Raw genomic sequence first — 70,932 nt, 5'->3', positions numbered from 1 at the left:
CATTACTTCAATCCTGTTCGATCTCCTTTTTTTCCTGGAAGGGTAGAAGGCAGTTTTGAACCCATTGGCTAATTCAACTGAGTTTTGAAACAAACCATGAAATGTAAATCTGATCAATTCTAAATTAGTTTTAACTCATATGTAGTTTCTTTGACTCAAGTTATAAATGGTTAATTTATATGTCTATTACTGTTATTAGCAAAAAGGTCACTAAACGACTTATAAAACAAAATTTACCTCCAAAAAAAAAAAGTTACACTCTTCTGAATTGGTACAACAAACGCCCTTTAAATCTTAACTTCTCTTAAAAATACTTTTGGAATTTTTTTTTTAAAAGAAAAGAAAAGACAAAAACCTATAGTTTTATTATACTTGTGACAAATTAATCCATATATTGTTAATTGTGTCAATATAAACCCACCCTTTCATTATTTTTGATAATGAAATCTCCAACCACTTCGCTAAACTTTATCTTAATAGGAAGAAATTTGCTATCAATACGCCAAAAAAAAATGGCATTTTTTACAAGACATTGGTTGCGTTTAGTTGGAGTGAGAAATAAATAATGATTTTTAAATGAGTTTTTGACTTTTTGGTAAAGTTTTTCTCTCTTTCTCTCTCATCTCATATGAAGAAATAAAATTGCAAATTATACAAATTAAAGAAAACAGTATTTTTTTTTTTTTTTTTGGCATGTGCATTGGTGTTTGATTTTTTGTTTAAAATTTAACTAAGGGTCATGCTAAGGACATTCGTTAACAATCCATTTTAAAAAAGTTTTGACATTACTTTTATGAAAAATGAAAAAAGTTATCAAAATATTAATTGTTTTTTTTTTCCCTCATAAAAACTTTCTTTAACTGGATTCTTAATCAGTATTCTAAGAGTACTCGTTAGCATTTTTCTTTAACTAAATAGAAGGAACGATAATTTTAATGGATAAGGAGTGGATTTAGTACTCCCATGCACTGAACCTAGTGAGATACAAACACATTCATAATTATTATCATGATAAGAGTGTGGGAATTACAAAAGCACCATTATAAATATAAAATTCACTTTATCACATCACCACAGGCATAAAACTATAAATAGTTTTAAAATTATGAAAAGTTCATAACTATTACCATGATAAAAGCGTGAGAATTACAAAAGCACAATTATAAATATAAAATTTAATTTATCACATTACTACATGCATAAAATTATTAACAATTTTAAAATTATGAAAAGTTCATAAATCATAACTATTACCATGATAAAAGCGTGGGAATTACAAAAGCACAATTATAAATATAAAATTCAATTTATCACATCAACACATGTATAAAACTATAGGCAATTTAAAAATTAACAAATATCATAACAACATTGATTTATGAAATGTTTCAAAAAAAAACTTTTATGTGGAAAGTAAGAAGTAATTGATTTTTTTTTAGAACTTTTTATATTTCATATAAAAATAAGGGAAATGCTAATGAGTGCCCTTAGGGCACTCGTTAATTATTCATTTAAAGAAAGTTTTTACAGGAAATGAAAAAAAAGTAATTAATATTTTGACAACTTTTTTCATTTCCCATTAAAGTGGTATTAAAATTTTTCTAAAATGGATTATTAACGAGTGCTCTAAAGGCACTCATTAGCATGACCCTAAAAATAATACCAAAACTTTATTTCATTAAATAAAAAAATTTCTTAATTCAAGCCGTGGGACCCAATATTTAAAATTTTCTCAATTTTTCTAAAGCTCCGACAATACGGCTGATTGACCCATAACTTTTTCGGAGACAATACGCTAGTTGACTCATAACTCTTTTCCGCAGATTTAATTAGAAGTTTTAAATGCCCTTACTAAAAGCCAATTATTCAAAATAAAAAAGAGAAAAAAGAAAAAGAAAAATGTCCCATAGGCCAAAGGACATGTTTCCTTTGAATTTGAAATGGTCGGCAAAGAATTGTTTCCCATCTCTCAATTCTCGCATATAAATAGACACAACAGTAAATTCGATAACCTAATATGTCCGTTGGGTAACTAACTTAATAACTGTATCTCTTGCATTTCTTTTCAAAACTCAAATTACAAAGAAGTTTCCTCTTTCCTTTTCTCTCTCTCGGAAAACTTTTTCTTTCTCTTTTTGTCTTTTGTGTGTGACCCATTTTACACGGAAAATATACATGTACGTTTTCAAAATCTGAACATAGTTATTAGTTCAGGACTACAGGAGCCAAAGCATGAAAAACATTGGACACATTAATTGTAGTCTACAACACATCCTCTATAATCAAGGCTTAGGAAATTTCCTTGTGTGTGTGTGTTTTTTTTAATCACAGAAGTGCTCATTGTCTTGTGAACTAGAACAGTCCTAAAGAACTTTTTTTTTTTTTTTTTTTTTTTGAAGAGGTCCTAAAGAACATTCTCATGACTTCAATTTCTATATAACGAATCTTAAGAGGAATGTACTATTAGACTATTAGTTTTAGTTAAGAGTATTTTTCCTTGATGTGACTATGGTTTTTTTTTTTTTTTAAAAAAATTTAGCCATAGAAAAAACTAATTAATGAGGGATGTGAAAACAGCCAAAAAGGTGTGTGAGGTCTAAATTTTAAAGAACTTGATCACTCTTAAGAGTATTCACATCAACTCATGCAAGTGGGTTACAGTTAACTCAACTGATAAAATCTTTGATGATTGAATAAGAGATATGGAGTTCAATCTCTACCTACATCAAAAACTGACTGGTGTCTTAGTCTAATAATAAAGATTTATCATTAGGAGCAGACACCATAGGTTGAAACTTTCTCAAAAAAAAAAAAAAATAAAATAAGTTCATGCAACAAATTTTTTCTATTTTAACATAAGAACTTATTTGTTCTATTTTACTTGCTCATTTTTCAAAACATCCCACATCAGATTATTTATTTCACACTACATTTTATTAAAATATATATTTTTAATTTTTTAATTGCTTATTTTTTTTATTTTTCTTCACATATAACAATCATTATCTATTCTCCTCCTTCATTCTTGGAATACCTAAAAAAAACTAAATACAAAATAAATAGTCTTAGTATAAATATACTTTACTATTGTATTAAACTTGTAAATTTATACAATTATACAAAAACTTCCCTATTTTTTTCCGATTTCAATATGTGAAGTCTAAGACTTTTTTTTTTTTAAAGTGCGATAAAATTTATTCATTGGCCCTGCTTCACGATGATTGATTTTTATCATTAGATCAATATACTGATTGATATTTGGTGGCAGGATTCGAAACCTAGATTTTTTGTACAGAACATCTGATTTGTTTCATTTACCTTCCAAGCTTTTTTTACACTTTAAAGGTCCTTTTCATAAATCTTTAGTTGTTAAATGTCTCATTCGTATAATTCAAAGCATCAATGTGACTTTTTTGACGGCTTCGGAACATGCACTCTCAAGTCTCAATATCGTCCCTTGCCTTGTCAGAATCACGTTGTGTATGATTATCAGCCAAGCATAGAAGTGAAGTTGCACCAAACCGACTGCATACATTTTGATTTTCATTTCATGCCCTTGAAATCTCCTGTTTAGTGTTTAACACTGATTGGTGCTCTTCACACAAGTATTATGATGAGTGTGAAGATGTTAACAATATTGTGTACATTGTGAGCAACTTGGTTCTGAAGGATTTGGTTTACCGACTCTTTAATAAATGTCATTTCAAAATCTGACTTTCCATTTTACTTTGAATTTCTTTGGGCTAGACTAATGTAGGCCAAAATGGTCATTTGTTCATTTTTCCCAAAAGATATTGCAAAATGTTCCTGTTTTAAAATTCGATTTTTAGAAAATCGAGTTTCAAAACAGAGGTATTTTACTAGATAGTTTCAAAAAAATGGCATTTTGCTACATCTTTTGGGCAAAAGGGGCAAAAGCCCATTTTTGCCGACTATGTATATACTAACATTTCCTACCTCAATCATAATGCCTCATTCATTTGCTTTATCCTATGTTCAGAGTCATTTCTCATTACAATCTTTCTTAATCCTGATGATAATGCAACTAAAACTCCCCTAATCTCATCATAGCTTTACATGATTTCACCTTCGGGCAAAATTGTTATTGATTGTTATTCCCTACACTTTCACAACAAATTTTAAGTGGCAAGTTGCTATTGATTGTTATGGATAGATGAAAAAGTAATTTAAGTTGTGAATTTGAATTAAAACCAATAACAATTCATTACTTATGATTTTGTGTTGGTGCAAACAATTTGTTGTGAAAGTGTCGTGAAAATGTTGTAAACATAACATTTTTATCTTTCTTGCCTCAATTATTATGCCTCGTTCATTTACTTTATCCTATGCTTAGGGTCATTTCTCATTACAATCTTTCTTAATCCTGATGATTATGCAGCTAAAACTCCCCTAATCTCATCATAGCTTTACATGATTTCACCTTTGGACAAATACCAAGGCCGATTGCTTGGAAAAAGTTTGTGGCACCTTTACTCAAACTAGTGCGCTTTTGAGAAATTTCCAAAATGCCTATACTGTTTGTCCACATTATCATTTAACCCATCCTCAATTGTATGCATATATGATATGTATATTGTACGTGCTACTTTAAAAGTGTGAGGGAAAATGTCTTTTTCTTTTTTTTTCTTTTTTTTTTTTTTTTTTTTGAGATAGGACTAAACCACATGCAAGGACTAAACTAACAGCTTATACTTTCTTACCTCAATTTCTCTTATGTATGTTGTGGTCATATAATATTGAGAAGAGACTTAACATTTATATTAAAAAAATGGACGTGAATTAAATATTGCCTTCATAATATAATCATAGCTTTGTTCTCATTTTATGAGATAGAGAAAGTTCAAACCCTATGAATATTTGTACTAGAAGATTCTTTTTTTTCCTCTCATTTGAGAAGTGGCAGCCATGGGCGTCTCTACAGCCAGCCGAGGGGTTCATTAAAACAAAAATTATATATAAATTTTTTTTACTCTTAAAATAAAATTTTGAACATTCTAACTCTAAATTTTTTTTAATCCCAATTGAAATAAATTTAAATACGATCATCTTAGTGCTACTTTCACAATATTATTTTAAAAATAATTTTACAATAAAGATTAAGTGATAAGTTTTAATTGGTTTTTGTCTAGACCCACAATCAACATTACCTTTTTACAATTGCTCATTCTTTTAAAAAAAAAAAAAAATTAAATAAACCTTCTATCTGAACTCTAGCTTACTTTGCCACTGGCCGCGAAATGAAACTGTTTTTCGTTGCACTTTTCTTCTTCATTATCAAAAAAATACACCACTTTTAGCACAAAAGAGAGCAAAAAATTACACTACATGTACAACCAACCAATTTGTATCTATATCTGTGATTCTTTCCTCATTACCTCTTTCTCCCTCCTACGTTTTCTTTTAATCTAATGAAGTAGTTTGATGGGTGCTCTATAGATTTCCAATTCCAAAAAGTTATTTAATACTTGCTCTAATTATAAGAGAATGACCACTTGTATGGTTAAAAAGTAAAAAGTCATATACTTTAAAAGCAAAAACTTATATCAATTACTATTTTTTTTTCTTTGTTTCATGTTTACTCCCAGTCCTACTCCTTGGTGTGTTATTATTCTTCTTTATCGTATATCTTTATTTAATTGATATTACATATAAATATAATAAATTATTATTAATTTGACAAAAATGTATGATTACTTATTTAATTATATTTATTTATACATTTAATGACTGACTGACTGTTGTCTTACTAATCTTTAAACTATTAATATTTTTTTAGACTATTGTACAATATAGTAGTATTGTATACTAAATTGTATTTTGAAATAATATTTTATATTATTATATATAATATGAAAATTGTATATACAGGAAAAATAATTAATCATTTTATTTTTTACTCACTCACAACAAATTCCTAGCTCCAACACTATTGACCCCTCTTGGAAACAATCCTGGAGCTGCTACTGGAGAGAGCTCATAACTTTTTTTTTTAATAAATTTATATTTTTCAAGAAATTATACATTTTTCAAAATTTTGAGAGGCTTAGGCCCTGTTTTGTTATTGTTAGGGGTGGATTCATTTTCTTTTTTCATTGTTTGAACTCATTTTTTGTTTCTCAAATCCTAAATTCATTTTCTCTACCCAACTCATTTTATGTTTGGCATTATTTTCTACTCTAGTTTTTGCTTCTTCTTCTTCTTCGATTTTTTTTTTTCACTTTATATTTTTCAATTAAAAATTCAACATAATTGTGAGAGAGAGTGTTTTTTGATGGGACAAGTCAATGTTATGGAACCCACAGATTTGGTTTTTTACGAAAATGTCATTGTATTCATTTTTAAGAAAATGAAAACATCAAAAAGTTGTATTCAATTTTTGTATTCAAATCATTTTTTTTTATTATGAAAATGAAAACTAAATACAAATACAAAGTCAAACAAGTTTTTAGTGGTGGGTCCCATGAAAACTAAAAATAAAAACAGAATACAGCTCTTTTTTGCTCAAACCAAACAAGCCCTTATTATCTCATAGAACAATTTCATAAATCCACTCTCTCACATGCTAGACTCACAATTTCATAAATCCACTCTCTAACATGCTACATAAGATGATTTTCTCATGGAAGGAGGAGAGGGTGATCCTAATTAGTAATCTATCTTCTTCTATTTTTCAATAATCTCATTATAATCTATATAGTAAGACATATAAACAGCACAATTTAGAAATTGGGAGACCTATTGTAAATGCATCTTTGGTTGTCAAAGAGAAGTCATTTAAGCTATATAAAATTGGAAAGAGATACTTTGCTAAAAAAATGCTCATACTATATATCTATATACTTGGATAGCCCTTCTTTTCTTTGTCAAATAATCCTTACACCATTTTGATTTTATCTGTTGGGAAAGTCTGCAAGACAAATTGAAACCAATGTTTTTCAACCAAACGCATACAAGCAAATTTTTCCTTCTAATACTTATATGATGACAATGACATACTCACATACAAATTCTTTTTTTTTTTTTTTTTGGCTAGATAATGACATATACATCCATTTTTGGGTTAATCCAAACACACTTATTTGAGGTGCTATCAATATAAAAATATTAGCACCATAGAAATTATCCAATCCCAATTTTTGGGGTTGCATAATTTCAAATGCCCATTCCAAGTGCGCTATCATCACTACAATCTAATCAATATGATAAGAGAAAATCTGGGCATCTTGCTTGAAGGTTCTCACTGGCGGACAAAAAAAATTAAGTTTACTTGCCTTTTAAATTAGGCTATTTTGGAAAGACTTTGAATCATCATTACTGCTACAATGGGTTGTTGAGTCAAATATAATGGCAAGCAACAAGAGCAAAACCAGCCCCATTAAAGACCACCTATCCTATACTTAGTGGTGTTCAAATAATTACACATTTTCTTTCTAAAACCCCCCCCATGTTGCTCTGCTTCCTTAGTGCACAACTGCACATGTTGGGACTTGGCCTATTAGCCCCACTCTGGTGCTAAACCAGCAAAGCATTCATGTTTATTTTAGACACATGAGAAAATAAAGTTATATATATCGATGGGGATGCAAAATTTGTGGTTGATTTTGAGTCCATCTAAGCTTTACAAAAGGTTTGCAATTGGGAAATTTTTGTAGATAGTAGAGGGTATATATAAGAGAACTGGTAACATGTAAGCTTGAAGTTAAGTTTAGTTTCAAGTGGGTGTTGAGGAGCTTAGATTGTGCAGCTCATAGCTCCCATGGCTGCTTGCCTTTTTGCTTAAGAATATCCTTTGAGAGCGTTTTGTTTACTCTCAAGTCAGATAGGCCAGTTTAGTTTGCTTTGCTTTGATTTTGTAATCTGTGGTTACTTGGGGTTCTTTTGTGAAATATGTCGTTTCTTGCTACAATGAATTACCAGGTTAGTAAAATATAGATTATAGACAGTGACAAGTGGATGTGATAATTTTTTTCCCTCTTTTTATAGATGCTGTAGGGTTTGAATTTATGTCATTAACTCTCCATGATAATTATTCTTTACTTTCACACCAAGACACCAATTGTTTCTTTTTTATATAGATGATATTTGAACTTAATTCTTTTATAAGACAATTAAAAGACTTTACTAGTAGGACGGTAACAAACTTAAGTTAGTTAGTTTGAATTTACTACATTATTGAGTCATTGCGTGCGTATGCAATGATAAACGTCTTTCCATCACTAATTTTAGTGGAAAACTCAAATTATTCCTTACAGTCTACCCATGGTTTCAAACTAAATATTAGATTTTAAAATTTTTTAATTAAAAATCTAAAATTTCAAATTGCTTTAATTCATCCCAGTCATTAGTAATTAAAAATAACAAAAAGTTAATTAAATTACACCTTAGACTTTTCTTATGCTAAAGAACCTGTCATATGAACAACAAGTAGTATTTTGATCCAAATAATAAATAATTAAAAAAACCCCTCAGAAAATGATAACATCTTCCTTAAAATGCATTTTTTTCATTACAATTTTAAAGTCATTTTGTAAGGTATTTTTGTGCAAAATACCATATGGGAGTCAGGTGGAAGAATTTGTTGTATTTAGATAGTGTGTATTCTTGATTGCACATTGTGCCTTAAACCTTTGCTTGAAATCACACAAATTCCTTCACGTGAATTCAATGAGGCAAATCTTAAAGAAAGTACTTAAGAGTGCCAGAGGTTTCATTCCATAACGACAAGATTTGTTCTTGGGAAAAAAATCATTATAGAAGAATATCAGAGATTCTGGGCTACTATGATAGGAATGCGAGTAAGACACCACCGCCTCGTTAGGCGAGTTGGTACCCGGGCTGTATAGAGACCAATTACTTGGAGGTTCAAGCCCCTGCGTTTACCTAGCCAAAAAAAAAAAAAAAAGAATGCGAGTAAGACATTTATAGAGGTTAGATAAAGGGTATAGGCTATAAAAGTTTTATAAGCTTTGACTGGTTGTAATTGTTATAGTAAGTTTTTCATGAGATTGGATCCTGCGAGTAGTTTTCCATTGGAAAGATTCTTTATTGATTCCTCACTTTGTTACTATGGGTCCGTTTGAATACAGTTGAAAATTGAAAACACTGTAGCAAAATAATTTTTAAATGTGTAAATAGTACCATGGAACCCATTTTAATGAAAAATTTGCAAGATTTGTGGGGCCCGTGAACAGTGCACGGATGCACTGTTCACGCTGAAAAGTCAACAAAATCGGCTAAAAAAAACAAACTAAAAATGCAAAATGTAGGAAATGCCAACGCAGGAAACGCAATCCAAACCGCACCTATGGCTGAAATAAATACGTTTGCTAGCCTATTTGGGGTAAATCATAACTTGTTTGAATTAATCCCCTGCTTAAGTTGTTTGAGGTCTAAATAAATATTTTTTATTTGAGATTAATAAAAATTATCATTGCAAAGAGTCTTATAGTTTAATTGACATTTCCTCATATATAAAGTGTTTAGGGATTTGGAGAGGGGATGGGGGGAGGGGAAGAATTCATTGTAACTATCTCAAAAAAAAAAAAATCATTGAATTCCGAAACTTAAGAACAAATATCAATAAAAGAATTTTTAACAATATCATATGCCAAAATATGGTTGTGCATTTTCAATAGATTTTCATTATGGTTATATATAGTAAATTCCTTGGAAAATATAATAAACACAAACAAATTCATGGTTTCATAATAATAAAAATCACGTTATAAATTAAGACCAAAGTATATAAATAGGTTAACATACTGCCCTTTTTTTTCCTTGTGAACAAAAATTACCAATTTGCATACTCTACCAAATGAGATTATTATATGGACTTTTTCATGAGTTAGCCAAAATTCAAAAACAATCCTCTTCAATATTAAACTCTTTTTTTTTTTTTTTGAGAATATCTTTGTAGGGTCATGTTTTTCAGTCCAAGCCCAAGATGTATGACATCTTGGACCAGTGAACCCAGTACAATAAATTTGTAGAGAGTGGGTCAAAGAGCCAGGCTTTAGTGCACGTATAACAGTTAATATGGTGTTTGTCACGATCAAGCTGAGATGAACTGAGTTTATCTAGGAAGATTGGTCCTCGGCACAATCCGAGGAGCCTTCTCTAGTTCGCATTGAGTGGTGGGGATTCCAGAGTCCCTCCTATTTGCCTCCCATTCCCTCCTTTTTATACCCCCCTTTCCTCCTCTAACTTTTTAGATTCATTGCATTGCTCCTTGTCCCATCTGCCCATCCCTAAAGTTGTTGGGAGTGATTGTAAAGGCAGGGAGGCATGGTTATGTCAGGTACGGAGCACTGTAATAATGGCAGCTTTTCCTTAGATATTTCCATTCTTTCCGTTGTCCTTTTCTGTCTTAGTACTTACCCTATTTCATGGAATGACCCGGAGTGTCACTACCAGTCGAAGGCTACTCCCTTTGTCCTCGGCTACATCCATGGCCGAGGAGGGTTCTTCCCATGGCCGAGGAAGGGTTCTTCCTTGGACTGGGCCCTTGGCCCAATGTAGATATTGACATGGGCTTCTTGGTCTTTTACTCCCCACAATCTTTAATATTAAACTTAGATATGATCCATTTATATAATATTTACAAATATTTTGTACAACCTGTTTTATAAATTGTGGCTAAGTATATATTAAGTATCAATTCTTTTACTATCACACACTTTGTCACAATTTTTGTCACAATTGAATAACATGTGTGACTATGATTGGTAAACCATTACTTTCACATGAACCCTTATTAGACTTCTTATATCCCTAAATTAGACTTTTAAAAAAATGCTAGTTAGAAAAGGGAGATTTAAACTCTGGAGATCTTTGTTAAAAATATCAAAAAATGTTAAGTAGTTGAACTATAAAGGTCGAGGATGAGCTTGTGTCTAGTGTCTAATTCCACAGGACACGTTAAGATATAGACACGTGTCTGTATCTTAGTGTGTTTAGTGAAACTGGATATTGGACACAAGCCGTGTCCCAAAGGTAGCCACCTAAATTAGTCTTTTTAATACCCTTTTTCTTCCCCTCTCAAATTTTCACTAGGTTTTCCTAAAACACACACCATCTTTTTTGTTGCCCCCTCCTCCACCCACCACCCACCATCCAACCCACATTGGAACCCTATTATGGTAATGTCAATGATTGCCAAATTCTAGATGCTATCACAACTCAAAATCCACAAAATCTTTGACATTCCCAGCCTCAGTCACCTCCTCTCCCGTGACATCTTCATCACAAATATCAAAAGTTTCCAGAAAGGACTTGATTAGGTGGTAGAAGCATGAAAGGACATTAGAAATTATATTACATGGACAAATAAAAATGTTTAGGATAGAGTTGGCAACTTGCACAGGAGGTTCACTGCACAAAGACTAATACATAACTCAAAATATGTGTTTTCGAGTACACATCAAATACATCATGCGGGCCATCTAATCTAAAAAAAAAAACCTATACTGTGCACGGTTTAGCCAATCTAGTACGGCCCAGTTTACCAAATTGAGCGTTTGGATAAAAACACATTTGTATTTTTTGTGTGGATCTTGTGTACTGTTTACGAGACTTGTAAATATGAATTTTAATAATTTTTTTTAAAAAAATTAGGTCTCATGATACCATTCACACATTTAAAAATTATTTTGTTACAATATTTTCAGTTTTCAGTTTCCAACAATAAATAATATCTAAACAATGTAAAGTATGTACTTTTTTTTAAGCTTTAAAAAGTTTAACTCTTATCTTTTTTTTTTTTTGTTTGAGAACTTGTTTAACTCTATCACTCAGACCAAGAAAAAAAAAAAAAAAAAAAAAAAAAAAAAAAAAAAGGAGAGCAAGTGACAATTTAATGCTTTAAGTTGACCATCTAAATCTTCCATTAAATAAATAAAATAAAATAAAAACCTTGACCATATACTGATGATGGAGATTTATGTCATCTGATAGTAACTGACAAATGTGGATTGTGGACTTTTTTTTTTTCCCTATCATTGGGCCCTGTAATAATCTGGAATTTGGTCAAGTTTCCAGTTGTATTTTTGTGTCGGAAAGTTGTTCACTTGGGACCGGCTCCAGCCTCCCATAAATATTGTGGTTTTGTTTGTCAAATCACAGTCCTATTAGGTGTACATTTATTAATTTACTATTATTTTTCGGGTTTTAGTCTGTTCAACTTTTGAAGTATAAGGTCGTTAAATAAAATATTTATAATTTAAATTTTGTTCACATAACATAAAGAACAATCATTATGAAATAGATATTATATTAACATAGGTTCAAATTCAATCATAACTATAGAAATTATAAAAAAATGTGAACCTTTTTCTGTACATATATGTATATAGCTTAATTCAGAATTGATAATTTAACTAGACCTTATCATATATGATGCATGAACTTTTAATAATTTAACAAACATGTCTAGAGATGTTTGACTTTAGAGATAAAATACTAAATCAAATGTTATGTTTAAGGGCAAACCACAAGTAAGTAAAATTGTTTTCCACACTCTTAGAAAATCTCTAATTATCGTTTACCCAAAAAACAAAAAACTATAAGTACTTATTTCCTTAAAAAAATAGCAACCTACGTTCAAAATGGAACGTGTATACTGGAAATGAACATGGAATATTCTATTTACTTTTTTTTTCTTTAATCTCGAAGAACTATAATAATTTCTTAATGATTGATTTGCGGCTGATTTCTGCTAACGTGATGATTTCAAAGCCTGGGATCATTGAAAAGTCAGAAATAAAAATAGAAAGCTTACATTGTTATAAGCATTTTTTAGATTATCTTTATAAAGGGGAGCTTTCGATCTGTATTAAATAAGAACTGAGCTCTGTATTGTTCATCCTGAAAAAAAGTAGAAGAAATAAGTATTAAGCTGCATCCTTGTCCCGAGGTGGTGGTGGTGTTAATCAGAAAATAAGTATTAAATCATAGGCGGCTATGATAGGTGTTTTATAATGAAATATAGAATACCATAATTTGGCAAATCAGCTAGGTCCTTGAAAGGACTTCACATATGTATAATGCATTTTTCAAAAGTCAATTTTATTCAATTTATTGGAACTTGGAAGAGTGTAGAATCTGTAGATACTAGGAACTAGACAGTGAAGGAAGCATAGGCCCAGATCCACCAAGTGAACCCAAAATTTTTTAGCTTCTAGGTGGGGGCAGACATGGAGTACCTTGAAGGCCTACTTTAGTTTTTTTTAGAAGCAACTTGGTAAATTTATTAAGGATGTGGAAGAACATTTTTTGACCACACTGTGAAACCTATGACATAAATTACATGTCTAGCGAGGTTATAAGTTACGGAGTTATTTTGTTTATGAGCATGTGAAAAACTCTAATAGATTAAAGAGACCCTTCAAAAATCTTCACATCATAAATCAAAAGACCATAAGGAGCTAGAGAGCTTCAACATGTAAAGGGAATTTGAGAGCTTTAACAGCAACTAAGGCTTCTTGGTTACACTCTTTGCAAACACTGTTCTATTTACTGATGATTTTTTTGAAAATCCATTTGTTTTCCAGTATTTGGCTGTGATCTTAAAATGCTTAAAATTACTTCTAAAAACATTTTAAGACATTTGATTCGTACAGAAAATTAACATAGCTAATTTAACAAATCTAACATAATGAAGAGAAAATCCACAATACCAAACTTCTAACAAATTATAATCTTACAAAATTTAACAAAAAATGGATAGAAAATACATAACACCAACAACAATCCAGCCCATATCCAGTTGATCACCAAAAAAAAAAAAAATCTCATAATAATTTCAATATTTTCCCACACTTTAACAACAAATACTTTTCCATATCTAAATGTCACTAGATCCGATCAATTTAACCAATCTCATCATTTCAACACTACACAAATATGACTCATTAACATGAATTATCACCCCTTAAGTTTTTTTTTTTTTTTTTTTGGCTGTTCATGGATATGGCTTGTACAAGTGCATAGATGCACTGGATACAAACTTCATCCATTGTTAATAATTTGATAGTTGAGAGACGTAAAATTTTAATTTTAAAAGTCTTTGTTAAAAACATGGACATAGGAGATGCCAATTGAACTACAAAACTCAGTTTTGGACACTTACCTGTATTGTATCGTATCCAGTACATAGATACATTAGACACAAACTTTACCCATTGTTAAAAATTCGATAATTGAGAGAGAGGTAAGATTTGAATATTAAAAGTCCATAGTGAAAACATGAACACTAAAAATACCAATTGAACTACAAAACTTGTAAACCACCTTAAAAAAAGAAAAAAGAAAAAAAAAGGTGTGGATTCCACGTCTAAATAGTTCAGCACTCCCCATTCTTGTCCACAATTGGGCGGTTAGAAGCCCAATGAATGGGCCGAGAAAATTGTTACGCAGAGAGTCCAATAAGGAAAGAGAAGATTCTCTTCCCTTCCGTCAGCATCTTCCCATAAATTGATTACCAGCTATAATTCACTACTTTTTTTTTTTCTTTTTTTTTTTCAGATAATTCAACCGATAAACTTTCTAGTGTTTTTTTTTCAGATAATTGATTTTTGTGTTTTTTTTTCATCTTGTGGTACTTTCTAGTGTTTTTTTTTTTTTTTTTTAAAATTAACTTTTTAGTGTTTGAATAAAAAATTTAAGTTTAATCTCATTTACACTAAAAATTAATTTAATATCTTATTCTAATGTTAAAAAATTATCATAAAAAAATGTTCACCACAAGTTAAAACTTAAAAAAAAAAAAAAAACATATATTATTAACAGTGGGTGAACACTCCGCATTTGCCTAAAGTCAAAATCAACCAAAAAAAAGTCCCGACCCAACAAAAACACGGCCGCAATCACTTCAGTAAACTAGTAACAGACTGAAAAATAAAACGTACATATCCACTTTTCAATCATTCTCTTTTATTTACTTCTTTCTGCTACTGAAAAAACCAAACTAACTGTCAAAAAAAAGAAAAAACCAAACTAAAACTTTTCTTCTTTTCTTCTCCACTACTAGGGCACACACAGAATCTTCATCTTTCTCCACAGATTTCAAAAGAAAATGTCAAACTTTTCCAATCAGATCAGAGCCTCTTCAGCTCTAATCAAACGGCTTAAACACCACCACCACCACCGAAGTAGTAATCCGCTGCTGCTAATGCAATCCAGATCCTACACTACCAACGAGTGTCATCGTCCAGCCATCGTTCAAAAACGCAGCCTCGACATTCTCCATGATCCTTGGTTCAATAAAGTATAACAATTTTCCCTTTCTTTCAATTCACTTTTAATCAAATTCTTGACTTTTTTTTTTTGGTTGTTTTGTTAATTGAAATTGATTTGATTGTGAACAAAAAAAATTAGGGAACGGCGTTTTCAATGACGGAACGGGATCGGCTTGATCTTCGGGGACTTCTGCCTCCAAATGTCATGACTCCAGAGCAGCAAATTGAGCGCTACAGTAAGTACACACACACACACACACACACACATATATATTTATTTATTTATTTTTTGGTGAGTTACTGTTAAAATAGAAAGAAGAAAATGAAATGATGTAGATAGAACTGTAACAAGAGAATTAACGTGGTTTTAATCCGATTGTCACTTGTTTACAAACCTTGAAACAATTACACGATATTGCTATTTTAGGCGCATATTAATCGCATATGCAGTGTCTATGTGTAAGAGGAATATTATTAGAAAACGACGCCTATTTTGGGAGCCTGAAAGAGCGTTTTTAAACCCAAAATTCTATTTTGCAATAAGAGAAATGATATTGAGAAATAATATGTCTATAATATTTTCACAACATTTTTACAACAAATCCTGAGTAGTAGGTTGTTAGTGGAGGTTCTTTTTGGGGCAAAAAAGTAATCTTAATGTTAGACTCAAATTTGAACCAATAACAATTAACCACCTGTGATTTGTTGTGAAAATGTTGTAGACGTAGCATCTCTCTATTATAAGCCCTTATAGCTTTATTATGAACGCTCATTTTAAACACGAAACACAGTTTTGCAACGGCCTATAGAAACGCACCCGTCAGTTTCTTTAATTATTGATTGGTTTTGTATGTGCAAGAGGAATCGAGAATCAAATGAGCACTAGTTTGCTTCACTGTCTAGTGGGTAGAAATATCTGGTATTTTTTTGTGTTTGGGGGGTATCTTGGGTGATGCCTAGGAATGTGATTGAGATGCTAGAGTATTGACAAGGAAGATTTCACTGACATAAAGTCTCAAAGATTTGGAGGTATTTGTGTCATGTGGGGATTTTGGCGAGAGAGAGAAATAGAAGAATGGTTTGATGGAGTTGAGAGTTCTAATCATGCTATCAAACTGAGTTTATTGAGGTCCCTTTATGATTGGTGTGTCACGTGTGCCTTAAGTGGAATTCCCACGTTGGATTCTCTTGATTTTTTAGAGCACTTGGTTATATGATTGTAATACTTTATGAGCGGTCTGCTATGCATTCTGTGTGCTTTTGAATAAAATTATTTTTTACTTATATAAATAATGTTTACCCCACAGGTTTAGGGTGCTTTAATAAATTTATTACTCCTTTACTAAATTTCTCATTTTTCCAAGCTAGCATTTTTTTTTTGTTTCAGCAATATTTTTGCTGGTTTTTGTTAATTGACAGTGGTTGACTTGAAGAGGCTTGAAGTGCAAGCAAGAGATGGACCATCTGATCCAAATGCTCTGGCGAAATGGCGGATACTTAACCGGTTGCATGATAGGAATGAGGTTATGTACTATAAGGTGGGTTGAAAACTTTATTCCTTTATATCTACTCTATATTGACGTGCATATATCATTGGAAATTAGTGTTATAGTACTTCTTAATTAAGTGATTATCTAAAATAGTTGCTAAAATTGCCTGTGTGGAGTTGTTTTGATCTTTATACTTTAGTAACGAGTAGATGATTTGACTATTTTAGGTATAAGAAATGGAAGACTCCTTTTTTTTTTTTTTTTTTTTTTTTTTTTTTTTTTTTTTTTTATGGTGTGGTATAGAAGGAAATTTCATAAAATTCATTTAACATCCTGCAACTTTAGTTATTTGTTAGTCAGGCTTGCAGGTCAGTGTTGGTTGCATATCTGTTCAGTTTAAAAAGTTTTATGAATAATATCTTTTGCTGTAATTGTGTTACCATTTTCCACCTTGATTACTACTATTAACTCAGGTGTATGTCTCAAAAAGATGTCAATTTTATCTTCAATTTCAGGGTCCTTGGTCCTTGTTCTTTATCCTTTTTTATTCTGAGTTGATTCCACTCTTGTGGATATTGTACATGTTAATTAAGTTAATAACACAGAGAGTATAAGATTGGATAAGATAGAATGGTCGAGAGGAATATATGTGGCTGACCTGGTTTTCCTCTAGCCCCTCAAGCTCTCAGAAGGAACAGAAACCTCCAACAAAGATCCACCCCTAAGAAAATAGGTTTAAGCATAAGCAACCTAAATAGAGCCAAAAATTACCAAAATGATTCCATATAAACCTTATATCAGAAGCATTATTCCAAAGTTAGTGATTCAGAAATTTTGAATCTTAGGAACCAAACTAATCACTTTAGCAATTACCTCTACCAACAACTTACCAGCAGTAGTAAAAAAATTCTTAATGGCCAAGCCTACCTTGTCTTGTAAAATGCTCCTGGCGGTCCTGCAGAAGTGAGCACCATAGCCATTAGGATCAGGAGCTCTGAATCCATTCAAAGAAAACAGCACAGCTAAGCTCTTCATCTTAAATATAATGTGCATGCCCTAGATTATTCCCCATTTTTTTTCATGATAAAGAAATCCCCAAAGTTGTGGGTGGCACCTCCTCCCCACCTTGGACTTACAAGTTGTGTGTTCAAAAGTGGAAAACACACTTTTGGGTTATTGTCATTGAGTCATATTAAGGAAGGCAAGGGGGAAAAAGGAGAAATGTGATGAGGAAAGGAAGCGCAGCAGAGAGAGAGAGAGAGAGAGAGAGAGATTTTGAGGCAGGGTGCTATCCTCTACTGATATTGAATCCCTGTTTTGCCTGTGTATATTTTCTATACTTGAACGGTTTTCTTACAGAATAAAGACAGATTGTTTGATGCCCAAATAAAAAAAGTTTCTGAATTAAAAAAAAAAAAAAAATTAAAATACAAGAAAAAATTGATGTGGAAACTGCATTTAAGAGCCAAGCAGAATGCTGCAATCACTAATATGTGGCACACATGGGCTACAAAATTGGAAGGAAAGGAACTCTTTAGGTGTAAAACATGATATAATCTGCTGAGAGAAGCATGGTGCACACTCACATACCCACTTAATACCCCTTCTGCCTGCCTTGGTCCAATAGGTGTCATTTTTCCATGTTTAAAATCAAAAAGAACAATTTTTTCTTCACATTGAAACATAATAGTGATGCAATGAAGCCTAGTTCTACTGCCTTGTAAAACCTTCAAATAAGAACTTCAGTATGACATATTCTTTACCACTGTTATCACTTCCACCAGGCAACTATCATATGTTACTTCTTCCAAGATACTGGCATGCCATCACCATCACCATCATAATAGTGTGCACAGTGAACTTTCTTTTAATGAGGACATTTGTCTCTTCATTAGCTTTGCCCTTATATTGATTTTGGGTTTCTAAGGAATGATACTGGTGTGGACTTTGTCCTGTGTCAAATACTCTGCCATGTTTTCTCAAATGGCACTTCCACCCACAATATAGAATGGGGGCGGAGGGCGACGTCGTGGGTTCAATACCCATTGGGTAGGTGTGTGACTTAACCATTAACAATAAATCATATTCATGCTACCGCACTTCCATCAAAATATTGACCTTATGTTATTGTTTGCATTTCCTGCTGTTTGGGGTGGTTGCAAACATTCTATACAGCTAATCTTATGGATTTCATTGTTTAACAGTTAAAGTCACAACTTCATTTCTGAAATGGACAGGTTTTGATCAACAACATTGAGGAATATGCGCCTATTGTTTATACTCCAACTGTAGGTTTGGTTTGCCAGAATTACAGTGGCTTGTTTCGAAGGCCTAGGGGAATGTATTTCAGTGCGGAAGATCGTGGAGAAATGATGTCTATGGTTTATAACTGGCCAGCTGATCAGGTTTTCTGTTATTGACATTGAGAATCATTATTATTAATTATTGATTTATTTTAATTTCCTGATAAGTAATAAAAAACTTGGTCTGCAGGTTGATATGATTGTTGTCACGGATGGAAGCAGAATACTGGGTCTAGGAGACCTTGGAGTTCAAGGAATTGGAATTGCGATTGGGAAGCTGGATCTATATGTTGCTGCGGCAGGGATAAACCCTCAAAGGGTATTTCTTGGTTTATGTATCATATCTTTCTATTGCGATAGTTTTATGCATTTATATGAATATACGCATCCAAAAACACATGCAAAAAAGTAGACTTTCTTGAGTATTATTGTGAATGATGTTGTCAAATATGCATAAACAAAACTTTGATGCATGAATAATAAAAATTTTAAATTAACAACTCAACTCAACTTAGCCTTAATCCCAACTAATTGATTTTACCCTGCTATAGGTACTTCCTGTCATGATTGATGTGGGAACTAACAACGAGAAGCTGCTGGAAGACCCCTTGTGTAGGTTCTTCTTCATTCATTTGTGGTGATGATGTTGCACCTTTTTTTTCGTCATTGCAATTCATTCTCAAATGTGAAGCTTGGTGGGTGAGCTGTGGTAGATTTGAAAGTCCATGCTGCCTTGCATAATAGCTCATGTGTTTTTGGTTCAAAATTTAAACTATAGAATCTTTTGCTGTTAGCTGAATGTTGGCATTGGTGGGTTGATCTACTATTGTCTCTCACATGAGACCTATTCACCCACATCATATTGGCTGGCATTTTTTTTCTTCATGCCTCATAGCATGGACATTTTAATTAGGCTAAAATGCAAAACCCACCCCCTATGTTTCACCGTAATTCATTTTAGTCCTCTAAGTTTCAAGGTTATTCAAGGCTTCTCCATGAACTTCTGTTAAATGTTGCGGATAATTGTTCAAATTTTTAATTTTTTTCTTCAAATTTTTTAAATTAAAAAAATTCAATTAATCATTGAAAAATATTTTCCAGAATTTAAATGAAGGCGATGGAGAGGCCTTAATTGAATAAATTTGAAACTTAGAGGACTTAAATGAATGAAAGCAAAGTTAGAAGACTGAAATGAATTTTGGTGAAACTTAGAGGGTGAGCTTTGCATTTTAGCCTTTTAATTATGTCTATGAATCTTGCACCCTGTTTTTGCTCAGTTACATTCCCTATATTTGCCCTTTTTATTCAATAATGCCAAATTGGAGCTCAGGCTTTGAAGATGATGTATTCTATACTGCTTGAAAATGCCATGGATTGGGAAGCTTCAGTGAAGTCATTATTATAGAGACAAGAGGAGGGGATGGAATGTGATGGATAGGGAAGCTTCAATGAAGTCATTATTATAGAGACAAGAAGAGGGGATGGAATGTGAGGGTCGTGGGGGATTTTAATGATTGGGAGTTAGAAGGGGTGGCTTTATTCCTCCAACTGCTAGAATCTCATATGTTCCCATTAGGGAGGGGGGAGATTAGATGAGGTGGAAGTTGAAGAGTGGTGGGGATTTTAGTGTTTGATCTTCTTATGAGGCGTTACGGGGCTCACCCCGTGTTCCTTTGGAGGGCCATATGGGGAGCTAAGGCTCCTCAAAGAGTTTCCTTCTTTGTATGGATAGCAGCATGGGGAAAATCCTTACTTGAGGGTGGAGATCAGATGAGGTGGAAGTTGAAGAGGAGTGAGGATTTTAGTGTTCGATCTTCTTATGGGCATTATGGGGCTCATCCCTTGTGTCTTTCCTTTGTAGGGCCATATGGGGGGCTAAGGCTCCTCAAAGAGTTTCCTTTTTGTGTTGACAGCAACTTGGGGGAAAATCCTTACTTGTGAGAACCTTCCCAAGGGGGAATTTCCAATTGTGAGTTGGTGGTGGATGTGCTGATGTAGTGGGGAGATGGTGGACCATCTTCTGTTACATTTGTAGTGTGGCATTTGAGTTGTGGAGTTTTGTTTTTAGATCATTTGGAATTCAATTGGTATTACCGGGCAAGGTTGTTGAGCTATTATGTGGGTGGTGGATTTGGGGAGGGAAAGAAATCTAGAATCTTGTTCCTTTATGTTTGTTGTGGACTATATGGCGGGAAAGAAACTGACGAACTTTTGAAGATGTGGAAACCACGAGGAGTCAATTGCTAGCAACCTTTACTAGCTCCTTATATGAGTGGTCTTATGCATTGGGTTCTACAGATAGTAAATTCCATTGAGTCATTCATTGAGTCATTACCTTTGTAGATAATATTTTTCATTTTATTTCTTTATGCTTCTTCATGTCATTTTTTACATATATTATAAAATTATTCTTGCCTATAAAAAAAATCATCTAAAAAGTTGTATTTACTTTCATTATTATTATTATTATTTTATTTTAAATTTTTATTGTCTACTTGAATGCACAAGTCCCACTTAAAAATAAAATTTTTTATTTTTGATTATCAGATTTGGGACTGCAAGAAAACCGTCTTGATGGTGATGAGTATGTTGCTGTCATTGATGAATTCATGGAGGCAGTGTTTACTCGATGGCCGAATGTGATTGTGCAGGTAATTCAAATGTTGCGTATGCTAATTTAATCACTAGTAGTTGGAATGCATGATGACATTTCTTTTATTATTATCAAAGGATGAGATAAAAGACACTTGGGTTTGTGCAGTTTGAAGATTTCCAAAGCAAGTGGGCCTTTAAGTTGTTGCAGCGTTATAGAAATACATACAGAATGTTTAATGATGATGTCCAGGTAATTAAATTCTTGGTTATATCAAAGCATCTCATTATTTTTACTCACAGCAATATCCACCTACATAAATTTAATCTTTCTCAACCTCTCATGTCACATATCCACCTTCATAAATTTAATCTTTCTCAGCCATTCATGATAATGACAACATTTCTGTTGCTTAATGTTTTAAGCTTTGCTGATAAAACCTATTATGAATACTAATGGTACCATGCATCTATGAAACTTATGGTCAACATAGCACAGCATTCTTATATGTTAATATTGTTGCTGGTATTTATGTGATCATATACGTCGCGAAGATAATTGTTTCTGTACAATTGTACTAATTTCTAATGCTAGAAACATCCTTTTGGGACTCACCATGCCATCTTGCGTCAATTAAAATTGAGTTCTACGTACTTGAATTATTCAGTAAATACTTCATCAGAAAGAAAAAAGAGCTATTGGGAACTGATTGTCAAACATGGCTTTTAAGCTCCAGTCATTTTACAAGACCAATACTTACACTTAGGGTAGAAAAATGCATATCAGCAATAAGGGATTGGTAATCAATAACATGTCTGGCACAAAAACGAGCATGTAAACTTTAGCATGTACAAAAGCCAGAAGATGAACTGGTACAAGCATCTGTATGTCAAGGAGGTAAAGTTAGTTAATATCTCTTATTATAATCTTTCTTCTATGTCATTTGTATCAATTTTTTAACCATGGCATGAATCTCTTTGTGATTATAGTGAGTGGTGTTTGTATGTTTGCCTCTGTACCTTTTGTGGATATTGTTTTCTATTGTTTCATTGATGAGTATATGCTTTTACGAATTTAAAGATCTGAGATATAAGACATAGACCACGTTAATTTGTATTAGATTTCAACATTTAGGAATATGAATGTCAATTACTACTGGCATGCTTTGAATTCATTCGTCTTACAGGGAACTGCAGGAGTTGCTATTGCTGGACTTTTAGGAGCTGTTAGAGCACAAGGAAGGCCAATGATAGACTTTCCAAAGCAAAAGATTGTCGTTGCTGGTGCTGGAAGGTTAGGCTTTTCATTTATATAAAGGAGAAGAATTTATATATATATTTTTTATTTTTTTATTCTTTTTTTGGGGGGGTTGAAGAAGAAATGGTTATGGAACATAATCCCAATAATAAATTTTTTGCCCTGGGAAATCAGACTCTACTTAATACCATTTGGAAGTTTAGAATGTGCTACTCAAAGAATTACACTCAGATGAGAGCAAGAAGATTAATTTTAGTTTTACTTGTTAAAAAAAAAAAAGGAAGATATATTTTATCTCAAGAGAACAATTCAATCTTTAGATATAATATAATCTGCGCCTCAAAGACATGCACAAAATCCATAACTGAATTCAGGATATTTAAATGGAGCAGCCGTATAGAAAAGGTGATCTCAGCAGGTTTGTGATGTTCATTTTGTGTGGGTTTGTTTACCATGGTGTTCTCTTCATACACCAATAATCTTGCAACCTGTTGATTGCATTGTTGGGAGGCTTTTTCAGTTGTGCCAATGCTTCTCAAGGATTTAGTTCATCTGCAAATAATGTTGTGACCCAACAGTAAAGTTCCTGCATGTTTAGCACAAAATATCAACTTTAAGGTTTTCTTTGCTTATTTATTTATTTATTTTACCGCTTGCAGTGCAGGAATAGGGGTTCTTAACACTGCAAGAAAAACAATGGCAAGGATGTTAGGAAATAATGAGCATGCTTTTGACAGTGCTCAGCGTCAATTCTGGGTAGTTGACGCCAAGGTCAGTAGTCATGCTTCCAAATTCTGTTTCCAACTGTGCTATAAGGTCACAAGTGGCTGTACCATCTGTGATATGGAATTTCTATAATCTAAAATTGTGGATGAATTTTTAAGTTATGGATTGGATACTTTGGATCATTGATATTACACTATGAAAGACCCCTACTTGCAGATTTGTTCTTTTATATCACTAAATGCCCTTGACCAGTATGTAAAATGATTTCCATTGGTATCAATGTGTTACAGAGTATTATTTATCATGCCAAGCTTTACTTCTATAGCCTCATGGTGTTTAAGAGGTTCTTAATTCTAGTTAATGGTAGCCCTGCTGATTTTTTCTCAAGTTCCAAGGGACTAAGATAAGAAGACCTGCTGTCTCTGCTCATGTTTATTTTGGATATGGAGGTTCGCAGTGGAATGATAGATCAGACAGATGTTGCTTTTTATGATGGATGGGAGGAACAGGGGTTCTTTGACTGTTTCTCACCTGTTATTTATTGATGATACCACAATTTATTTGTGATCCAAATTGGCGTACATCAGATTCTTGCAGTGTTTTTACATACTTTGAGGCATCAGCAAGTTTGAGGGTGAGCCTAAGAGTGAGATGGTACTCTGAGGGGGCAGTACTGGAGGTGGAAGCTTTATCTACAGTGTTACACTTAGGTGAGTTCACTGCAGTTGACTTATTTGGGTTTGCTGTTGGGATCTTCATTTAGAGCTCATAGTGCATGAAATGGCATTGGGAAAAGGGAGAAGAGACTAGTAGGGTGGAAGAAACTATATCTCTCTAAAAAGGGGGGAGGGGGGGTCGAATTACTTTGATCAAGAGCTCTTTGTTGAACTTGCCAATTTACTTAGTGATAGCAGCAAACTTTGGCATTGGCAGCGAGAGTTAAAATTAGGGCTTTGATACCATATTGTCTCGGGAAGTGTGTTTTGGAATTTCAAAGTTAATTACCCTGACACACATAAATATTATTTATATATGAGTGATTACATTGATATTATTATTTGGCCCCTAACTTAATAGAAACTCATAACATGTCTCTTTTCACAATGCCTATGAATGTCGTTAATCTTATGAAAAAATCACACCAGGGGTTTTTTTGGGGGGGTGGGAGGGAGGGGTGGAAAATACCCAAATTTGCCAAAAGCTTTGTAGCTTAACTAGTTGGAATCTCCTACGGTTTCCAATGGAAACTTCTAGGGTTCAAATACCCCCTCCCCTGTTGTAACTATCAAAAGTATGTTCTCTGCTGTATAAAGTTGGGTTGGGGATTTAAAAATTGAGCTTGTTTAAAAAGGCATTGTTAGGGAAGTGGGTATGGAGGTTCACTAAGGAGAATGAGTATTTATGGAAGCGACTGGTGTCAGTAAAATATGGCAAAGGGGATTGAACGTCTAATACACGGTGGGAGTTTGGAAGACCATAAAAGCTGGGTGGTATTCGTTATTTGTTAGATATCAAGTAGGGGATGGTAGCAGAGTTGAATTTTGGCATATCTTTGGTGCACTAATAGTACCCTGGAAGTTAAACAAAAATGAATTCTTTAGTGTGCATTCGTAATATGAGGCCTTAAGAGGGAATGGTACATTGGGTTTGCCTTGGAGGGCAATATGGAGGGTAAAGGCTACATTGAGAGTGGCATTTTGTGGGTGGACAGCTTCTCAGGTGAGGATTCTAACAATAGACAATCTTATAAAACGGAAGATGTTGTTGTGAACCAATGTGTTATTTACAAATAGGATGGAGAGTCTGTGGATCAATTGCTTCTGCATTGCCCAATAATGAGGGAGTTAAAAGAATTTTAGTTTTGATGCATCTGGAGTCAAGTGGGTGATGCCTAAAGTTGTATGAGGAGTGTTTCGATACAGGCACTGAAGACCTATTTCTTTTAGAGATAGGGTAAGGAATATGGCTCCCTTGTGTTTTGATGTGGCACATTTGGAGGGAATGAACTAAGAGGACTTTTGAGAGGCTAGAATTGAATATTGAGTGGTTAAAAGACCAAATTGTTGTGTCCTTATTATATTGGGATGTCTTTAGATGGGCGGAGGCCTTTGAATTCATTTGATTGTATTGACTTATTGTATTGTTGATGTGAAGGGTTTTCAATGAGTATAGAACCGGTATACTCCATGCTGCCCCCTAGTTATGTATCTGTAGTTCAATACAATTGGTTTTACTTATATGAAAAAAAGAGGCCTCCTTTCTTGTAATGCTGGTCTTTATCCTCACTCATTAATATTGGCTGGATATGATAATTAGACTTTGTATTTTGTCTTGTCCAGGGTCTGATAACAGAAGATCGTGAAAACATTGATCCAGATGCACTTCCGTTTGCAAGGAAGGTCAATGAAATTAATCGCCAGGAATTATGGGAAGGCGCAAGTCTTGTGGAAGTGGTTTGTGAAATTCTCACTTAGTTCTAATTAGTGAATTTATTTTATTTTATTTTATATATATACTTATCTCCGGTATTTGATTGTAATGCTATTATGTGCTCTATATACAAATTTGCTTTGTTCTTTTGGTATATATTTTGCTTGTGTTAGGTTATTGAAAATTGATTGATGTAACTGGATTTGAGACCTAGCCTTCCCCATATGTATATATATTTCTTTGCCAAGCACCAAGCTTTCCTGGTAATGAGGGATTCTGAAGCTATTCACTCAATGGGAAAGCAGCAATACAGAAGCTCTCTCTCTCTCTCTCTCACTCACTCTTGTGCTCACCTAATTTTCACCTCCTACAAAAATAAGAGGCATATGAGGGAATTAAATAACAATAAAGCTGAGGTTTGTAAGAGTTTAATCAGGAAAAAAATTGAGATTGGTAATTTAAGCTGATATTACTTATTATCAAGAACTGTTATTATTCTTCTGATAAACAAGTTTTATTGTTGTTACTTGTGCATTTCGATTAGATTCTTTTTGCAGCTTATGTGCAACTTTTTAAAGCCTCAATTTTTTCTAGGTACAACTGTACTTTTGCCAAATAAGCAAATCAAAACCAACTCTCAAGTATGATACACATGCGTAAATTAAAAGGGAAAGAATGTCATTTTGAATTGGGAATATTGTCTAATTGCAGAACATTTAAACTGTCTGCCTTATCATTGTTTACCACAGTACTGATCCATCTTGCCTAATCTTTGCTAATCAGGTACAGAAAGTGAAGCCTGATGTGCTTCTTGGATTGTCTGCAGTTGGGGGTTTGTTCTCAAAAGAGGTACCTAGAAAGGATTCATATTGTTCATTAATGAAAGTTTTGTCCTGTTTTTATTAGACTATTATATTAATGTATGAAACTCTTTGGGTATATATACCCTTTCTTGATCCTGCTTTAGAGATTATTATCCATTTTGGGAGTGGTTAGTAAATGTTATAGAGTTTGGCCTTTCTTGTCATTGTGACTGTGTGCTTATGTTTTTTAACTATGAACTTGCAAAAAGATTTAGGCTTAGTACATGCCAAGTCTGCTCCTCTATATGAAAAATTTTAAAGTGTAGAATATTCCTGTGTATTTGGGATAGACCATAAAGTTTCAAGCTTTAAGGAGTAGAGTTTAATTTTTGTTTGAGTTTAAGAAAACTGTCCAATTGTAAATATCGTAAAAAAAAGTTATCATCATATTCTTAATTCTTGGGTTTACCTATTAAATATAATAGTTTATTGATGAAAAAAGAGGATAGGCAAAGTTTCAATTTTGGGGAAGATGTTTCATTTGTAAATTCAATATTTACCTTTTTGCTTCTTTCCATCTTGAGGATTTAATTCTCAAGATTAAATTAAATGAACTACTATTTTTAAAGTTTTACCCCTAAAAAACTACTCTTTTAAACCATAAAAAATGTTATGATGCATAGTCCTTGATGAAATATTAAAAAGAAAGAAAATATAGCTAATCTATCAGTTTAAGAAGCCCTAGCTATTCTATCAGTTTAAGAAGCCCCTCGTATGCTATAGCCACGAACTATTTTACAACATTTTTACAAACTATTGATGTGGCAAGTTTTTATTAGTTCTAATAGGGTCCATTACTAACATCACATTTATGTTTACCAATAATTATTTGAAAATTACTATAATAAAAATGTTGTGAAATAGTTTGTGTCTGTAGTATTACTTAATTCTAAGAGATACTTATATAAATTAATATGTAAATAAATAATTTAACATCATGTTATGCTAATTTTTAGTTTAAAAGATTAAAAATAAATGATAAAGGGCATAGAATATGTCAAAAATAAGAAAACATTGTGCTTCCTAGGTTCTAAATGGAGTTGGATTGGATTCTTCTTAGTTTGATTTCCCACATTAGTTACTAGATTATTCTTGTTCCTGACTTTTAGTTGCCATTTGAGGTGGCTGGAGACCATTGATGATGTATACTGCAAGTCCTGGAAAAAAATTTAAAAGATACATCTATGCTTTTACTCTTAGGCTCTTAGCTTCTTTTGTGTTGCATGAAATAGAAGCTGTTTGATCTGTTTTTTTATGAGAAGGTTGTACAGAATTTATCTAGCCCAATTATTTTTATGATGCAATTCGTAAAATGAAACTTTGTGGGTAAAATATGACCATGCATGTTGCCCTCATAAAGCTTGGGCACATGGTAGTGAAAGCAGTTATCTAGGAGGCAAATGCTAAGTTTGGGAAGATATTTTCATTTTATATTTTCAATGGTATCTTGTCAAGTGCGTCTGTTAATCGTATTATGTAAACGGTATTTTGTTAGCCAAGTACCTTAAAAACTTTTACTAACACTTTGTCCGGGTTGAGAGAAGATGGAGAAAAAGTAAAGATGGGGGAGGGAAAAGGCAGGGAGGATAAGAAAAATCCTTTGTTTGGCTGGAGAGAAATGGAGTGAGGAAAAGGAAAATTGATGGATTGTTTTTAATTGGGCTCACATTTTTCTTTCTTCCCAAATTGGAAAGAAATGAGAGGAAAGAGAGTTTGTGCAGGGGTATCCACATTAGGTTTCTTTTTTCCTTTCCTTTCTTCTTTGTGAACCAAACACTTTAAAGGAAAAGTACTCTCCTTTCCTTACCTCTATACTCTTCCCTCCCACTCCATTTTGCCAAACATGGTGTAAGTTTCTGACAACTGACTTTTTCCTGCAAAATTTGATATGATGCATTCATTTCAGGTATTAGAGGCCCTTAAAGGTTCAACTTCAACAAGACCGGCCATATTTGCAATGTCAAATCCTACGAATAATGGTATAGATCTTTCATTTTCTTCCCTTTTTACAGTAGATAATTATTTTATGGTAATTCACATTTGTTCACAACTTTGACCATTACTTATTTGACTTATATTATTTTTTTATTTTTTTATTTTTTTTTTTTGGACAGCTGAATGCACTCCTGAGGAAGCATATTCCAGTTTGGGTGAAAATATAATATTTGCAAGTGGAAGCCCATTCAAAGACGTGGATCTTGGTATGTATTAAGGCCATTACATTTGACTGTGTTCTACTTTCATTTAATTAGTATAGTCTTACTTCAAGGTCTCTTCATGAGATTGTAATTGTTACTGAAAAATCAGATTACATGCGTAGTAATTGGAAGTGCAGAAATTGTTATTAGTTATGATATGTTTAATTTAGAACACGTTAGTAAAAATGCACCAGTTGTTACTCGTGAAACTGTTAAATTCGCTTATTATTTCTTAGATGGATGAAGAGCGTCTGTGGCTTACATGCTAATTTTGAATCTTTGATAGGGGACTTAAAACAGAAATTTCTCTTCAAAATACTTTTATATGATGCAAGAGCCTTAACTACTTTTGACTTCCACAGGAAATGATCGTATTGGCCACTGCAACCAGGGAAACAACATGTACCTCTTTCCAGGGTTAGTTTTATCTAGGGAGATCCAAGCTTGAGTTTCACTAAGTTAACTTTCCATATTAATAACTAGACTGTTTATGCAGCATTGGGCTTGGTACTCTTCTATCTGGCTCCAGGATTATTACTGATGGCATGTTACAGGCTGCAGCTGAGTGGTACTTTATCATATCTCCTTACTCACTGAATTGATATCTTTAGGATGAAAGTTCTAAGCCACTTGAGAATTATACGCCACCAAAACAATGTCTACACCCCTGCCTGCCATCCTCCCAAATATCCTTTAAAGGAAAAAAAAAATAGTAATGTTATCATATGTCATTAATTTTGTTATTTTATATTATAAATTACTTGCAGGCTTGAATAAATGTAATAGTCTAATTCATGATTGGTAATCTATGCATCATAATTACCAGCTCTTGTAGCCAACTGGCACCTCTCCCCCTTATATAAATGGAGGTCTTGGGTTTAACCTTTGCAAGAATTGGGATTTGGGAAGTGGGGAGAGGGTCTCCAACAAAACTAATTCAATCTTGTAGATTTTTTTTTTTTTTTTTTCCTCTTTCCAGTGTCTAATAACTTTCCTTAGCCTCTGATATTGTTTATTCTCTAAATCAATTGCAATATACAGCCTTGCTGCATATATGACTGAAGAGGAGGTTCTCAAAGGGGTTATATTCCCGTCAATATCTAGGTTTGTAATTTAACCATTCCCTTTCATTTTCTGTTTATTTATTACTTATATGAGGCAGTTAGGCAGATTTTATTTCTAGTCTGGTGCATTTCTGATGACCTAAACCATGTTTGCAGTATAAGAGATATTACAAAGGAAGTAGCTGCAGCTGTGGTGAAGGAAGCTATAGAAGAGGATGTAGCAGAAGGATACCGAGGCATGGATGCCCGAGAATTACGGAAATTTAGTCAGGTATATTTCTGCTGATCATAAATCTTGCAACTATAATATGATCCGAACTTGTTGGATGATACCGACTCGAATCTTGCTTGTTACTTTTGATGTCCTGGTTCGCCTTGCATGAATGCCCATAGATACAGAGGAGCAAGTTCAGCATTTTCAACCAATGAAAAAAAGAAAAGAAAAAGGGATGTATAGCATTTTTAGCTTTCTATGTAAGATATCAAGTTAGCATCAACATAAAGAATTTAGTTCAACATATTGTCTGCAACATGTGGTCAATTAAGTTTTTATCATTTGATGGGATTACTTTTTGCTTAGCCTCCAGCCATATTCCAATGTGTTTAATTGAGTTTGGTATTTGACTTTAGAATTTTGGAAGTCTAATTTTCAAAGGAGATATCCCACAAAGATTTGTTTCCCTCTAAGATACTATCCAAACACACACATTATGCCTTAGATTTTGGCAATTTCCACAACAATAAACGAAATTAAAAAGCAAAACAACAACAGAGAACATCTATCTGGAAAGTGAAAATGCTGGGAGTCTTTGTGGGCTTTTAGCAGGTTTTGTTAAATGGCAAAGGATTGGGAAAATGGCTTTAGTGTAGAGAACAAGAACAAGAACAAGAGATTATTCCATCATGAATGTTGATGAGACCAAAGCAAATGGCCTTAGCATAACAAGCCACTCATGGGCTACACATTACTTGGTGCTGAGGACATGCTCAAAGGGCGGGGATTACTCAAAATTCTTATATTCTGTCTTGTACTCTAAAATACGTGGTTTAATATTTGGCTTATTGACTAATCTTGTATGTAAGGAGTGGGCGTATACATGGTAAGCTGTCATGATAGGCCCCTCTTGGCCATCAATAGGCACTTCTGTGTGTCTAGCCGCAGTTCATAAAAGGTTGATGTCAGGATAAATATTTGATAGTGTAGAAGTCTTGGACCTCCAATATATGGTTTTTAAAAATAGCTACAGTTTATAAACTTTGAACATCTTTGAATTTAGGGCCTGTTTGTAGTTTCAGAACTTTAAATTTTATGATAATATAACTGCATGTCTGTTTTGCAGGAAGAGATTGAAGAATTTGTGAAGAACAACATGTGGAATCCAGATTACCCAACATTGGTTTACCGGAACGACTAACCTCCTACCAAAGCCCCCCATACCCCATACCCTCACAAGAACTGAACAACAGCATTGTTGTATGTAATAGTATTTTTTTTTTTCTTAATTTATATGTAAATGGCAAAATGCTCCTTAATTATGTTTGGGATGCATGCATGCAGTTCTTTAATTGTGTATTATTGAAGTAACCAAACCAAATTTACTGAAATAGTTTACAAAGAAATCTTCATTTCCAAAACACTATGTTTGCGATGGTGTTAGCTGGGAGCCTGGGTTGCGCGATGTACATGGAAGAACTGCATAGGATGATAACTGTTTAAACTGGAAGGCAAACTGTAAACGAATCCCTTCAAACAAGAAAAAGTGCAGGCTGAGCTCGTTGTCTACTTGATTGCCAGTTACAAACAGGTTGGTAAGTCTCAGTCATCTTGTAAGAGATCTGTCTAAGAAGATTTGACGGAACAAAGAGGGTTACCTTAATCTTGTTTTGTATGTTCACTGTTTTGTTTCGAGATGTTCTAAAATATTGTTCACTAAGTTAATAGATAAATTTCATAATTTCCTTTCATTTTCTTCATCTGAAAGTCAATATTCCCTTTCTATCCATTTGCTTTATTTAAATTTAAAATAACGAAGAATTAGTTATGGAAATTGATAAACTTTTTTACAAGACAATACATTTAAATGATTTTCTATTAAAAGTTGGATTTTTTCAGAGGTGAACAAAGTAAAATAAGACCGGGAGAGTTTTTATTTTCTTGGTGAAGGGATTAAATTAATGGGTTAGAACTTTAGAATAATTTTTATTTTTAAAGTTAAAAAAAACAAAAACAAAAAAAACACGATTAATCTTACTGTTTCAACCAAGAAATAAAAAAGACATTATAATTTGATGACAAAAAATTATTATAATTTTAAGAGAGAAGAAAAAGTTTTCAAAAGATTGTAGGTTGTCTCAAATGATAATAATTTTTTGTCCTCAAATTTTAATGTCTTTTTTTAGGGCAAAATGGAGGAAAGGATGTCATCAAACTTTATAGGGATGAGGAAGAAAGCAGTGGAATATTTCCTTCATTTTGTTTGGATGATTATTAGGAAAGGAAAAAGGTTGAAACTAGGGGGAACTTTCCTTTCCCTTGTTTGCCAAAAGCCAATGGTGGAAATTTCTGTCATGAGTTTTATTCAATACTTCAAAGCTAAACATGCGTGTGTAAGGCTCCAGTTGTCTTGGTATGATATCCTTTTTTGTCGGAAAATGTTTTTAGCTGAATACTTTATTACTCAAGTAACAAGTTACATGTCTTTAGCCCAAGTTAAAGACTTTTAGGGAAAGCTAATTGTTTTATAGGGTTTGGTTATGTTTCAGAAAATATCCTAAAAAACATTTTTCATCGTTTCATTTGTCTGAAAAATTACAAATTTATATATATATACACACACTATATTCTCTTACAAACATTAGATAACAATTTTAATTCACCGTTTTGAAATATGGATACAAAACCACTAAAATTAACCTAAAAATTAAGAACAATCATAATAAAATGGTCATTGAGGCCCATCTTATTTCATTTTTTATCCCATTGTTTTTTTCGAAACTCCTTCTTCAGCTAAATGAGATTTGTGCAAATATGACGATTTCAGCGAAGGGGTGAGGAAACAACTAAAAAGTAAGCTGAAATATGAAGATATGATCCATAACAAATTAAGCATAATTGCAAACTTTGCAAATTAGTACACATTAAGAAGGGTAAATATGTTGGTTGGTACATATTTCATAGATTGAGAGCTTGTTTGAAAGCTTGTTTCATAAATTCATAGGGTGCTTTGGTTATCATATTTTGGTCATAAATTCATTCGAAGGGCTATATTTTGGGTGTGTGAACTATAAAAATACTCCCACGATTTGAGAGTATTTTTATTGTGTCTATAAAGCAATGGACATCATTTTTGTTTGTTCTTTGATTTTATTTATTATAATGTATATTTCAAAAGTTTTACATTTCTCTTATTTATTTGCATTTTATTTTACCTTGTACTTTACCATCGTCTTAGAAATTTTTTTCCTACCAAAAAGAATCTCTAACCAAAACCTAAACAGAACATCCATGAAGAGACGTAAGCCCTTTTTACATAATTCCAAAGGCAAGATAGATGGGACAGATACCCAGGTCCCAGTACACAACTCCTCATGTAGATAGGGGAGAACAAGGGAATGCATTTGAAAGATGCACTTGTATCTGTAAGAGCATATCTACTTGCTTCTTTTTTCATTTTTCATTTTTTTTTTGGTCAACCATGGAAATTGCATTAAACTAAGAATTAGTCGGTTTGTTACATAGCAAGTTAGCTCTATCAGAAGCTATAATGCTTTCCACCACAGGTGGTGGATTCAAAAATACAACAAAAGAAGATAAATTACTTGCACCCAATTTGGCCAATGCATCAACACATTAATTGGCCTTCCGATAGACATGAGTTATTTGCTTGTTAGGTATCTCTCTCACTAGGTTCCTGCAATCAGTCAACAATGGTTCCGTTAACAGGTTGGTAATAGTATTGTTCATAAGCAAGACATCGCTTAAGGCAATCTACTTGCTTCTTTACGAACATCATTGACATACACTAATATTGGCTGAAGGTTTAGGGGTTTGAGTAAGATTGAGGTATGTGGAATTGATGTCCCTAACAACTCAGTAAATATGCCATGATATTCTTTTGACATTTTGATGTGATTATGCAATTTGATTTTTTTATTCTTAATTGCATTGTGAGTTTTTTTTGTGTGGTATAGTGTGTGTTTGGATACAACTTATTTTGCTGAAAACTTAAAACTGAAAATTGAAAACTGAAAACAATAAAAAAAAAAAAAAAAAAAATTTACTGTTTATTACTATTTGGCACTATTCATTGGCCTAAATATACTGTTCATGGCCAATGAACCGTGCATAACACGCTAGTTTAAAAAAAAAAAAGCCTGAAACGCAGACGCGCAATACAAACAGACCTATAATCCACAAATTTGTGATGTGAAAGGAAAGTATTACCCAGGTTTATAATTATACGACAAATTGATAATTTAAATGGTAAGAATCGGTAATTGAAACAACGTAACTATTGTGAATTGAAAAATAACAAATAGTGTAGTCAATTCAAGATGATCAATCTCCTAAACTTGAGAAAGAAAATAGACATTTTTGGTTAATTTTCTAATTAATTTTCATTAATGTATTCAACGTACATAAATAGCTAAGGATGAGATAACCTTATCAACAAATCATTAAAAAAAAAAGGAACTAATCCTATCCTAAAATATAAGAATTTATTTGAATACAAATAAATAACAATACTATTCTATCTAAGAATCCTTATTCTATCACTTATCTAAATTCAAATAATTTATTTAGTACCCAAGTCATAACAGTAACACTATTTATAAAAAAACAAGATAGCAATTCTAGAAGAGGAGGCACAAGATTATATCATAAAATTTATAATACTTATTATATTAAGTCGGTGCAAGCATGACGTATTAAATCTAACTTTTATTATTAAAACAAATAATTATGATATATAGCTTAAATAATATAAAGTAAATAATTTTTTTTTTTAACTTTTGAAATATTTTTTTATAGTATAATTTTGATTAGAGTAATGTTTTTGAACTTTTAATTAACTCCTAATAGAATTTAGGAATTAAATCTGAAACCAGTTAAAACTATAAGGAAACTATATAATTTATATAAATATTTAAAAAATATTATCTAGTGTAAGGAGACTATAGCTAAAGAGAGTGTAATAACTTTTTTTTTTTTGATGGGGGAAATATGAAAATTCATTCATTTGAAATTGAGTTACAACAGAGAGAAACAGAGAGGACATAACAAGCACAGCAGAGACTTACAAGCCACAATCCTCTAAGATTACATGCCTCACAAAACTTGGACACATATCCTTCCAAATCCGGGAGACACCAGAGGAGCTGGCAGCTCTTGCTAAATCATGGGCTGCTCTGTTGCCACTCCTTTTCAAATGCTGAAAAGAGCACCAGGAGAAGGAGGAGGAGACATCTTTGATGTTCTGAATGATGTGCCCCTGTTCACTGCCGGTATCACAGCCAGAAAATACCCTGAATAACTGAGAGTGCATCGGACTCCACAAGGACATGGGAGATTCCCAAAACTGAAGCAAACAGCACCCCTTCTTGCAGCGCCAAAGCTTCAGTAGTTTCTGCAGAGAAAGCCGCCTGTAGGACTTTGCTTGACGCTGCAATGAGAGAGCCCAAACAGTCGCGAATCACCACACCAATACAAGAAGGTCTATCATCATCAAAAGCAGCGTCGTCAACATTAACCTTGTAGAAACCCGAGGGAGGGGCTTGCCAAACCGATGGGGAAGGAGGCGGAGAAAAAATAGGGAGGGTGCAAGCAGCTTTGTACTCGCCCAGTGTTCTATTTGCCATCTCCCAAACCTGCCCTGGAGGAGTGCCAGAGTCATCAAAAATAGCTTGATTGCAGTTCCACCAGATGGACCAAGCCACTGCAAAGAAAAGTTCCAGGTCATTTAGGGAACCTTTATCAATAAAGTCAAGAACAATGTCCACAGGATCTCTGGCTGAGTGAAGAACATCAACTGGACAATTGTGCCAATATGTCCAGGTTAGCTTAGCATGATCACAAAGGAAGAGAGCATGGGCAGTGGATTCAATAGCCATGTCTCAAAGAGGGCAGAAACTTGAACAATGAATACCCCTGTGACTTAAATTGAACATAGTGGGAAGGCCATTGACACAAAGACGCCAAGCAAAAATTTTGAGTTTTTGAGGAACTTTTTGACTCCAAATCCTTTTCCACAGTAGCGTTTTTGAATTTGATGAGGAACACTCCCCAACCTCATTTGAGTCCACAAGGGAAGAAGCAATGTGGTATGCGCTTTTGACAGTAAAGACCCCCCGCTTATTGCCAATCCAAATAAGGTTGTCTTTGGGTAGATTATAATTAAGGGGAATTTTTAAGATCTTGCTAGCATCATAGGGCAAAAACATGGACTTGACCAAATCTACTTTCCACCATTTGGTATCATTATCAACAAGGGAAGATACCATAGGATAGTCGTCAAAATCAGTTTGGGGCATAATCACTTTGAAAGAGGAGGGCGTTGGCAGCCACTTATCCTCCCAAATATGAATTCGACGGCCATTACCCACCCTCCATCTAGTGCCTCTCTTAATCACCTCAAGACTATTATGAATACTTCGCCAAGCGTAAGAGGGATTGCTTCCTTTTTTGGAGTTGAGGACTTCATCATGGGGAAAATATTTGGCTTTAAATATCCAAGCCATCAAAGTGTTTGGGTTGGTGAGGATTCTCCAACCTTGCTTAGCCAACATGGCAAGGTTGAAAGCTTGGATGTTTCTAAAACCCATACCACCATGGAACTTTGATTTACACATCTTCTTCCAACTAAGCCATGATATTTTGTTCTCATCACCCCTTTGCCCCCACCAGAAATTCCTCATCAAATTTTCAAGGTCTTTGCAAAGTGTCTTAGGGAGTTGGAAGCAACTCATTGTGTACGTGGGCACTGCTTGGGCAACCGCCTTGATAAGGATCTCTCTCCCCCCAATTGAAAGGAGCTTTCCCTTCCAACCAGCCAGCTTTTTCGCCACCCTTTCCTTAACTTCCGCAAACACCAAAGCCTTAGATTTGCCAATGATGGAGGGGAGCCCCAAGTATTTATAGTGCCTGGAGTCTTGCATTGGTCCAAGGATATTTAAAATGCATTCCTTTCTCTCTTGCGGGCTGTTAGGGCTGAAAAAGACGAAAGACTTGTCGGTATTGATTTTTTGCCCCGAGGCCGCTTCATAGCGGCTGAGGATGTCAACAAGATGCTGACATTCTTGGACCGATGCTTTGCAAAAAAAGAGGCTATCGTCGGCGAAGAAGAGGTGAGTAAGGGAAGGGCAGCCCCTGCCGATAGCATTTCCATTTATTTGCTTGTCCCGGGCAGCTTTGTGAAAGAGAGTGGAGAGGCCTTCAGCACAAAGAAGAAAGAGGTAGGGGGAAAGGGGATCCCCCTGCCTTATGCCTCTTGTGGGGGTAATGTTTCCACAAGCCTCACCATTGATAATAACTGAGTAGGACACAGAAGAGATGCAATTCATAATCAGGTCCACCCATTTTTTAGCAAAGCCCATCTTAATCATATCCTCATAAATAAAGTTCCATTCTACTCTATCAAAAGCTTTACTCATATCTAGCTTAATAGACATGTAACTTTCCTTCCCCTCATTCTTGTGGTTTAAATAATGCATAAATTCAAAGGCTATTAAGATATTATCCGAAATAAGACGACCCGGAATGAAAGCACTTTGATTTTCAGTGATGATATTTGGGAGGATTAGTTTGAGTCTATTAGCAAGAACTTTTGATATGAGCTTGTATGTAGTGTTGCATAGGCTAATTGGGCGGAAGTCTGCCATTTTTGAGGGCTGGTTGGATTTTGGGATAAGGGCAATATTAGTCTTATTAATTTCAGATATAGGCATATTTGAGTTCAAGACATTTAAAACCATGTTTGTGATATTTAACCCTACAATGTCCCAATATTTATGGAAAAAGATTGCAGACATACCATCCGGTCCAGGAGCTTTGGTTGGGTGGAGCTGCTTGAGTGCAATGGTGACTTCATCTCTTGTAAAGGCCTTGGTGAGCTCAGCATTCATATCCTCCGTAACACACCTAGATAATGCATGGGTGACTTCATTAATTCCACTTGGAGAGGAGGTGGAATAAATCTTCTCAAAATATGATATTGCAGCAGCAGTGATGCTGTCCTTATTCTCACACCAAACACCGTCCTCATTCCAAAGCCCCAAAATGGTGTTTTTTTTCCTTCTTTCCGAGGCGTGGGCGTGAAAAAACTTTGTGTTTCGGTCCCCTTCCTTGTACCAATGAGTCTTGCTGCGCTGTCTCCAAATGATCTCTTCACTATCCAACAGATCATTAATTTCTCTTCTAAGCTGGTTGACTTCAGCCCCCTTATTGCCTCTGTCATCAATGGAAAGAGACGAGAGGGCTCTTTTCTTTTCTTGGATTTTCTTTGTAATATTTCCCACTACATTCTGGTTCCAAGTTGAAAGAGCAGCAGCACATCTTTGGAGGTTGGAAGCAATCCCATCCGGCGTGATGGCAAGGGTGCCGGAGTTCCAGGCAGCATCAATGACTTCTCTGCAATCATCTCTTTTGGTCCACATCGCCTCAAAATGGAACCTACGATTGCGCTTATTAATCGGGCGGGAGGGGTCTGTGGTGATAAGAATACAATGGTCTGATGTTGATTCAACCAGATGATGCACAATTGGATCCTTGAAATGATTAAGCCACTCAGAGTTAGCAAAGGCTCTGTCCAAACGGAGCAAAATTCTGCTGCTCCCCTCCTTCATATTGCACCAGGTAAAATCAGGGCCACAAAACCCCAAATCCTTAAATCCACATAAATTCACAACTTGCCGGAATTTGTCCATTTGGCATTGAGAACGAAGAGCACCACCTGCTTTTTCAGTCATTGAAAGAATTTCATTAAATTCACCACAGCAAAACCAGGGAAAATTAAATTGACTATTAAGAAAAGAAAGGAGTTTCCAGGAATCTTCCCTAAGATGAGTTTCAGGATGCCTGTAAAACCCAGTGAACCTCTACAAAAAACCATTGCTAGATTCTGTAATAACCGCATCAATGTGATAGTCTGAATAGCTCTTAATTTCCAGAACAGTGTCATTGGACCAGAGCAGAGAAAGGCCAACCCTACGTCCCCTACTAGGAACAATAAGTCCATTTGAAAAACCCAGCTTGTACTTAACTTTCTCCATATGCCTGCTAATCAATTTTGTCTCCGAGAGGAAGACGAGTTTGGGATTCCAACGTCGCAAATAATCACGGAGCGCAAAAACTATCCGGGGGTTCCCAATTCCCCGGCAGTTCCAACATAGGGAATTCATTGCTCCCGGTGGTGCTGCTCAGCAGTCACCGCCGATCTCTCAATGTTATTTTGTGCTTCAGTTTGACATGACTCACGTTGTTTCTTCTGGGGCTTGTTTACGTTCTCTGCTAGAAACTCACACGTTGCTGCTCTTTTGGAACCTGAGAGTCTAATTGGACTTTGGTCATTAAGATTAGTGTTTTGAGTTCCCTTTCCTTGGGCTCTAGCAATCCTTTTAATGCTTCTTCTTTTCGAGCTTAAAGAAATGTTGCTGGACTCACTAATAGGTTTGGGGCTGTTAATGGGCTCCTTTGTATTTGAAGTGGTGCTGGTGGGCTCACTTGCATGGGAGGAATTGTTAATGGGTTTCTTTGGGCTGGTTGGTTTATGGGCCTCTAATGCATGCTTAAAACAGCCCACAGCAGAAGGCATGGCTTCTGCTTCCTTTCCTGCCTCTACCGGCATTTGGGCGTCACGTGAAAGCTTTTCTAGAGAGGGTGTAGGGCTCAAGGAACGTACCGTGTTGTCGCTTCTCTGTTTTTCTGCTGACAGTGTGTCTAACGTGTAGCCTTGGTCCTGGTTCATGTTATTGGAGCTCGTGTGATTTGACTGGGCTGATGAGAGCCCCATCTTCTCCGATCCCATGCTCGCCGGACTGGTGTTCATCGGAAAAAATCGATTACCAAGGTCCTCATCCATTCGTTCTTCATGCCCACTACTGCTCGCAGCTTTTTGTTTTTCCAAACCTCCCCTGGCTCCATTGTTTGCACGGAGCCAATCCCCATATTGTCTGCTGCATTCAGACCTGTCTTGAGAACTAGAGCAGTGCTTTTCATCATGACCCAATATTCCACAGAGAAAGCAGAAGTTTGGGAGCCTTTCATATTTGAAGGTGACCCAATGTTTGTCTCCTTCCATGTTTACAATGTTTCCACCCCTTCGAAGAGGCTTGTCAATGGGGATGTCCACTCGTATTCGCAAAAATTTTGCTTGTTCCGACAACCAAGAACGTCTATCAGATTCAATATATTTGCCCAGCTTGCTGCCAAGATCCTTTCCAACTTCCTCTGTCATACTTTCAAATGGAAGACCCCAAACTTGGATCCAGAGAGGAGAATGAGTGAAAGAGATGTTTGTTACTAATAAACCTTTCCTCCATCTGCAAAGGAGCAGGAGGTTATTGTCGAAATTCCAGGGACCATTTCTCTCAACCCATTCTAGTTGATAACTTGAGCTAAATTTGAACTGAAAAATATTTTTTCCTACATCAATGATCCGTAAATCCGGACCCATCTTCCAAACTGATCTAAGAGTTGATTTAAAAGCTCTCATGTTTTGGTTTCTGTCAGCTAGAAGCCGGCCAAACAGACTCAGCTCGCACTCTTCTAAGAGGTTTGAGCTGCTAGCGGTTGATATGGAGATTTCTTCTTCTTCCTCTTTAGTAAGTTGGAGATGCTGCAATCCATCAATAACTACTTGTTCCATCTCAATGGCTGTGAAATATCAAGCCCCAAGGGCTACTAAAGACCCAGGCTGGACCCGTATCAGATGAGGGAGTGAGAGACTCGTGCTAGAGCGAGAGAGAGGAGCTCCTATTGAGGGAGAGCTGAGAGTGTAATAACTTGCCACATAGAGAAGATAATCACTTAATAACCATGACTTCTATGGTGCAATATTTATTAGTATTTAGTATAATATGTGATATAAATTGATTTATGGTCTTTTATTTCGGTGTGTGTGTGTGTGTTTTTTTTAATGGTCTTATCTCTTTCTTATTAATTTGTTGTGTTCTTTGAGTTTGTGAATCGTTTCAAAATTTTTTTTTTTGATAATTTGATTTCTCTCTTTCTCTGATATTTTTCTTTGAGTCCAACAAGCCGATTGATAAATTTGGTTATGACTAACCTATTGGTCAACAAAAAGTCAAAGATCTATCTATCTGAATTGATCAAGTCAAGTGACGAGTTGACCTCAAATCTTTTTTTTTTTTTTTTTTTTTTTTTTTTGTTGAGATACAGTTGACCTCAAATCTGATTTGTATCATTTCGTGATACAATTAACCCAATAAATGAATTGTGGAAGAAGCGCTTGATAACATAGGATTTCAAATTTATAGCATTTTGTTGATTTAAGTCTTAATTGCTATTTTCCAAATTTTCCAATGAAGATATATATTTTTTTTTGGGGTTAAATCCAATGAAGATTTTTATGCTTTAAATTTTCTCTCCCTCAATTATTAAATTTAGAAAAAAATTAATGTTAATGAAAAACGTTTTATTTATTTATTTATTTATTTTTATAGAAGAAATGTAAATGAATAACCTTAACTCATAAGAAAAAGACAAAAAAGCTAAACACATATGGCGCTTAAAACACGGTCCTTTGTTGTTGAATGTTTACTAAGAATTGCCACGGCTTCGGTCCCTTCAGACCAACCTTCCAATAGATAGGCTACTCTCTCTCTCTCTCATCATATACGGCAACAATTCCAATTCCGCCAATCCAATTTTGGACTCTTTTTAATTTTATTACCTTATAAGACTTTGGAGTTTGGACCTCAGCCGCCAAACCCCCACAACGTCTCGAATCCAATTCATCCACCCAGTGGTCCCCACATCCCCCAAACAACAAAAAGACCATTCAAATTTCAAATTTTCAAACCGCGTCCGCGTCCATTCAATTTAATTACATTTTAAAATTAAAATCAAAATCCAAAAAGAGTAAGTAACAGTATCACAAATTTTTTCATAATTTTGTCACAAATTTACTATTTAATAATTTATAAACGGTAAAAATAAAATAATCAAAAGTTCATAATTTTACCATCCATAAATCATTACATAATAAAATTGTGATAAAAATCATAAAATTTATGACACTAAACTTACTCGTTCCAAAATGGAATAATTTTGGCAACCTCACAGTTTGTACGCACTATACAGTGGACCCCACCAATCCCAACGGTGCACTGCACACCGCCTGCACTATATCTATTCTCTCCCCCTGTTCAAAACTTTTGACTCTTGTTCTAAAACTTTTAAAACCATCCAGAAACCGTTCGGTAAATTCAAAAAAATATCTCTCTTTTCTATTTTTAATTTTTTTTTATTCCTTTTAAACTCTCTGTTAGCGTTAGCTTCTATTCCAAGTCAAAATATTATCATATATTTTTCTTTTGTTGCTTGCTGCTTCTTGCTTTTGCTTCTTCTTCTTCTTCCTGTCTTTCTTAGTTTGAACTAGTACGAGTCTAGGGTTTCGATATTTTCGGAGAGACTGTGAGAAATTTACGAGCTTTTTGTGTTCTCTTGTTTGGATTTTTGTTTTTTTGCTGTGAAAAAAGAAAAAAGAGTTGAAAGGATATGGCGACGATGGAGAGTTTGATCGGATTGGTGAACCGGATTCAGAGAGCTTGTACTGTGCTCGGTGACTATGGCGGTGGAGACAACGCTTTCTCTTCTCTCTGGGAAGCTCTTCCCACCGTCGCCGTCGTCGGTGGCCAGGTCCCCCCCCCTCCTCTTTTCTCACCTTTTCTTTAACTTTTTAGAGAGAGAGAGTTTTGACGTAGAGAAAGTTTAGGAGTCAGGAGTGATTTTCTAGAGAGAGAAGATGAGTTCATAAGAAAAAAAAAGTGAAAATTTTCATTTCCGAGAGAGGGAGAGAGAGATTTCAAGTTTATTAGTAAGGAAAAGTTGAAATTTTGAGCTGAATTTTTGGTCTGATTGGTTGTTATTTTTTTTTTTTGGTTTGAAATGAGTGCAGAGTTCTGGAAAATCATCGGTGTTGGAGAGTATTGTCGGGCGTGACTTTCTTCCTAGAGGATCAGGTTAGTGCCTTGTGCTTCGAAAAAAAGCAAAAAGCTTTATTCGTTGATTTTCTTTTTTTGTTATTTTGCTAATGGTGATGAATTTGTGGTATTTGGACTTGCTTTGATCGTTGCAGGGATCGTGACGAGGCGGCCTTTGGTGTTGCAGCTTCACAAGACGGATGATGGAACGCAGGAGTATGCCGAGTTCCTTCACATCCCGAGGAGGAAGTTCTCTGATTTTGGTGTGTGATATTTTATTCCTCTTTTAGTGAATTACTTGTTTTGTTATGTGTGTGTATTTTAAGCTTTGTGAAATAAGCCGTAGTTGCTCAAAATAAGCTACAAATGGTTCTGTTTTGACTCTTAATGAAATAACAATCGGTTTCAGTTTTCGTGGGCCATAACTATGTTAAATATTATGTGTGAGATAATGTAAGAATTTGGATGAGACATAGTAGGTAGTCAGTATTACTGTATTAGTGCCTATATGAAAAATAAGCATTCGGTCTTCATTAGTAAATTTGGAAATTTTGATGATAGCTAGCTGTTATCAATGAAGTTTTATGAGATTCAACTAATTATTTTTGCCTATAATAACTAATACATCTCTAGCTGCTATTTGAAGCTTTTAAAGCATAATTGTCATGTCCTGTTTATGGGTATGCAGGGTTACCCTGCCTGCTATCAAAAGCCTCTATCTAAAGCTCTACCATTTATTCGAGAATTAGATAGAATGAGCACTTTATTTCTTTCAATGGGTTTACACTGACCTGTTTGTTGTGAAAGGAATTGTAGTCTGGGCTAGGCTTTCCTGCTCTAGAAATTATGGTCTAGCTGTTATGTTTGCCTTTGTTAATATGCGGGCACTTAATGCTGAAGCTCTCAAGTGACTCCAAATCAAGGAAAGTTATTTTCTTTAAAAATAGAGAGAGAGAAAATAGTGGTCCAACACAGGTTTCCAAGGGTATTTTTATAGAGGAAATCTATCTTTTGGGTAAGGTTTTGTAGGATTCAGCTCCAATTTTTTGGGTAATATGTTTAATGAAACTGGTTTGGTATTTTACTTAGGAGAATGTTAACCAGCACCGCTTGGTGCTGGTTAAGTGCAGAAAAGACAAAAAAAATTTGTCAGAAGAAGTAAAAAAAAATCTGAAATGGTACATACAAAACTGAAAAAAATGACATAAATTGAAAAAAAAAACAAAAACTGTGTCAGCAAAAAGTGCACGGTGCCGGTTAACACAACCGGTGCCCGTTAACACAACCTTTTTACTTATAGATAATCAATGGTTATGTGGTAGACTAGGTACTCTGTTTTAAGATTTTAGAAAGATGCTCAGTCCCAATTTGGTTACCTTTCATAAGCCATGTTTGGAGGCAAAGGGTAATCTAGTCTATTCTAGCAGTTATAATTTATATCTGGTTGTGTCTTTTAATCCTTGAGATTGAAAAGACCTTAGAAAATGGGATGGATAAGTAATTCATCAAAAAAGGAAGAAAAGAAAAGGATGGAGAAGTTATCACAATGTTGGGCTTCCATCATAGCTTCCTTAAGGACCTTAACCCCTTTTTTTTTGGATATATTTGGTCCCATAATTTGTGACCAGACTAGATAACCTTTTCTGTTTGTAGTTTTTCAGGCTTTGTTTAATGCTTAGTTTAATATTTTAAAACATGCCAGTATGCTCTAGCTTAAATGGCATTTCCTTCACCCATAAAAATGGGTGGAGGATGAGGTCATGGGTTTAAAACCCATTAGGTGCTTGTAAATTACCAATAAAAAAACTTCAATAGTCTAAAAAGCACCTTATTTTGTAAGGATTTCTGGAATTATTTTCAACTTGATTGCCTATTCAAATTTACTTTTGCCTTCTGTGGGGAGTGGCATGAGTTTAGAATTCTCCTCCTTGACTTGTATCAACATTCTTCAATGTATAAAGATTTCTTTTACATTGTTTATTGCCTTCTGTATCTAAGGGAAAAATGATGTTGGAGCTGATATTTTGCCTTCTGAGTTTTTTGTACAGCCCTGGTTCGCAAGGAGATACAGGATGAGACTGATAGAATGACTGGGAAGACAAAAATGATTTCTCCTGTTCCTATCCATCTCAGTATCTACTCTCCAAATGGTGCGTAAGCTTTATTACTTTTGTGTCAAATCTCTTTAGACACTTGTTATTTTGGGATTTTTTTTTTTAAAGTCCTTGGAGTTTTTGTTGCAATTATTGCTCCATTCAGAATGCATATATGATTTTCATTTGTCATTTGTGACAAGTTATGCTACGTTGTATTAATCTCCAGAGGACATTCTTTCCACAGAATATGTTTAGCTTCATCTGGAAAATCCATACTTTTTGCAATATAATCTTAATTTTTTTTTGAATGCATGACATTTTATGATGCTTGTGTAATACCATTTCTTTGCAATTTTAAGCACAGAAATTTTTTTTTCTTCAATATTAGTTAATTGCGTTGACATAATTCTAAACTGAAAAGAAGTGATAGTTTGACTGAAAAAATTAAATGTTAACTTCTCCCTCTAATAATCCAAAAAGCTGATGCAAAATGCACTAATGTGTATAAATTTGATCTTTTGCATGAAAAACAACTAGTCTCTGCAATAGTTGCTTGAGAAGAAAACATTGAATGCATGTTTTTGTCACTTGAGTATGGCTGTTTAGCAGTAGTTTGAATTGTGAAATCTCACTATTTAGCTTCTCTTTGCAAATTAGATATCCTTTTAAAAAAATCATTTAATGGTTTCTTTCTTATTGGATCCCATGTGCATGGTGCATTTATTAAAGGAAAGGAAGAAAAAAAAAATAATGTAAGAAGGGAAAGAAAGATAGACAACAAATTGGGTTCATTTGCTCTTGATGTCTCATACTGGGTAACGTTGCATGGCATGAAGTTTGAATAAATAGTTGATATCATTCTATTCCCCATGTTGTAATATATTTTTTTTACACTAATTCTTGTTTTCCTTCATTTGGCAGTTGTCAACTTAACCCTGGTTGATCTACCGGGTTTAACAAAAGTTGCTGTTGGTATGTTCTGTATCTGATAAAACTTCTGGATTATATGTTGATTATTTTCCATTCATTAACTAAGATATTTGTTCCTTTTTTTCCTCTTTCCAGAGGGACAACCTGAAAGTATTGTTGAAGATATTGAAAATATGGTCCGAACTTATGTTGAGAAGGTAATGGGACTTTTTCTCCTCAAAAGGGGTACATCAATGTGTAATGTGTGGTAGACCCTTTCATTTTGGTGATCTATGGTTTTTCACTGCAACAGTTTACTCTTTTAATTCTTTTAAGAAGCCTAGCTGCTTAGGTGGTAACATTTCCCCCATTTTCGCTCCAATTTAGCAAAGTCAATTTTATTAGATATGGTGCTTCATATATCGTGGTCTAATTTTTCCATAACATCATGAACAATGGAACTTTATGGGAATCAGTGATAGTAATTATTGAGATATTAATGAATTCCATAGGACACTTGGCATATTTTGCTCATTTCTTAGGCACATCTTAAGGGACACTTAGAGTGCCATACGGATAGGCTCATTTGAAAACATGATTGTTATAGGCAAAATACAGATTACACACTTTAAATTTGACTTGTTTTGAATTCAATCCTCTATGTTTCATTGTTTTTCTCCATTCCTACCCTTTAACTTTAATCTGTTTTCAGTCAATGAGCTGTAGCTCAACTAGCACCTCCTCCCCTTTATAAGTGCTAGTCCTTTTGTCATGTTCCAATCACTTGTTGGTTTTAGTATTTTTTCCAAAATGATGTTGTTTTGGTAGACTTAATGGTGAAGATTCGCAAGAAGTTGATGGAAGGACTATGTTGGAAGCAAATGGAAGTTAAAGGACTGAAAAAAAAAATATATATATATATATTGAAACTAGGTCAATGGGTGTAATTCGTAATCTAGCCTTAATAATATTTATGATTATCACATGTTCTGGATTGTTGTTATGTAGGATTTGATTTATCAGAATGAGCAGTTCTTGATCTGTCAACATTATTTATATATCACGAAGCTATCACACCCTAGATTTGTGATCTTATACTACAAGCTGTTTACATTTTTATGCTTAAAAGAACTGCATAGATACGGGTGAGGGGATAATAATGAATAAAAAATTCTTGGATTGTCTTGCCTATAATTGTTGCATGATGTACAATAAAACTAATTATTTCTTCTTTGGATCCTTGTTCTGCAATTTGTTTTGTTTTGTTTTGATTTTGCTTTGCTTGGTGGACTGGTATTGCGCTTAAAAAAAATCAACTAAAGATTTTATGGGTCACTTAATAATCTTTAGATTTTTTAATAATTTCCCTCTTCTCTTTCTCTCTCCCCCTCTAGGCAAGCCTTTCTGTCCTCAATTAGAGTCCAATGCCTTCTATTTTTGTCTCCAGTTAATTTTCCGTCCTCTGCTTTTTGCAGCCTAATTGTGTCATACTCGCAATATCTCCAGCCAATCAAGATATTGCGACATCAGATGCTATCAAACTTGCTAGGGAAGTGGATCCCTCTGGTATGTTTATGCACTTTTTGCAGAACTCTTGACTTGTCGCTTTGTTTAGCCTTCCCTTATGAATCCTGTTTGTAAATTGCACAGGTGAAAGGACATTTGGTGTGTTGACGAAGTTGGATTTGATGGACAAAGGAACTAATGCATTGGATGTAAGATCTCTCTCTATCTCTCACACAGTCTCTCTGTGTCTCTGTTAGTGTGAATACCCCCACCTTTATAAATGGATTTTGTCGATCATGTTAGCTTAGCTTTTAATTATTAGCTAATTTATCTGCATTTAAGTCTCCAAGTGATTGGGACTAACATTTCATTGGGTTGAATTGTATTCAGAGTAGAACAGTGTTTTCATGTACACTTTTTTCCCCTTTTATTGAAATGTTCCTTAAAACTTTGCTATAACGGTTTATTTTTGCTGGATGTCCTGTGCATTTTCTTGATTCAAAATTTCTTTGAAAAATATAAATGTCTTAAAATGTTTATATTCTTTTTGTCTTACATACTTTATATGCTCTCAGGTTATTGAAGGAAGATCGTATCGCTTGCAACATCCCTGGGTTGGAATTGTTAACCGTTCCCAGGCTGACATCAATAAAAATGTTGACATGATAGTTGCAAGGCGCAAGGAGCGGGAGTACTTTGCAACCAGTCCTGAATATGGGCACTTAGCCAGTAAAATGGGTTCAGAGTATCTTGCAAAACTTCTCTCCAAGGTTTTTTCTTGTGCATCTCTCTTGCAAATTAAAATGATGTTTGTATAGGATATCAAACTGATGTTGTGATCTTGATTATAGCACTTGGAGTCTGTAATTAGGGCTCGGATTCCAAGTATAACATCTTTGATTAACAAAAGCATCGAGGAACTTGAGTCGGAGATGGATCATCTTGGTAGACCTATTGCCACTGATGCTGGGGTGAGTGGCTTGAAGCTGTTGTAATTTTTTTGTAAAGAAGATGCTATTTATGCTTCCCTTAACTGAGGTATGATGTTGTAGGCTCAATTGTACACTATCTTGGAACTTTGCCGTGCATTCGACCGGATTTTCAAGGAGCATTTGGAGGGAGGGTAAAACATCTTTCAACTTCTCTTCCAATTTCCAGCTTCAGCTAGATCTGCCACTGTTTTAATTGTGATTGCAATGCTTATAATAATACTGCGTGTCTTTGGAATTTTTTTTCCCTTTTTAAAATTAGGCGGCCTGGAGGTGATCGAATTTATGGAGTCTTTGACAACCAGCTTCCCGCTGCTTTAAGGAAGCTTCCATTTGATAGGCATCTTTCTCTGCAGAATGTAAAGAAAGTGGTTTCAGAAGCAGATGGTTATCAGCCACATTTGATTGCCCCTGAGCAAGGTTACCGGCGCCTAATTGAGGGATCACTTAACTATTTTAGAGGTCCCGCTGAAGCTTCTGTGGATGCTGTAAGTTGTCATGTTTTTCGTACATTCTGTTTGTCAAGTTTCTTCTGGAATGCATTTCCAAGATTGCAGTAAGTTGTCAGAATCTAATTGGTAAAGGTTTCACCTTTGACTGATCTAGCTCTTGTATTGTAGGTTCACTTTGTTTTGAAAGAACTGGTGAGGAAATCAATAGCAGAAACTCAGGTGAATTTTTAGTGAAAATTAGTGATTAGTATTTCCTTTAACTAAGTACTGATGTTCTTTCAATGAGAAATAGGATTTATATTGATGTTTGTGACCATATAGGAGTTGAAGCGCTTTCCAACTCTGCAAGCTGAAATAGCTGCTGCTGGTGGTGAGGCCCTTGAAAGGTTCCGTGTAGAAAGTAAGAAGACAGTTGTTCGATTGGTGGACATGGAATCTTCATATTTGACTGTGGATTTCTTTAGAAGACTTCCCCAAGAGGTGGAGAAAGCAGGAAACCCTCCTGGGCCAGCCGGCACACCTATAGACCGGTACACAGAGGGGCACTTTAGGAGGATAGGCTCAAATGTGTCCTCTTATGTGGGCATGGTTTCCGAGACACTTAAGAACACAATTCCTAAAGCTGTGGTTTATTGTCAAGTTAGGGAGGCCAAGCAATCATTGCTAAATCACTTCTACATACAAATTGGGAAGAGAGAGGTACCTTCTCTTTCTAATCCTTTATATTAACGCCCTGTTAGAAGTATTGATTAAACTTGATGATACAAATAACATGCCTTTATTTCAGGCTAAGCAGCTTGCACAATTGTTGGATGAAGACCCTGCATTGATGGAGAGGAGGCAACAGTGTGCAAAAAGGCTTGAATTATACAAATCAGCCAGGGACGAGATAGATTCTGTATCATGGGCCCGTTGAGGTTGATTGATGCTTGGAGTTGCATTGTATTATATAGTAATTGATATAGAGATCAGATTCTTGCTGAATTGTCCTAGATTTTTGGATAGCTCAAATTATTTCTCTCAATCTTTATTCTTTTAATTTGATCTGCAATTTTTTTGTGGTACTGAGTACTGTTGTATTGCAAACTCGATCCTCCTTTGGTTTTAGCACTAATATATTTATGTTTTGTAAATATCAGACTGAAATAGTTCAGCTTCTCTTCCATTTCCTCTTTTCTTTTTCCATTTTTTTTCCTTCAATTTCCTTTTCATCGTTTAATTTTAGCCGAATGGATGGACGAACCAACCTTTGCTTTCTATGCCATTATGATTAGTCTTGTAGATTTATTGGTATTTCCTACATACCAATCACAAAGCAAAACAAATCATATTTCTTCTATAGCTTTCTTCATTATTCTAATTTGTTTTTCATATTCGGAAATGAATACTAATCCGAGTATGAGGATTATTTCTCTCCCTCTTGCCAATTAGACCCAGCTGAATCAACCTTAAACATTGCCAGCATTGCTCTGGTTATTCAATAAACATGGCTACTAATACCTCAACATGGTTTTAAAAATTGGTATGGACACAACTGATAAAGAGCTTGATTATTGATTTTTTAGTCCAACTGGGGTCGGATCGGTGCTTGAACTAATGATGTTACAATTAATATAATTAAAATATTTAAATAATTTTTTATGTGAATTTGGCTTTTTCATAACTTATATTATGAAAATATATAAAATATAATAATTTTTTTAGCATATTCCTTTTTTTTTTTTTTTCTCTTGTTAGTAATTATTTGACAAATTATAATTTGCTAAGTTTGTAAATAATAGTTTAATAGTTTAACTTTAACTATTTATTTATTTATTAAAAAAAAAAAACCCTAAAACCCAAATGTTATGATGAAAAGACAAGTTATTGACTTACCAACACAACTTTTCTATTTCCCAGCCAAACAGGTTTATATCGGTTTACTTCTTTTTTACCCCTAAAATCTAGCACAACACATTATCATTACTACAATTATATCAGTCAGTACTTTTAAGTTTTAAGTCTTATCATATTCAAAGTTTCAACCTTCCAAAGTTCAAACTCTTTTCATTGTTCATTTTTCAGTTTTCTGCACAGGACATGGTGATTCTCTCACAGACTCACTATCTCAAGTCTCCAATCTTTCTCAAGACAAGTTCTTTTTCATCATTTTAAATTTGCACTAAAATGATATTGAGGAAAATCTTATTTTTGTTGGTGAAAAAAAAATGAAATAAACCAATGTAAACATGTATGGTTGGGAAGTGGGGAAGTTAGGTTGGTAAGTCAATGACTTGTCTTGTTATCATGACATTTGGGTTTAAGGGTTTTTTTTTAATTATTTTTTTAATAGTTAAAGTTAAACTATTAAACTATTATTTATAAAAATAAAATTACAAACTTAACAAAGTATATTCTGTCAAAGAATTACAAACTAGAAAAAAAAAAAAGGAATATGCTAAAAAAATATATTTATATTTTATATATTTTCATAATACAAGTTATGAAAAATCAAAATTCACATAAAAATTATTTAGATATTTAAATTAAATTAATTATAACATCATTGGTCCGATTATCGATTTGACCCGATTGGACCAAAAAACCGGTAACTTGCCATCGCACCAAGTTTAGATAGAGGGAACTTACCATCACACCATGGAAGAACCCCTTTGTACAGAGGATAATAAAAATTACAATGGATTAATTTCATTGGGATGTCTAAAATGCCTCAATGAATGAATATAAACTGAACTTACTCCAAATCTGCCAACAATGGCACTCGTTTCAAAATATACAGGTTTTTCCCGGATTACTTAGATGCATGCATTTTCAAGTTGTTACTGTTGTTATTTCTTCTTTGTTCTCCAACTTTTCCAATGCTGCCCACAACTTTGGATCATTGAAATTGTTAATAACAAAGGAGGCTCCAGCATCTGCCAATGATTTTTCGGGGTTCCTTAAACCCATGCCCACTACAGGCATCCCAGCTGCTACCCCGGCTTTCACTCCAGGAACAGAGTCCTTCCAAAACAAAAACAAAACCCAAAACACAAAAAAAATAAGTCTCATCTATCAAGGTCTACATAGGTAATGCAGGAGTTCATGCAAAGCACACAATTCCGGGAGCCAAACCTCAAACACGAAAGTGTGCTTAGGAGACACTTCAAGCACTTGGAGAGCCCGCAAGTAGGGGTCAGGAAATGGTTTTTGCCGTTCACAGTCATTTGCAAGGACAACAACTTCAAAGAAATCCGAGAGCCCCAAGGCTGAGATTAAGAGCTCTGCATTTGATCTTTCTGCATTTGTCACTGCAGCGCGTTTAAGCCCGCGTTCTTCTATCCATTTACACAACTTGTTCAGGCCCTTAACAGGTTCTAGCTGCTCAGATGCCAACCTATATGTTTTCTCTAAATTAATCATGTTCAAGATGGTTTCACCGTTTCATTATATAATCTGAGATTGGCAGAGATGGTCCTAATAAAAAACATTTTTTACACATTGTAAAAATGTTACTGTATAATTCTATTTGAGTAACAAATGGAAAGTAGAAATGCCAAACTAGATCAATAAACAAAAGATTTTATAAACACAACCCATCAAAGAACTCATGCACTTTTCAATTATCATCTAAACTTTGGACCATGTCCTACTGATTAAGAAAGGAGGTAAATGATAAGGTTTTGGACAAGTACACTTCTTCATTTTATTTACTTATTTTAAAATGACGAGCAAGATATAGAATTTACAAAACACAAAACCCAAATACAGGTTACAACCCAGCTCAAGGGCTGTAATCACACAGCACAGGCGAACAAACACAAAAATCTGACCTTAGCATAGCACACAACACTACTTCAGAACACAAAAGGAAACCAAATCGGGCTTAACAATTTCTAGACATCTTACTAACAACAGATACAGGAATGCCCCAATTGTAACATAACACTCTATTCAATACTGGACCCCTTCCTCTCATGATAGTTGTACAACTCAAATAATCATTCCAACAAACCATTATAGCTGTCAACTTGGGAGGATGTGCAAAAGAATTTTTAGCAATTGAATTCTATCCAGCTTTTTTTGGCTATCTATTTACTCTTTTCTATATGCAAAGATCCCCCTCCAACCTATAAGGAGTATTGAGGCTCATCTAGTATATGGTTGTATTAAGTTACCTCCGAAAGAAGGCTTCCTTATCATCCATAAATTTTCTTGCTCTTTGGATATCCCAATTAGGTAAGAGGACACCACAGAGCTCTTCATTATGCTTGCCACTGATGTTCTTAATAAAGAATTCCTCAGTAATGGGAACTCCTCCATTGAAACCTATCTGTGGAACACTTGCTACGTCAATTGATGTAACAAGACAAAGATACAACATGCATGAAAATTTTAAACAGTACCTCTTGAAGCATTTCACGGAAAGCATTATAATGTGTAGGGTCTGAATCACACAGTGTTCCATCGATATCAAATAGAATTGCTTGCAGAGGAGTGAGAAAAGCGAGAGAACTTTCACTTCTATCACATAATGTAGCAAAACAATTAACACTACTAATACACTAACAAAGGAAAGAATAGAAAGGAAATCTGGATTCGTTTTGCCTAGAATGACATGCAAATAAAATTTCCAGATAAAGAAGTGCATGAACATAAGAAAGGCACTTTAAGCTACAATATTTATTTCATAAATATTGAAAAAAATATGAGAGCAAGTGAACTTTTGTTACATACAAGAGAAGTGAGTCAAGCTAACAACAAATTAAGAGTCAGTGAATTTGCTAGTATGCTACAAAACTTCCTCAATGTGAACAACAACATCGATTGAGGTCCAAGCACAGCAGAGAGTGTATGGCATATTGACTTGTGTAACATTGTCAAAGTACAAGAAAAAATTTACAATGTGCTACTTAGGAAAGAAAATTGCATTACATGAAAACAAAGGTCTAATAACATTTATAATAAACAATGGTAGTTTTACTCTTTTTCTTTTTGTCATTGGATAGTTACAAGAAATAGTTTTATTTCTTGTAAACGACATAACATATAACATAAACATTACATACTTCTCAGTAAGATACAAAATGATCAATATAGCATTGTTATGCATATTACTCAAATTATGAAATTTGAAATTGGAATAAGTAATGGTCACCAAACCAATCAATGATATAAACAAATAATAGCTTGGAGGAAGCAAAGAATAAAACAAAAAGAGCTTCAAATGGATGAAAAGAAAAAAAAATCATGAGAATATACCTGCTCGTTGGGTAAGAATTGGATGAGGTGGTACTGGATATTCGAGGCAGCTGAGAGATTGTAGGCAAGTCACAGCGGTTGGGTATGTAAAAAGTTGTAGTTTTGTGCAGATGGGTGTGGCTTAAATGGTCAGAGAAGAGGAGATGGTGATGATGAGGAAGGTGAAGTGAAGAGAGAGATAGCATAAGCATAGTGTTGAATCTGGCAGTGGGAGTTGGAGAGGTTCAAAGAGAATATGCCAATCTTTGCTCTTTCTTTCTGTCACACATACACACACACACACACACACAACCCACACGCACAACTTGCAAATACGAAGAACTACTAAAACTGAAGGGAGTGGTTCTTAACATAACATAACATGCTTTGTTTTGTGGGGTTGTCTTTGCACAGCAAACTCTTCTTACTTGTCGTGTCTTGTAGGCTTTAGTTGGTTTCACTTTGTGTATTTTGGTAAATATATAAAAGTTTAGACATGTATGGATTTTACACCCTATATTTTTAGAATTTAGGGTGTAATTCAAACATCCTAAACTTTAGGAAATAAATTTAAATTTTAAAATTTTAAGGTGTAAAATCTAAATATTTCAAAATTTTAGAGGTGTAATTTACAATTTAGTCTAAAATTTATCATATATAAATATTTTATGCTTTTTTTTTGGAAGGGGGAAGGGAATTTCTCCATTTACATTTTTTTGGATAAAATGCAAAACTTACCTTCTAAGTTTTTTCAGATTTCATTTTAATCCTTTAATTTTGCTTTTGTTCATTTCAGGCTTTTCCCTCAACTTTTATTATATTTTGTGGTTAATTTTTCAATTTTATAAAATTTTCTTCAAATTTTTTAAATTAAAAAAAATCAATTAATGATTGAAAAATATTTTCCATATATGTTTTAAAAATTTTTAATAAAAGTTAACGGAAAGACCTTAATTGAATAAATCTGAAACTTAGAAGACTAAAATAAATGAAAGCAAAGTTAGAGAATTAAAATGAATGCCAAATAAAATTAGGGAATCAGTTTAGTTTTTTTTTTTTTTACTAAGCGCACACCCAAAAAAAAAAAAAAAAAAAAAAAAATCAATCATTCTTCCCATTAAACGATCTTCTCCCCTCTCTCTTTTAAAAATTAACTCTTGCAACCGTCATTGTTAAACCTCAACCTCACATACTTTGCACTAAAACCCCAGACTCTCAGTCAGTCAGTATAGCTAAAACCCAGAAACGATTTGCATCTTCTTTCCCTGCAAAATCAATAAGACTTTTATTAAAGGAGAAATAGAAGATGAGTAAGGCCTACACTCTCTTCCAGCTATGCCATTCTCCTTCCACCAATTTTCTTTTCGGCTCCTCCAAATCCCATAGAGGTTCTCTCTCTCTCTCTCGCTCTCTGAAATCACTGTTTTTTTTTTTAATTTTTTTATATGCTTTAAAAACATTCCTGATTATTCGATGTGGGTTTATCTTAAAAACCCATTTTTTTTTAATTATATTTCCAAGTCTTTGATTTTTTTAAATTTTACATTGAAATACTAATGCAGGTTTGTATATGATACCTGGTTGGAAAGTTTATCCAACTCTCCACTTTTGTAAAAACGTGCAAACTACTACCTATGAAGTTGTCAATGCAAGTTATGTGCCCACTGCACAAACTAAAGAAGAAAAGGAAATAAAGGTATGGATAAGATACAAGGATAGATAAAACCAATGATTGTTTATCTTTTTTTTTTTACATACAAATGAACTTGCTAGTTTTATCTCACTTGGCATTTGTTACTGTGTTTTAATAACATGCTTCAAGTGTTACTTCTTTGTATGCAAATGTGCAAATAAGTGTCAAAGAAGGGGTTTTTTTTCTTGGTTAAAAAGTGTCTTGGAATGCAAATTATTAAGGAAAAAACTTAAGTATAATACTTTAGGTGCAATATGTTTAATTTTCCAATCAAATTCAAACATATAACTGCGTTGATTTTAATTATCCTTGGAAAAGGTAACACTGTTTGTGCTTTATTGGTCAATACATCCATGTGTTTGAATCTAATTGGGAAACATAATGTACACCGCCTGAGAATCTGTACCCAAGTTTTGCCCATTTTTAATGGGAAGTTGTCTCACGTGGAGTGGAAATGAAGAGGTGCCTTTCAGAAACAAAAAGTTTTTGACTTTAAGGGAGGGATGGATGATTTGACTCTAGTAGAGTCAGCTTGGAGGAATTAGATGAAGGTTAACCTAAGGAGGTTAGTAAGCTTCTTTTTCTTTCAAAAAGTCTGGAAAGCTTTGGGCCTCATTAGTAAGCAGTGTGATCAAAGCTTTGGTGGGTTGGGTGAGAAAACATATGGTGGAGTGGAGTTTTTGGAATGAAAAGTATGGTTAGTTTTGAGAGAGTCCAGAAGATCTTTGGTGCGGGCCTTTAGAATCTTATGAAGGACTGGTTTGAATTTCAAATTTGCCGCACTTATGCAGTTAACAACTTCTGATTGTTGGCCTGCCAACTAAGAAATAACATTCATTCATGTAGATTTCTAGGTGGAGCCACCAAAATTCTAGTGTATCCATATACCATTTGATCATATGAGATTATTATGTTAAGGGTTTCTAGAATATATGGAGCAAACTAATGCGGACTGTTTAACTGAATAATTTTACTTGTGTCCATAGCAGTAAGTGCTGTATAGAGTGTAATCAAAGCATTGGTGATTGCTTGGTGTATCTGAAAAATGATTAACTAAAGTAACGTTGAAACTTATGAAATTAAGAACAAATTTTTAATTAGTGAAGTGCCATGCCCTTTAGGTATTCTCGGTTTCTATTAACTTTTTGTTCGCTGAGTTTCCTTTTCGACTCAATGATCTCTCAGCTTTCTTCCTATGTTTTATTGTGTTTATCATTCTCTTTACTTAGCAAAAGAATTAATGGTGGTTGTGGTTCCAATGTTCTAATTTTAGGACAAGTCATCAGCACAACTTGATACAGTTGGTGCATTTCAAAAGCTGCCCATGGTGATGCCATCTGTTGATATACTTTATTCGGCACTGAAAAAGGCAAAAAGGGTTTCACCTACGAAGGGTACTTGTTGGGGGCAGTCTGTTTTTCTTCATCACTGACACATCTGATTGCACATGACATTGATAAATAGATGAAACTTGGTTCGTAAAACTTGCTGCTAACCTTGATTTTTAGTTTATTCATTTTGTAGGCATTCCCAATATTGCAAAGCGAGAGAGAAATAGAGGTGCAAAACAACTTGATGCACTGATGAAAGTTTGTTCTTAACTTTATATCTATCATGTTATTCTATAGAACAAACTCATTTTCTATTTTCTGCTTCCTATATGGAATAACTGTTCAATTCTAACATCATAGCTTCCTGTTTTCATCTTCAGGAAATTGCAGTTCCCTTAAGGACGTATCTGGAGAATTTTCCAAAGAAGAAATACCTTCACCCGTATGAACGATCACTTATTGAATTGACTCTTGGTGATGGAAATTATGAAGAGGTAATTGTTATCAACTCATTGTCAACAGTTTATAAAAGCAACTTTGGGCAACTTTGGACCTTTGCAATGGGGTTTACCCACTGTAAACACCCATGGCTCTTCTGCCACTTTTGAAAGGATCAATGATGATGTTCCAGTAGTAGATTTATTAAAATAACCATATCTATGTGTGTGTGTGTATGTGCGTGCGTGCTGACTATAAATATAATCTAGTATAATAATAGTATTTTCCTTTTTTATTGAACAAGTAACATGGTGAGTGTAATTTCTTCTTGTTCTTGTTTTTTTTTAGGCTGTTTTCTTTTTATGTGGAATCCTGGTCAGCTTTCTGGCTATTTACAGTGCAGGAGGATTTAACTCTAAGACATTTGCGGCATTCACATTTGTCTATACCACCAGACATGTTGACTGTGTAAAATTCCTTTATATATTTGTTGATTGCATATTTACTCATGGTTTGATAGGTGTTGGGAAAGGTTAATTCCCTGAGGAAGAATGTGGTATCTGTTGGAAAGGAACATGCTTCTCTCTGTGCCAAGGTTGGAATCTTCAATCAAATCTAAGTGCTGTTGTGTCACTTGTGGAGTATCCTTATTTTCTTATGTGGTCAAATATGGGTATTGCTAATATAAGATTCAATCTTTGGCTTGCTTCAAGCCATGTTGAAACCTGTACTATTGGAAAAAAAGGTTATTTATTGACCTTCTAGGGTAACTTAGGGGATCCCATATTATGCTATAAATTGATTGTTGTCCTGCATGTTGTCCCTGATGATTACATAAGACATGCTTTGAATTGTAGGTTCATATATAATTTTAACTTCATATGCATTCACATGATCTTTCAGGAATAAAAAAAAAAAGAATGCTATGATGGATCAGACCTCTAGCACAGTTGACAAATCTTTAACCAAAAAAAAAAAATGACAAATCTTGGGGTTTGATCACAAATGGCATAGTAATTGTCTAAAATAGATATTAGTTACTTATAGAAGGTGGAGGTTATAACTTGGTTTTGATGAAGTTGAAAGGAATGACTGAACCACAAGGGGGAACTTAAGTTGCTTGTTGGGGTGGAAACAACAGTTTTTTGCTTCTTTCCAGGAAATGTAGTGCAGTTTTAGTGAATATATGTATTTGCATACCCTCTTATTCTTAAATAAATTCAATACTTATAGAGAACTAATTGCTTTGTAATTATATTTCTATCATATAATTGTCACATGTATTATAATTTTTTAAATGTTTATTTTTTTTGTTTACATGCGTTTGGTGGGCCTTGAACCCATGATCTTGCCTTCCACCTTACTTTTTAGAAGGGAAGGAGGTGCCATTTGAGCTAGCTCATCATCTACACGTGTTTTAAAAGTTTTAAATAGGAGCTTAATAAATTTAGTTGTCAATCTCAACAACAGATGACTAATACAGTGGGAAATTGTTTTTCTTTAAAATATGTAACAATAAACAACGTCCTCCATTTTTGTTTTTAAACAGTAGATTGTCTAGAGTTCCCAGATACCTTGTGCTTTTGTTAGTCTTACTTGTATCTTTACTTTGTTTTTGTTTCTTTGTTTGGCCATTTTCTTTGTATACTCCCCCCATGTACTAGGTTTGTGCCCCTTTATGTGCCGCTGAGTTGAATTTTTTTTATTTCTCAAACAATGTTACTGCATACAACCTTACTAGTGTTAACCATGGTTTTTTGTTTTTGGGACTTTATGCATCTATTAAGGAGTTTTGTACAAGAACAATGGTTCTTATCCCTTTTTTTTTTTTTTTTTTTTGAGAAACAATACCAAGATTTCAATAGATCAACAGAAAACTCTGTCAGCAGTTACAAGAGAATGGACGTCCCTAGGGAGACCATCAGACCAAAAACAAGGACAACGGGACAACTTTGCTAGTTTTGCCAAACTATCAGCAACATTGTTTCCCTGTCTTTTAACATGGGAAAAACTAATGGAAGAGAAAAGAAGAGCACAAGCTCTGATATCATCAATGATATGGCCGTAGGAACTGGCACAGGAAGAATCTGAGTTGAGAGCTTGGATAATAGTCAAAGAATCACCTTCAAGAATTACATTCTCAACGCCAAGATCCAAAGCAAAGGAGATTGCTTTTCTACAGGCAAGAGCCTCAACTACGTCCACTGTGGCAGGGAGGAAAATCCTATCAGAGAGTGCACCAATGACATTGCCATTAGGATTCCTTATCACTACTCCAATGCCCGCCATTTTCTGGTCCTGGAACACAGCTCCGTCGAAATTAATTTTGCAAAACGGGCTCCGAGGAGGCTTCCATAGAGTGGGTTCAGAGATTATGGGCTGAACCATCGAATCATGGTTCTTATCCCTTTGATTTAGTGTAGATATTGACTGCAGCTTTTGCCTGGGCTGTTATGAATTTAACAATAGTGTTGCAGCAGATAGGACACAATAAGTATCTAAACAGCCTAAAAGGAAAGAAAAGCAAAAATGGCTTTACAAATACTATCTTAACTATTTCTTTCCTTGCCACTCTGTGCGAGAAAATTCAATTCTTTTATGCTTTCACAGAGGCAAGAACATTAAGTAATATTAATTTCCTAACTTCACTTCCATCAAGCTCAATCTATTATTATTGCTCAAACAATAATTTGAAGATGCCTGTCTATTTGTAAATTTCTTAGTACAAACTTTCCATTTTGTAATCATGGATATGGAATTTTTGTTCCTTCCGCATTTTTTCTGTTTGTTGCCCATTAAACATGTTTGTTTCTTGTGCAGTCTTTAACAAAGCGAGAAGCAGAGGAAAGACTGAGTGAGGTGAGTTCTTGTCTCTATGCAGAATACATTTTCCGTTCACATCAATGAAATTATTTTGTTTACTTTGACTTTGATTGCAGGGTAGGAAGAAAATTGAAGAGATTTTCAGTCATGAAGGAAAAGCTGTTGATGCTTTGTTACATATTGCCAAGGTATTCTCCCTTCTGAAACAGGACTCTTAGATGAAGAGAAAAACTTGAATATATCTTTAATTCTTCCAAATAATTTTTTTTTTTTGATAGGTAAGAAAGATTTAATTCTTCCAAATAATTATACAACTTTGATGCCCAAACCTCCCCTGTCAACATTTTTTGGCATTATTTATAAGACACCAAATAATGAGAACACAAATGACTGTATCTCCCAGTGCACAAAGCTCTCTTGCCACTGAATAGTGGATTAAAGGACGATAATTCCTTTTTTCTTTCAACTATTCTTGAACATTCAATACCAATCAACAATTAACAACTTTCTCTACAAAGATTATCTATTGTCAAAATCTTTCCAAGGGAATTTCAGAAAAAGTGATTGGACCCTCATACTCCCCAATTAAATGATAGGACCTCAAATTTTCCAAGCTATACCAACCTCCAACATATTTCATCCTCACCTCAAAGGGAAGTTAGAATACAATAAGTCAAAGAAAGTACTTATCAAAAAAAAAGAAAAAGAAGTAGCCGTAATTTTAATTCCCAATCCTGAAAGGCATGAATTAACATGAATATGCATGTCTGACTAAAGGGACAGATGATCAGGGCTTTACAACATTTTGCCCTTTGTTAGTGTCATGACAATATTGCAGATATTTTAGACAAGAGAAAGTATTACGGTGCCTGGAAAATAATAGTGGACATGAACATAACTTTATTTGGACAGAATTCCATTGTAAACTTACGTAAAAATAGATGGATATATATTAATTTTTTTTTTTTGGGGAAATAAATCATTCATTAACAAATTCAATTTGATGCACAGTTCAGTCGAGGGAGGAATTTGAGGACACTTACTGCCTGCAATGAATGATATGTTCATTTTGTAGTTTTTTTTTTTTTTTTTTCATTGATTTCTTGTTGCTTTTTGCCTTTTCCGGATGCCCACATTTTCAGTTTGCTTAGTTTCTTCTTACTTGTTCGCTACATTTCAGTATCAGTAATGCATTTTAAGAGCTTATCAGCTTGAAGTTTTTCAATTTTCACCCCATAAGATAACCACTATGTATGTAAGTATCTATGTATTAAATTTGCCTGACTAATGAGTCATTAGTGAAGTTTTTTTCTTACAGTGTCTTGTTTTCAATTTTTTAATTGATAAGTTACACATGCTATGTGGTCTTGAACGTATGGCTTTACCCTCCATCCCATAATTAAGGGACGAGAAAGTCCCATTTGAACTAGTGGTCATTGGCCTGACGGTGTCATTTTCATAATGTATAACTTTTGTAGACTCTACGGGCAATGCCTGTCGTTGATCTGGAAACACCAACACTCTGTCTTGTTGGAGCTCCTAATGTGGGGAAGTCATCTTTGGTCCGGATACTCTCTACAGGGAAGCCAGAGGTTGTTGCAGAATTATTGATGGTTATATGTGCTCATTTATTGTTTTGGTTACACATCCTTAAAGTTAATGCTAATGCTTTAAACAAAGAGTGTTAACAAGCTAAGTTCAAGCATTCTTAGATCTTACAATTAAAGCAATACTATAAACATAATGGCCAAAAGATTCACACCGGATTCTTATTATTGGTGCTCTAATTTTCATTTAAGAACTCTAGTACAAAGTTTTTAATTTATATATTTTTAACTAGTTAATTAAGATTTTATACTACTTCACAAAAAAAAAAAAAAAAAAAAAAAAATTATACCAAAATATTATATTTTGCTGCTAACTGTCAACTTCAAGATTCACAATGGATTCTTATTATTGGTGCTCTAATTTTCATTTAAGAACTTTAGTACAAAGTTTTTAATTTATATATTTTTAACTAGTTAATTAAGATTTTATACTACTTCACAAAAAAAAAAAAAAATTATACCAAAATATTATATTTTGCTGCTAACTGTCAACTTCAAGATTCACAATGGATTCTTATTATTGGTGCTCTAATTTTCATTTAAGAACTCTAGTACAAAGTTTTTAATTTATATATTTTTAACTAGTTAGTTAAGATTTTATACTACTACACAAAAATAAGATTTTATACCAAAATATCATATTTTGCTGCTAACTGTCAACTTCTTTATTTCCCACCTCTTTCTTCCCTTCTTCTGTTTCAGATCTGCAACTATCCTTTCACGACAAGAGGAATACTAATGGGTCATATAGCTTTTAACTACCAGAATTTTCAGGTCATCATTCATCTAAGATGTGTAATGCTATTTTTATTCAAGATATATTCATTTTCGTAACATCTTTAAAATCAACCACAGGTGACAGACACGCCTGGCCTACTGAAGAGATGTGATGGTAAGACACTTGTGCTTCCTTTTTTCTTTCCTCACAATGAATGTATAGTGTGCCTTTGTCACTGTTCTTGTCAGTCATAGTGGAGGAGCATCTATTTTGTATGTAGAAAGAAAAATTAGTTTTTTTTCTGTATACATCTAATCGTTTCAAAAGCATGATGGCTTATTGGAAAATCTTCAAGGTTTGAAGGAGACTCAGATGACCATGTCTAGTCTTGAGTTATTAAGGGTCCTACATTTAAGATAGTTAAAGTTTGATATTTATAAAAAAAAAATGATAAGGTTTGATCAAATTGTTCAGCTTTGCTGCCAACTTGATTGATATATGAGTATACTCTCTAATTGTTTGAGAGGAAGTGTAAGCAGAGTATACAGAAGGTAATTAATTTTGATGTATATCTTAATTTCTAGGTTATGATGACATTGGAAGTACTTTAAATTGCAAGTTGCTTCTTTTCATTTGCTAAAATAACAGTGTTGGATCAACTATTCAACTTTCAAGTAGCAACGACTTTTAAAACCATGTCTCATATTCTCATCTGTTTATTACTTTATTGACAATAAAAGAAAGTTGTGCTTCTATTTAAATTTTAGCACTTTTCCTCATGTGTGGGCTCAGGACTCCTCAATAAATAGGGCCCAAGTCGTTGATTTTTCACTTTTAAATGAAAAGTAGAGTGGAGATAGGGTTCAAACTTAGCACCACCTACTTTGATATCATGATGAACTACTATTAGTCCCAAAAGCTTAAGTCCATCATTTTACCATTATTCTAATAGAGTCCATTGTTTGACCAGTTTTCCATGAGATACTGGTTCCTCTATAGTGCATAGCTTTAGTGTGCTAGGTTTTGAGAAACTAGAGCCCCCTTTTTGAGGTTACTGATGCAGTTAAATAGTCTACATTGTTGAGGAGTTGGATGATGCTGAGATAACTGAAACATGACCAAAGTCGGTGAATGTTTAGTTTCTTGTAGGAATGAAGTTGTTTCATTCTGTTCTGATGGCATTTGAATGATTATATCTAGTTGCAGGAACAGGTCAAATTTTGTGTATTTATTGAAATGCTGTAAATTTGAATATTTTCTAATATTATGATTTCTTCTTTCTTGCAATGATTCCATTTCCAGTGATGATATAAGCTTTTGAGGATTGTTTTGGTAAAGAAAACAGTATAAGGGAAGTGGATTGGACTAACTCCTACAGTCTTACTTTTTCGCACATAAACATCATAAGTTTGGGAAAAGAATTTAATTACAGTTCACTCAAAGACACAAACACAAAGTAGATTCTGCTTTGCTTTTGATTGTTTCAACTATACATTACCAAAAAAAAAAAAAAGTTAGGTTAAATGCTCCAAGGACAAATCCATGAACTGCCTTGGATTGCTTGCCTGAAACGTGATAATTTAGAGATAGTATTTTAGTGTCAGATAATATAGTTCTTCATATACAAAGGGGTGGTGTTTGGTTCCTTTGCTTGTATATTTTATAGCTGTAGTATGTTATGCCACTTTTTTTTCTTGCTTGGATCTGCAGAGGACAGGAATAATTTGGAAAAGTTGACACTTGCTGTCCTATCTCATTTGCCTACTGCAATATTATATGTTCATGACCTCTCTGGAGAGTGTGGGACCTCACCTTCTGATCAGGTATTATATAATATTTTGGTCCTATTGATTATAATCCTAAAGAACCCAATGTTATGTAATCTATATGGCAAGGTAAAGATGTATTGCAAAAATAGGCTGTTCTTTAAGTTGAGGGTTTTTTTTTTTTGATAAGTAGTAAGATCTATTGATATCAAAAAAGGGATGCCCTAGTACACAGGAAGTGTACAGGGGTCAAAGAAATCAAGTAAAAAAATTGCAAAAATCTAGAAAATCAAGAAAGGAAGAGTAAGATTGGTTTTGCAAAGCACACAGCCAATCTACTAAGGTTCTAAAGAAAAATAACTTGAGGTCTGAAATGGATCTCTCATTATCTTCAAAGCACCTACGATTTCTTTCCCTCCAAAGACACCACATGAGACAATGGGGAACAATTATCCATATATGACCATTTCGATGATGACCAAACCACCTTTGCCAACAAGCTAGGAGCCCCACAACTGACTTTGGCATAACCTAACTTACTCCAAATAAGCCCAAAACCATAGGCCACAAGTCCATGGCAACCGGACAATGAAGGAAAAGATGGTCAATTGATTTACCATTACACTTGCACATATAACACTAATCCAATATCCAAACGTTCCCTTTTCTTAAATTATTAATCGTCAAACATTTTCCCCAATCTGCAGTCCAAACAAAGAAAGCCACTCGAGAGGGGATCTTCTGCATCCATATGCTTTTTCAAGGAAAACATAAATTATTAGAGCCCATTAGCAGACAATAATAAGCATTAACCATCAACCTCTTAGTTCTCTATGGTTTCCAGCTCATTTTATCCTCCCCAATTCCCTTTATAGAAGTTCCATATGTGGTATCAATGAAGCTCAGTTTATATTTATAATCTTGGGAAGAAAATATATAGATATATATAGATATAGATATAGTTTGAATGTTTTAAGCAATTATTGGGTAGGAGTGGCTGGATCAACAATTGTGGGGCCTGATAGTTGGATTTCAATTCTAACTCTTTTATTCATGCTACATGTGCACAGACATTGAGAGGAAATTTTGAAGTTTCATTTGATAAAATACTGATTATTCCAAAAGCTTAAGTTGTTAGGAAATGTTAAATTCAATCATTTAACCATAATTCTAACACTTTCCCTCACATACGGCCTAAGACTCCCCTATAATAAGAGAGTTATAACATGTGGGATTTTTAATTTTTTAAATGGGAGGCAAAGTATAGACAGAGTTTGAACGCATGACCACTTGCTTTGGTATCATAATAAATTACCCATTGTCTCAAAAGCTTTAGTTTTTAGGAAATGGTGAATTTGATTATTTAACCATAATTTTAACACGTCAATCTATTACATTTTGAATCTTTATTTATTTTTCCCTTTTCTTTCTTTTGTATTTTTGGGAGACGGGAGGGGAGGGGAGGTTTAAGAAAGAGAATTTCATTGTCATCTTTGTGAAAATTTTGTCTTTTAATGACATTTTTTTTTGGATTCTTGATGATGGATTCTGTAGTTTGTCATATACAAAGAAATAAAGGAAAGGTTTGGCGGCCATCTGTGGCTTGATGTTGTGTCCAAATGTGATTTGCTGCATAAGTCCCTTGTGGTCTTCATCACGGATGATGATAATCCTGATCATGTTGAGCTGGCACGATACCGGAAATTGGGACCTGATGGAGCTATCCATGTATCTATAATGAGTGAAGCAGGTCTCAACGAGGTAACGATTTTATGAAAATTTACCTGTAAAAAAACATTTTTTTGAAAATTTAGGCCCTAAAAATAGTCTTGATCTGATTTCTTATATTTGAATTTGAATTTATGAGCATTTTCATTTTGCAAAAAAGATCTCTTAATTGCCTTTGGTATTCTATAGGCAGTGCAGAAATGTAAATGTAACACCATTTGTTTCTTATATTTTCTTCTCCATTCATAGGTATCGTGAATTTTTGGGACTATCCACAAAGTAACCTGATTTTTATGTGTGCTAGTTTTTCTTAGTTTATGTGTGAATTTATAGAATCATTTACATAGTATAAGAAGATGTGGAGTGCTTTACAATGTGAATCATTGCTTAGTTTATGTATGCCACTTTTCATCTGCTTACTTTTGAAGATGTAGAACTTCAACTCAATTGCAAGCATTCTTCATTAGTTCTCTTAATGAGTGGTCTTTGTATTGGGTCTTGCAAATAATAACTTTGTTCATTCCTTTATAGACTCGATCCATATGTAGATATTTTTCCAATTGTAATTCTTTAGGCTACTTCTTGACTATTTTCATGAGGTATTCTCATCTCAATAAAGTTATTTTTACCTATAAAAGAAACAAAGAGGAAAGATTCTATGGTCAAGAGATACTAAAGGGCAAGAGCTCTTGATATCTTGGATCAATAATTCATAAAGATGGAAATATTGAAGATGATGTAAATCATAAGATAAGAGCGGAGTGGATAAAGTGGGGAAGCGCATTAAAAGTTTGTGTGATCATAGAATATCTATTAAATTAAAGGGAAAATTTTATAGAACTATTATAAGACCAGTTATATTCAATGGTACTGAATGTTGGGTTGTTAGGAAGCAACATATTCATAAATTGAGTCAAGCTGAGATGAGAATGTTAACATGGGTAAGTGAAAATACAAGAAAGGCTAGGATTCTAAATGAGGAATTCCATTTAAAGATAGGGGTGGCCCTACTGGTGAAAAAATGAGGGGGAATCGCTTGAGGTGGTTTGGCCATGTTCGGAGGAGAACGATTAGTGCACTAGTAAAAATAGTGAGTTGAATCAAGTTGAGTGAAAAAAAAAGTAGAGATAGATAAAAATAACATTAGTACAAGGAATAAAAAGAACGTGTCAAAGTAACAAAAATATGACTTCACATCCAAAAGAATGGCAAAAAAGAATATTTGTAGCCAAACTTGATGAATTTGGTGAGGATTTATAGTTGAGCCAGAAAATTTTGGGATTGAGGCTTGGTTAATATTGATGTTGTAGTATTTATATAATAACTCTAGAACATTCTTGTTCTAATTTTAACTGTAACCCATGTATCTTGAAACTTCACTTTTGTGTACTTCTTGACAGGTTCTTTTTCAACATTTGGATTCCAATTTTTCCTGGTGACTCTCAATTTAGAACCTTTTTTTTTCCTCTGCAGTTGAAGGTTAGAGTGCATGAGCTGCTGACTTCGCAGATGGCCAGGATCAAAAGTGAAAAAAGCAACCAAGAAAATCTAGTTATTAGTTGAGATTGATATTCTGAGAATAACATCAACAACCCCAGAAAGGAGTTCAAAGCACACTGTTTAAAATTTGACTATTGCCATGGACAACAAATTGGCCGGATTTCTAATGAGCTGAGGATCAGAGCGTCCAGGTTTTTGCATCTATAAACACTGCATCTTCAGATTTTTCTCAGTTCACATGTGATGAGATGTTGCTCATGCTGCACTGTTAATGTGGGGAGGTGGATTTAAATGTCTTATATTGTAATGTGATAACTTATGCCTATCCTTTGGTAATTGATATATTTTCATGTTTTCAAGTGTATATAAGTGAACCGATTATTTGCATATTGTTTTTTAAAAAAAAATTGGAAGTCCTTTAATTGTTCAAAATCTCTAGTGAATTGTATAGTAAAGGACAATTTAAAATGAGCTTCCAGATCGTATCAATGTATCATTCACAATCAGGCAAATTCATTAATTTATTGTTGCCACTTTCTTAATTGTTATTGAAACTAACATGAAAGGAATCAATATTAAAAATGTTTTGTTTTGTTTTGTTCAAATTGTGATAACGGTCCAAAATAAATAAATAAAATTTCCCATTCACCAGACCCGAAAAAATATTTAATCATTTATGCTTGAAATGTGGCATGCATTAATTATTTTTTGAGATTTCCTTAAATCTGATGTCATTTGTCCTCCTTAACCTTTTACACCACTCTTTTATTTATTTATTTATTTATTTTTTTTTGTCTTCGATCTTTCATTTATCATTAATTCTCTCTTAGTCTTCTTACAAGAACTTATCTGCAATTGGTTGGCGGCCATTGCTCCATAAAAAGCTCAATCTTGACCTCATCTTGACAATGATGGTGACTAGTTGAGGAGGATCAGATCTAGATAAGGTCAAGGTTGAGCATTTGGGCTCAATGTTGGCATCGAGCTCCTAGGCTAGATCTCAATGTTAGGTCGAGCTCCAACTTCTCGGCACACCATTAATCAACCGTTCATCAGCCAAAGAGGTCAGGTTGAGTGTTGATTTGTGGTCTTTGATGTTTTGCTTGTTTGGGATTCATTGGGTTAGAGCATCCACAATAGTGGAGCCATAATTTTAGCTATTTGGCTCCACCAAAACCTATTTTATCTACTAATTTTACAAAACATCTAATATCAGTGATTTTATTTTAACTTTCAACACAATAAAATAATATAAATAACATAATAAAATAATATATCCATTTTAATAAACAACAACCACCACCGGTCAACCACCACTTCAGACAACCCACCCCCACTACCACTACCCATAGCCAACTCCACCCCCACAACCACCAGAATTAGCCCACAACTACCCAAGAAAATCAACCCACAACCACAAAAATAAAACCCACGGCAACATCACGCCACAACCACCATCACAGTAGCCTCAAGCTCAACCAAAAAACTAGCAAACAATTGAGGAAAAAAAAAAAAAATCTCACCCTCAAGATACCCAAGCCAGGAGCACACAAATACACACAATCAGAAATCTTAAAACCCATATATGCAATTCAAAGAGACCTACATAGAAACCACACAGCACGACCCCAACAACCCACCCACGAACCCAGCATCAAAATGGAGGTGAGGGAAGAAGAGCACCAACTATTTCGGCACTAAGATCCTCACTGAAACCACCCACGAACCGTTTTAGCACCGAACCCAACCATTGCCGAGTTTAGTCTCACTGTTTCGATATTGTTTCAACACCGAACCACCCACGAACTGTTTCATTCATTTCCATTCCATTCATTTCCCTCCTCCCAAACGAGGGCTAAATGTTAGATTTTTAGGCCATGGTTCATTGATTTTAATCAAATTATCCCAATTAAATTAATTAATTAATCAATTATTCTCTTGTATTAATATTTGATTAATCAATGCACATAACCAATATTGCAATATAAATTGCCATGATATAAAGGATACAACAATATGATTATGAAAGGCAAAACCTTAACAGGAAAAATCTTTGGAGGTTTAATGCTTAGCTTTAATGGAAGAATCCACTAATGGCATTGAAGTTTTAAAAATAGAATTACCCAATCCTAATTTACTACCTCAACTTACAGTTGTGACCCAACAAAACTTCAACTCAATTGAACTCTTCCACAATGTATTTCTTCACACAAACACTTTAGTCTGTGACTTCAAGTAACAACTTAAAGGTTTTCACAATGGAAACTTGACTGTGTTGTTAGTTACTGGCTTACTGCAACTTCCAAATGATCACCAATCTTCATATCTTCAATTTGTTGGTGACAGAGACTCTCACTTGGCAAAAACCCTTACACGCACATCAAAAACATCAATTTCACATCTAATCTCAAGCTAGGTCAAGCGCCTTTTATATGTTTTAGACGTGGATTAAAAATTCCATGTTAGTGTTGTCAACACATGAAACTTGAGTCTTAAAAGACTTGAGTTTATTCACTGAACTTGAGTCTTAAAGACTTGAGATGCTAGTTTACAAAAATGTTTAGGAAACATGTTAAATAGTTCCTAAAAACATGTTAAATGAAAAAAAAAAAAAAAAACCCTTTTATATGTTTTGGACATATAGGGCACAATTTCCAAGTTCTTAGTCAAACTGGGCCTAAATTTGGAGTTCAATAACCCTAAGGCTTGATCGGTTGAGTGGTGTCGAGCTTGCAATTAAGCTTTAGTGAAACTTGATCAATTGAATGTATTCAAGCTAGAAAGGTAGCATCTTTCTGGAGCAGTTCTTGATGCAAT

General features: G+C 34.1%; 5 protein-coding genes across 8 annotated transcripts; 3 read left to right on the top strand and 2 right to left on the bottom strand.

Moving 5' to 3' along the window:
* The first annotated feature begins 14,985 nt into the window (after positions 1-14,985).
* Positions 14,986-31,815, top strand: LOC115986477 (NAD-dependent malic enzyme 62 kDa isoform, mitochondrial). The gene is made up of 19 exons (XM_031109548.1): positions 14,986-15,283; positions 15,394-15,490; positions 16,674-16,792; positions 18,982-19,149; positions 19,238-19,366; positions 19,599-19,659; positions 21,595-21,698; positions 21,809-21,892; positions 22,827-22,933; positions 23,557-23,668; positions 25,963-26,076; positions 26,837-26,902; positions 28,823-28,895; positions 29,031-29,117; positions 29,477-29,531; positions 29,611-29,682; positions 30,156-30,218; positions 30,335-30,449; positions 31,519-31,815. The coding sequence occupies exons 1-19, from the start codon at positions 15,092-15,094 to the stop codon at positions 31,591-31,593; spliced, it is 1,893 nt and encodes a 630-aa protein (XP_030965408.1). The 5' UTR covers positions 14,986-15,091; the 3' UTR covers positions 31,594-31,815.
* A 4,477-nt stretch (positions 31,816-36,292) lies between these two features.
* LOC115984908 lies at positions 36,293-39,574 on the bottom strand. Its single transcript, XM_031107893.1, has 3 exons — positions 39,283-39,574; positions 38,209-39,126; positions 36,293-37,707 (listed from the first exon to the last, which is right to left on the bottom strand). The coding sequence occupies exons 1-3, from the start codon at positions 39,572-39,574 to the stop codon at positions 36,293-36,295; spliced, it is 2,625 nt and encodes an 874-aa protein (XP_030963753.1).
* Positions 39,575-42,577: 3,003 nt separating this feature from the next.
* LOC115986387 (dynamin-related protein 1E) lies at positions 42,578-50,429 on the top strand. Its single transcript, XM_031109338.1, has 16 exons — positions 42,578-42,616; positions 42,896-43,055; positions 43,315-43,378; positions 43,495-43,602; positions 45,388-45,489; positions 46,357-46,407; positions 46,501-46,562; positions 47,820-47,910; positions 47,995-48,059; positions 48,426-48,620; positions 48,702-48,821; positions 48,903-48,973; positions 49,102-49,327; positions 49,460-49,510; positions 49,613-49,990; positions 50,079-50,429. The coding sequence occupies exons 2-16, from the start codon at positions 42,915-42,917 to the stop codon at positions 50,205-50,207; spliced, it is 1,854 nt and encodes a 617-aa protein (XP_030965198.1). The 5' UTR covers positions 42,578-42,616; positions 42,896-42,914; the 3' UTR covers positions 50,208-50,429.
* A 1,500-nt stretch (positions 50,430-51,929) lies between these two features.
* LOC115987909 (haloacid dehalogenase-like hydrolase domain-containing protein Sgpp) lies at positions 51,930-54,878 on the bottom strand. Of its 2 annotated transcripts, none has more exons than XM_031111518.1 (5): positions 54,533-54,878; positions 53,677-53,791; positions 53,449-53,603; positions 52,406-52,667; positions 51,930-52,294 (listed from the first exon to the last, which is right to left on the bottom strand). In XM_031111518.1, exons 1-5 carry the CDS (start codon positions 54,721-54,723, stop codon positions 52,103-52,105), a joined length of 915 nt encoding a protein of 304 aa, XP_030967378.1. In that variant the 5' UTR covers positions 54,724-54,878; the 3' UTR covers positions 51,930-52,102. The 2 variants fall into 2 exon arrangements, with proteins under 2 accessions (XP_030967378.1, XP_030967377.1); XM_031111517.1 differs by having other exon boundaries at positions 53,677-53,794; positions 54,533-54,873.
* Positions 54,879-55,647: 769 nt separating this feature from the next.
* LOC115986706 (nucleolar GTP-binding protein 1) lies at positions 55,648-68,507 on the top strand. Of its 3 annotated transcripts, none has more exons than XM_031109962.1 (14): positions 55,648-55,899; positions 56,074-56,207; positions 57,478-57,598; positions 57,729-57,793; positions 57,916-58,029; positions 58,494-58,568; positions 60,794-60,832; positions 60,913-60,984; positions 62,275-62,388; positions 63,106-63,177; positions 63,259-63,295; positions 64,832-64,944; positions 66,442-66,648; positions 68,016-68,101. In XM_031109962.1, the coding sequence occupies exons 1-14, from the start codon at positions 55,818-55,820 to the stop codon at positions 68,052-68,054; spliced, it is 1,284 nt and encodes a 427-aa protein (XP_030965822.1). In that variant the 5' UTR covers positions 55,648-55,817; the 3' UTR covers positions 68,055-68,101. The 3 variants fall into 3 exon arrangements, with proteins under 3 accessions (XP_030965822.1, XP_030965824.1, XP_030965821.1); XM_031109961.1 differs by having other exon boundaries at positions 55,656-55,899; positions 68,089-68,507; XM_031109964.1 differs by lacking the exon at positions 58,494-58,568 and having other exon boundaries at positions 55,655-55,899; positions 68,089-68,507.
* The last annotated feature ends 2,425 nt before the right edge of the window (positions 68,508-70,932 follow it).

The sequence above is a fragment of the Quercus lobata genome, chromosome 4 (genome assembly GCF_001633185.2).
Source record: "Quercus lobata isolate SW786 chromosome 4, ValleyOak3.0 Primary Assembly, whole genome shotgun sequence".
In the NCBI taxonomy this organism is placed as follows: domain Eukaryota; kingdom Viridiplantae; phylum Streptophyta; class Magnoliopsida; order Fagales; family Fagaceae; genus Quercus; species Quercus lobata.
The sequence above is the reverse complement of the archived record's forward strand: the minus strand, read 5'-3'. Positions and strand labels throughout refer to the sequence as shown.

Excerpts from the sequence above, each read along its gene's own strand:
- LOC115986477 (XM_031109548.1), top strand. The coding sequence starts at position 15,092 with ATGTCAAACTTTTCCAATCAGATCAGAGCCTCTTCAGCTCTAATCAAA. Across the intron at positions 19,150-19,237 it reads ATAACTGGCCAGCTGATCAG|GTTGATATGATTGTTGTCAC; the intron begins GTTTTCTGTTAT and ends CTTGGTCTGCAG. Across the intron at positions 21,699-21,808 it reads GGCCGAATGTGATTGTGCAG|TTTGAAGATTTCCAAAGCAA; the intron begins GTAATTCAAATG and ends GGGTTTGTGCAG.
- LOC115984908 (XM_031107893.1), bottom strand. The coding sequence starts at position 39,574 with ATGAATTCCCTATGTTGGAACTGCCGGGGAATTGGGAACCCCCGGATA. Across the intron at positions 39,127-39,282 it reads TATTACAGAATCTAGCAATG|GTGGTGCTCTTCGTTCTCAA; the intron begins GTTTTTTGTAGA and ends CTGAAAAAGCAG. Across the intron at positions 37,708-38,208 it reads CAAAGCTCCTGGACCGGATG|TTATTATCAATGGTGAGGCT; the intron begins GTATGTCTGCAA and ends TGTCCTACTCAG.
- LOC115986387 (XM_031109338.1), top strand. The coding sequence starts at position 42,915 with ATGGCGACGATGGAGAGTTTGATCGGATTGGTGAACCGGATTCAGAGA. Across the intron at positions 47,911-47,994 it reads TAGGGAAGTGGATCCCTCTG|GTGAAAGGACATTTGGTGTG; the intron begins GTATGTTTATGC and ends TAAATTGCACAG. Across the intron at positions 48,621-48,701 it reads TTGCAAAACTTCTCTCCAAG|CACTTGGAGTCTGTAATTAG; the intron begins GTTTTTTCTTGT and ends TCTTGATTATAG.
- LOC115987909 (XM_031111517.1), bottom strand. The coding sequence starts at position 54,723 with ATGCTTATGCTATCTCTCTCTTCACTTCACCTTCCTCATCATCACCAT. Across the intron at positions 53,795-54,532 it reads AATTCTTACCCAACGAGCAG|AAGTGAAAGTTCTCTCGCTT; the intron begins GTATATTCTCAT and ends ATTATGTGATAG. Across the intron at positions 53,604-53,676 it reads TCCGTGAAATGCTTCAAGAG|ATAGGTTTCAATGGAGGAGT; the intron begins GTACTGTTTAAA and ends AGTGTTCCACAG.
- LOC115986706 (XM_031109961.1), top strand. The coding sequence starts at position 55,818 with ATGAGTAAGGCCTACACTCTCTTCCAGCTATGCCATTCTCCTTCCACC. Across the intron at positions 57,599-57,728 it reads AAGGGTTTCACCTACGAAGG|GCATTCCCAATATTGCAAAG; the intron begins GTACTTGTTGGG and ends TTCATTTTGTAG. Across the intron at positions 66,649-68,088 it reads GTGAAGCAGGTCTCAACGAG|TTGAAGGTTAGAGTGCATGA; the intron begins GTAACGATTTTA and ends TTTCCTCTGCAG.